The sequence below is a fragment of the Quercus robur genome, chromosome 5 (genome assembly GCF_932294415.1).
Source record: "Quercus robur chromosome 5, dhQueRobu3.1, whole genome shotgun sequence".
Classification (NCBI taxonomy): Eukaryota; Viridiplantae; Streptophyta; class Magnoliopsida; order Fagales; family Fagaceae; genus Quercus; species Quercus robur.
The window spans coordinates 30982409-31042722 of record NC_065538.1 but is presented as its reverse complement, the minus strand read 5'-3'; the positions used below and the strand labels follow the sequence as shown (position 1 = coordinate 31042722).

Here is a 60314-nt window from a genome sequence, read left to right as displayed (position 1 = left end):
ATTCATGTGATGTTGCATAAAGGGTATGAAAATCACTGTTATGTATTGAGAATATTCTAAGTACATCACAGTAATTTGTGAATACAAGGGTATTAGAAATAACTATACATTAATTTTGTCTATTTAAAAAAAAAAAAAAAACTATATGTGTATAAGCGAATCTGGTAGTGTCGGTGATTGTGGATGCGATAGTTGCTTCGTTTGATCGTTTCCTATACTGATTAGATCTGTGGTAAAAATTTTGTGTTTTTTTTTTTTAAATTTTGAATTGAAATCTAAGGTATTCGCAGATTTGTTTTCAATTCGCATCAATAGATTTTTGGTGTTAAATTTTGGGTATAGGAGCTTTGGGATTTGTAAGGGTTTATATTGTGTTGTAACGTGTTTAATTTTGTGCAATATAGGCCGAAAGTTTCATCGGCACTTTTCTTCAATTACAAGTTTGATAAATATATTTCTATGTTAATATTACGTTAGTTTCAAGACATTTGTAGTGTTGTTAATTAGTTACATTTGTGGTGTTGTGTTAGTAGAGCTAAAACTATTATAGGTTTTTTTGTAATAGGTCTGCAAACCATTTATTTATTAGCAAATAGTGGTTTTAAAACCCACTAGGAAAATGTTTCTAAAAAAAAAAAATACCTATAGCGGCGGTCAAAAAGCGCTGCTAAATGTGCACATTTTACGTTTTAAATGAATCCCTATAGCGGCACTTATTGTCCGCTGCTAAAGGTTGAAACATATAGCAGCGTTTCTACCCGCCGCTACAAGTGCAATTAGTCATTTTTGATTGATTACCTATAGCGGCGCTGTCTGCCCGCCGCTAAAGGTAGACACAATAGCGGCGGACATGACCCGCCGCTAAAAGTTAATGCCACTAATTCTAAACACGTATGGCGGCGGTTTTATGCCCGCCGCAATAAACCTTCTCCCACCGCTAAAAGGTACATCTATAGCGGCGCTTTTCGTGACCGCCGCAATTAACCTATAGCGGCACTGCAACACTGATGGGATGGCCCGCCGCAATAGCACCCACCGCTATAGGTCGTATGTAGCTTTAGCGGCGGTTTTGGCCCGCCGCAATAGCCCGTTTTCTTGTAGTGATAGTATACTGTATACCCACTTCTCCAACTCAAGCACCTCCCAACAAATGGCCCATCACCCAAGTTGACAGCACCCAATTGAAGAGCATGTGTAGGTCCATAGAAGACATATGCAAGGGGGCTACGTGTTTTTATTGTATTCCATTTTGTATTAGTGTGTTGGCAAGTTTTTAGGGAAAGGATGCTAACCTTGCTGTACTGATTCATTTCTATAATCAAAAGTTTTATAGGTTCCTTAGCATATGCACCAAAGGCTACTTGTTAATTTGTTTATATAAAAGTTTTAATTAGAGACACATACTATTTTTACAACATTTATCTACAATTAAAATCAAAACATTAGGATGGGACATAGTTGTTGAATTTATTGAAGAAGAGGTAGCAGAAGAAGAAGACATATTTGACAAGAGCCAACTTATTTGACGAGAGTCTATGGCTTTGATAAAATAAAAGAATAAATAAGATTTTGGACTATCCAAGGTAGAGCAGAGAAAAATTGGACTTACACAAATGGTACACCGTCCCCCTACTATTCATTATGACATGGAACCTCAAACTCATCACACAATACCATGTACTTTTTCTCCTGCTTAACTCTAATAAGAACCATCTCTCCTTCACTCTTTTTGTGTTCCCATAACAACTTCACATAACTTCACTTAAAAATATATAATAAGATGCATAATATAATTCATATATATATATATATATATATATGTGGGGCCCAAGAAGTTGTGGCCCTGGCCCGTTTTTACATTGGGCCCAAGGCCCGAGCCGAGGAGGGGTATAGCCGAGGACGGGTATAGCCGAGGACATGTAATAAAAGTCCAGGTAGTCCTGAGACATAACCGAGGACAATTCTATCCTCGGCATATCCGAGGTCTCCCTGAAAGAAAGGGCAAGAGCGGTATAGGAACAGTTTTGGAAAAAATCTAAAATATCTATGTCAATAGAGAAGGGGACGCTGGATAGTATAATGATCAAGGACAAAGGGAAAGCTACTATTACTGCCATTGAATACTCTGCACCTGACAGAGGCATGCTCTTCAGCTTTTACAACTACCCCCAACCACTTTGGGTATGGGCTGATGGGACAAGTATCAGTCCTGGAAAGTCGAACCTACACGTGGACGAAGGATAAAGGATACAGGTTAATATAAAAGGGGAAGCAAGCAATCTGGAAAGAGAGGCTGGGAAAAATAGCCAAGAACCAGAGCCTCCCAGTCCGCCTCCAAGAGAAAGACTCCTCGAGTGAACACGATTTAATTCTGTATGAACACCACGGCAAACCACCGTCCGGTGACCAAGGCCTAGCCTTTCAAACCCACGCTTTATAAGTGATATTGTTTAGGCCTTTTTACGTGCGAACCCAACATCATTTTGGGTCGTTACAAATTGAGTCCTTACAATTGGCGCCGTCTGTGGGGAGGCTTGTGTGTTGGCACAGGTGGTGGGCGTAAAGTTCCATTAGGGGCTACGTTTCTTCACTAGGGGCTGCGCTTCATAGTGTCAGCAGCACGAATGGTTCTAGGGGGTTGGCCGAGGAGCTCATCCCCCTAAACCAAGGTCCCGCGCCATAGCCGAAGGGTTAATTCCCCCAACTACTTAAAAAAGCTAAGTTTTGGACAGAACTAAGGTATTGCATGGTCCTCGGACTCAAACCTATGGAGAAACCAACTACTTAAAAACTGAGTTTTGGATAGAACCAAGGAATTGCATGGTCCTCGGACTCAAACCTATGGGGAAACCAACTACTTAAAAAAGCTAAGTTTTGGACAGAACCAAGGTATTGCATGGTCCTTGGACTCAAACCTATGGGGAAACCAACTATTTAAAAACTGAGTTTTGGACAGAACCAAGGTATTGCATGGTCCTCGGACTCAAACCTATGGGGAAACCAACTACTTAAAAAAGCTAAGTTTTGGACAGAACCAAGGTATTGCATGGTCCTCGGACTCAAACCTATGGGGAAACCAACTACTTAAAGAAATCAAGTTTTGTACAGAACCAAGGTATTGTATGGTCCTCGGACTCAGACCTATGGAAAAATCAGCTACTCAAAGAGAATTCTAAGTCGCTCAGTCCTCGGACCAAATGCCAGAAAAGGTTAAGGCTATGAAGGTCATTAGGAAAATGGCGAAACGCCTTATTACTCAGCGACCCGCAGGGGCTATTCATTTTGGGTTACATATCCTCGGACGGTTACCTCCTACACCGCACCGAGCATTCAGCTGTCATCTCGGCTGTTTTGGGGTATGTACCGCTTTCTCAGGTCGGCATTGTTGTGCCGAACAACTCTAATAAGTTCGTAATAACATCTTTTTCTTAACATCTTTTCCTTAGCAGGGGTTTCAACCCTAAGTATTGCTTTTTTTAGGACGGCCTTATCAAGCCGAATAGCCTGATAAGTACAGAATTACATCTTTCTCTCAAACAAAGGTTTCTTCCCTAAATATCATTTGTTCAAGTCGGCATTATTGTGCCAGATAGTTTCAATAAGCACAGAGTAAGGTCTTTTTATTAACTGGGATTTCGGCCCTAAACATCGTTCAGAATATAAAAATAAAAAAGAAGTCATATGGTAGAATATACAAAATAACCATTTCAGAAAGAAGAGGTAGAATATACAAAATAAAGCAATGTTGACTTTTATTAATATAAAGAGGTATTACAGCGTACTATGAAGGGCTTAAACGAGCCTATACAGAAAACGAATTGTAAAAACAATAATAATAAAAAAAAAAAACACACAAACAAACAACCAGAAGTCTTTTTAAGCTCTGCTCCGAAATCTTTCCAAATTCTGCTCCAGTAGCACCCATATTGAAAGGAGGACCTCCCTTGGTGGAAGAGGAGAAGAAGAGGAAGAAGGAAAAGCACCAGGATGGATCTGGTGATGGGAAAGAAGAAGAAAGGGGGGCAAAAGGAGGCACCAGTGAAGGAAGAGAGGAAGAAGCAGGGATACTTAGTCCCTGCATCAGCCCTGACTCCTAACATGCTGGTGCCATATTAGCTATGCTTATAGGAGAGCGGATGGTACTGATGATGAGCAACCCCAGCTCAATTGCACCAAAAGCTTGATGCGATTAGCTCCTGCTTCAGATTTTGGCTGAAGGAGGATGAGAAATATCTTGAGTCTCTGCCAACCCTGTCCTGACCGAGCCATCTTAAGCTTTGAAGGGACGCGGTGCTTTTGGAAAGGATGTGGTCTCTTCACCCCCGTTTTTACCTCAGACATATCACACTATAAGATTTGAATGTGCTAATAAGGAAAACTTTGAGCGCAACTTGAGGTTGAAGGCTTTAGAAACGTTAAAGGGTCTTTATATAAAGGAAGTACCCTCTTATCTGGCTTCTTATATGGAAGGTAAGTTCAGTGGCATTTAATCCGTACAGATTTCTAAGAAGAACTGCAAATGATATAGTGTCTGTTCAACTTCCCAATGTCATCTATAACCGTCAGATTTGATCGGCCTTGTAGTGTAAATCTATTAAAGATGCGCCTCGTACACTGAAACGGCAGGAGCGCCCCGTGTGAAAATCTAGACGAATGTCTCGTAACTCGGCGCATTTCCTAAATAGATGAAGGGATACCAACATTAATGAAGGTCAGAGTTAAATGAGCTGTAATAAAGGCTTGGCATCACTAAAACCCTCCTCTCCGACTAAGAGGTCGGACAGCAGGATTTTGAGGGGCTATTGTGTGGCCCAAGAAGTTGTGGCCCTGGCCCGTTTTTACATTGGGCCCAAGGCCCGAGCCGAGGAGGGGTATAGCCGAGGACGTGTAATAAAAGTCCAGGTAGTCTTGAGACATAACCGAGGACAATTCTGTCATCGGCATATCCGAGGTCCCCCTAAAAGAAAGGGCAAGAGCGGTATAGGAACAGTTTTGGAAAAAATCTAAAATATCTATGTCAATAGAGAAGGGGACACTGGATAGTATAACGACCAAAGACAAAGGGAAAGCTGCCATTACTGCCATTGAATACTCTGCACCTGACAGAGCCATGCTCTTCAGCTTTTACAACCACCCCCAACCACTTTGGGTATGGGTTGATGGGACAAGTATTAGTCCTGGAAAGTCGAACCTACACGTGGACGAAGGATAAGAGATATAGGCTAATATAAAAGGGGAAGCAAGCAATCTGGAAAGAGAGGTTGGGAAAAATGGCCAAGAACCAGAGCCTCCCAGTCCGCCTCCAGGAGAAAGACTCCTCGAGCGAACACAATTTAATTCTGTATGAACACCACGGCAAACTACCGTCCGGTGACCAAGGCCTAGCCTTTCAAACCCACGCTCTATAAGTGATATTGTTTGGGCCTTTTTACGTGTGAACCCTACATCATTTTGGGTCGTTACAAATTGAGTCCTTACAATATATATATATATATATATATATAATTTAAATACTATTGATAGTCATTTTTATATTTTGTTAACTCTTTAAAAATTATTGTGAAGTACTTTATTATTTTTTTTTTTTATGATTCATTTATTATAAACTCTTTGATTTTTGTACGTAATAACTTACTTGGATAAATATTTATGATGTGGTTCCACATTTAATTCTAAAATTAAGAAATAAAATTCTTTAAGAATAAATAATTTAGGACACATGAGACAAAATTGGAACTCTAATTTGGAATTCTAATTTAAGTTTCTCTCATCTTCACCATATATATAGACTATTAAATTATTAATAATCCAAAAAAAAAAAAAAAAACCAGTCTTGTGAGCTAGGGAAGAGGGAGATACACCATGAGCTACTATATTATTAGCTTAAACCATAATATATGAAAAAGTATCTTATAAAACGTTTTCATTAGACCTCTCTCTCATAATATGTGTACCCCACACAGGTTTAGTCTCACATACTAAGAGATGAAAGTCTCATGAGATACCCTCTGAGGTGTAGAGGGTTGCAACTAAGGACGAAGATAGGGATTGGGGGGGCATTTCTCTCTCATGCACCCCAACCAAAAAATTTAATTCTATTGTTATATTAAATTCATATAATAATATAATATTATTTTGATTTTTTATTTATTTCCTAGTGATATAACTAATAAATTTGCAATTTTGGTTATGGCGTGTTAGTGTAATAATTAATAAATAAATAATAAAACTAATAAACTATTCTCTTTTATATGTCAAACTTCAATAAAAACAATTAAAAAAATATTCTTATTTTTTCAATGTCTTTGAATATTCTATACCTATAAAAGGGAAACAATGGTAGGATAAAAAGCAAAGAAGTAAAGGTTGTGCCAAAATAATTTAAGCTCTAAAAATTAGGTACATATATGTTTATAGAGTGCTTTGGGACAAGTTTATTCCCATTGAGCTATTTTGTTTAAAAATAAATTTATTCTACCAAAGTACAATCAATTTAGAAAAAAGTGAGACTTTAAAAAATTATAAATTTGTTAAAGATAAAAGTAAGTTGACATGTAATTAAGCTAAAACAAACAGACTTATAGCTATACCAAAATCACAAAAATTTAAGTAAATTGTACATGATGTCTATCTAAAACTAAAAACCTTTCAATTAGTAAGTAGAATTATGAATAAAACTGGAAAAAAACAGATTATTCATGTATGAAGAAATCTTAATAAATAAACATAATATAATGAATAAAAATTTTTATCAGAGATGTTCTCGCATTCAAATATGGCTTAGCATCCATGTAAATAACCTGTTCTTTTAAAATTGGTCTCAAATACTATGTCTATGTCCGTCTGCTATGCATAAATGTTTGTGTCAAATGTAAATTTTGCCCCACTCAAGTAAAATCCCAGCTCGACTAGTGGCAATCAACGAAGTACAACTGCAGTAGCCTTGGTTCGACGTTATTGGTTGCAACTCGTAAACCCTGCTTAGAAGGTTACAAATGGTATTATGGATTTATTGGTATTGTGAATTTGTGTAGATTTTGTGGGATTATACTATTGGTTGGTGAATTTTTTGTTCTTGAACATTTTTATTTTCCATACAAGTCAAATGTCTGCAAATTTTTTTAGAGTATTTTCAGAAACACAATTAATTAGACACCAGAAAGCAATGGTTGTTTTATTAAAAATATTTTGCAGTCGTAAAATATTTTATGTTGAAACAAATATGTGCAAAAAAAGAAGATCAAATGCATACTAAAAAAATTTTAAATTGTACCATATTTTATTTTTTTATTTTTTAAAAAACACACACCATGCTCGAAATGGAATTAGTGATGCTATCACAAAGAACAACCATCTTGGAGTCTATCGGTTAAATTATCTTGAATTGAATTGTTCTTGAAAAAGAAAAAATTATATTTTTTTATTGATTAATGCAACCAAGTCTATAAATTCAATTGAGAAATCTAATGCACTGTATCTAAGTTGTGCCTAAAATCTAACAAAATCATTTTTGAAAAAAAAAGTATTATTAAAAAAAAAAAAAAACCCCACTTACTCACTAAGCACAAAAATAATATTAAATCCACAAACCTTATCAATAATAAATCCATAAAGTATTAGTAGTAATGTGGTCATATTTTGCATGAAAAACATTTAACATGTCAATAAATGCTTAGTATTTAATGATTTTGGAATAATCATCCTGGTATTAGTACAAAGATATCAATTTGATTGAACTAAAGTTGTTTAAAATAGACAAATATCAAATTAATGTCATTACAAAAAGGTGTTTATCAAGCAACACTATTAGGATATTGGAAGAAACTACTAATTCTTCATTTCTCATTGTGCCCTTATGCTCCAAAATGCGTTGAGACTTGAGATAGCTCTGTCCATTCATGCTTGGGGCGGCTCTACATTGAGTTCAAGGTGGTACAAGACCACCTTGACCTGGAAAAAAATAATTATTATATATAAAATTTAAAATTTTATGATTTTTTTTTTATCCTTAAAAAAAATTGTGACTGCCCTAAATTTTTTTGAGACCCAACATAATCAAATTTTGGACAAAATATGGCAACAAACTTAGTTGTAGACTAAAACAAAAACTTAACTTAATATTTTTTTATTAGATGTGAATTTTGACAAATCCACCACTTAATTACATTTTTTTTCTTATATCCTCCATACTTGCAGAATTTCAAGAAGATTAAAGATTAATAGTTTTGTTATCAATCAAATGTTTAAATTTTGAGTTTTTGCGGTCTAAAATTATATATATAATATAAGTTTATAGATCGAATAGTAAATAATATTCAATAAGCATGAAATTTGATATGTGTTTTAAGAATATAAAGAACATGCAATTCAACGGTTAGATTTTTAAAATGCGTCACAATGTTAATTTTTTTTTGTGAAAGTTGAAGCCTTAGGTTACAACTAAAATTGTAATCAAATTTTGTCCTTAAACTTTGGTCCATTTAACCATAAGAAAAAGCCCAAGAATAATTTTATTTAACTAAAATTTTAAAAGTGATATAGCTTGCAACATTGATAATGAGACTATCATTCAATGATTTTAAAATAAGAAATTTCGTAAAAAAAAATTGTAAGACCTTATGTATTTGCGTGTGTGTGTTTTTGTTAATATATGAAGTTCTTTTTTTTTTTTTTTTTTTTTTTAAGATTTTGTATGATTTAAGTTTCTTAATGACCATTCTAAAAAAAAAAAAAAAAAAAAAATCTTGGAACAACCACTGATTCGTGCATAACTTTCTTTGTAAAGCACAAGAAATGATTCAAGAAATTATGAAAATAGTGATAGAAAATTGTGGGGGCCAGTTAATCAGTAGGTACTATTAAGGCTGTACCAATTGGGCCTATGGCCCAATCTGAGGACATTAGCTAATCTGAAGATAGCTAGATAAGGTTATAAGGGGAACGGTATAAAGAGAAAGGTAAAGATAATATGAGATAAGTCCAATGAATGTCCGAGGATAAAAGCCATCTAGGAAATAAAGGTTCGAGGTCAGTAAGAGTGCCATATCATCATAGACTTTTTTCAAAGTTACATCACAACTAAGAGTTGGACGTTGGACAAGGGGTAAGAAAGGGGGAGGGCAATAAATATCTTCAAAAAGTTGCTACCTCCACATTAAATACCCACCAACTAACTCTCTGACCGCATTAATGTGGAGGTGATACCTAAACAGTGGTCAAGTAGCCTTACAGCTACTAGTTGATGGTTCTGGGAGGTGTTGGATGGGACAAGAAGGAGTTCCCAGAATCTAACCTATACGTGTGTGGTAGGGATGATACTAAGATTGTAGTATATAGCATGAGAAGATGGCCTAAAGAAGAGGATGAAGAAATTTTTGTAATAATACTGCGAACTCTTGTAACTTTGCTAAAAAAGAAGACATTATAACATAAGCTCCTCAAGCTACTCCGAGGATAAGTTTTCTTGTTTTACTTGTTTTTAATAGCCTTAAATTAGCAAATTGTATCGTTTTTCTGCTAGAATAGATCTAGTTCTTTCATCCACGCTCTACAAATTTATTTTTTGAGCTTTTTGGGCTAAAACCCAACACTATATTGGGTCCAATCCAAATTCAGTCCTTACAAAAATGAAGATCAAGAAGATATGAGAAAATATATTAGGAAAATGTACGTGGGTGAACGTGGGTGGTATGATTTAGGTTTACGGTGGGAACAATGGATGACCATTCATTCAAGAAGAAGTTTTTACTTTCTCAAAAATCTTATGGAAGACATTAAATTGTTCTCTTAGATTAGGGATATGGCTAACTTGAATAATCTTTATAGGAATAAATAATTATTATAATTATCTATATTGGATATTTATTTGACTGAGGTAGGGCTATGATTATTGGATTATATTAATTTTTTTGATACAAGATAGAATTTCTATTCTAATTTAATCTAAGTGTATATGTGTAAAACTCTCTCCTAGAGACTTGAACCCTGGCTCTTACCCCCCTCCCCCCCCTCACACTCCACAAGTACTTATATTTGTAGAGTGACCGCCACACCAATGGTATGTAATGGTATTGAACTATATTAATTAGACCACTATCACCATTTTTGAGCGTATCTCTCTCATTTGTCGATAAAAGTTGTGATAGTGTCCTCATCTATAACAACCATTATATTGGAACATTAAGATTATTGAACTATATTAATTAGATCACTATCACCATTTTTGAGCATATCTCTCTCATTTGTGGATAAAAGTTGTGATAGTGTCCTCATTCTATAACAACCACTATATTGGAACATTAAGATTATTAGAAAAATAAAAAAATAATAACATCATCTAGAATTTAGACAATTATAAAAATAAGATCATTTAGAGTTCTTGAGCAGTAATTAAGTTAATAGATTAGAACAAATAAGGTTTTTTTATTTTATTTTATAATTTTTTTGAAGTATTTTAAAGCAGTATAGGTGGCAAAGTGAACGTAAGATAGAATTAAAAAAAAAAAGTGAGAAACAAAGTTGATATTAATTATTAACTTTTTTTATATCTTAAAAGTGTTGCAAAAAAGTGATAGAGAATTGATAAGAATGAATAATTTATTGTTTTTATCTAAAATAAATACTATAATTTGGTATAGTAATTTGGTGTAGTCACTTGGTTCAACCATGACTTCTAGGCCAAACTTTTATTATATAGCATAGTATATGATCATATGGTATGATTTCAACTCCACTCTAGCACTTGAACAACAAACAAACCTCAAGATTTTAAAAACTGAATTGGACTAGTTTTAACATTTATTTTTAGATACATGAATTTATATAATAAATAAATGCTCAATAGACTACACATTCATTGTATTACATAGAAACATAATAAATTTGAATTTAAAAAAAAAAAAAAAAGTTTCCAAGCTTAGATACATGAACTAACATGTGAATATAATTAACACACAATTAAAGTATAATTGGAATGATATTTGGCATGAAATTGGTGTGCATTTAAAATCTATAAAGATGCTTGACATCAAATAATAGTAAAATCATAAGGATATTGACAAAATTGGATAGTCATTAGAATTTGATTTGAATTTACCCACCAAAGTTTGGGAAATTGACTTCCCATTGTATTGTGGTTCATCTGTTTGATTTTTAAATGGTATTTTTGTTTGTGTTTGTGATTAATATGAGTCTAGATACTACAATGGGTCGTGGGCCGTAGCCATAACCTATCCAAGCATCAATAGCAGCAACAATGACAATGACACAAAGGTATTCCAAAGTCTTTGTCCCAAACTTGGCTATGTTTTTAAAATACTTTTGCAATTACTTTGGTCCTGAACATCTGCTTCTCTCTTTGGTAATCAAATTTGGTTCAATTTGTGGAGCTAAATTTCAATTTTATTTGTTATTTGTATATATTTGTATATATTACATCTTGATGTTGTTAAGTCACTTAATAGATTGCCTACAATGTGTTTGATTATAGTTGTCTACGAGTTTGCTATGAGTCCTAATAGAACAAAAGTTGTTAATCTTAAGGTTTTTGTCTTGGTTTGTTTAAGATTATAATATTGGCAACAATTGTGGTAATGAATTATTCTTTTGAAGGTAACATCTCTTTTTTCTTACATTTCTCTATTTTTACATTAGTGGTGGTTACTTTTGAAAAAATGTTTGAAATTTAGACGGTTTTTTTTGGGGGGGGGGGGGGGGGGGGGGGGGGCGTGTGGGGGTGGGGGTGGGTTGAGGGGTGTTTCTTTTGGATCTTTCCAAGAATTAGGATTGTTATTGTCGGAGATAGCCATCTGTTGAAATTTTCAAATTAGTTACTTTATCTTTACTTAAAAAAAAGGAGTTAGTTACTTTATTTTTCATTGCTAACATCTTTTTTCTAATTCTGCTAATAGAACAATTTAATTTTTTTTATACACAATTTGTTTGAAAAAAATACTGATCTTTTGTTTTATTCTAGAATTCTTAATACATGGAGGTGGAACTAAAATAAAGAGCATGGTCTTGCAGAAGTAAATAAATGGTCCGTGCCTCCTCTGTGCAATGTTGATAGTCTTGAGACCTTCCTTACAATTCAGGTACTACCATATTATTAAGTATGGAGCATTGATTGATTATTGAAGAAATTTGTTTCTTTTAGAATCATACAAAATCTTTAGGTAATTTTTTTTAAAGCAAAAAAAAATGATTTTCTCTATTGTTATTATTTTGTGCAAATGCTTAAGATCTTTCATAAATGGATTGGTTTTCAAATTTTGAAATACAAGTTCCCTCAAGCAAAACTTTGACCAATCTCACCGTGTATTGATTGATATTAAGAAAATTGAAATGCAACCAAACTTTCACCAATCTCAGCTGAATGCATAAGAATGCTTCAAATCTTCCATCAGATGGGATTGTATATTTATGGTTAGGATAGTCCTTATTCATAAGACACTATAATCCTCTTGCTAATATATTCCAAATCAGGTTCCAAACTATGACTAGTGTAAATTTACAGAAATTGTTATAATGTACAAATGTTTTCCTTTTATTCATATTAATTTATTCACATTCATGCCTCAAATTTGGGAGTTGATAGTACTTTTCAAAAAAAGGAAAAAAAGAAGAAGAAGTTGGATGCTAATATTGATTTGGTGCTTCATACAGGTTTTGAAAACAGTGTTGATGACTTTGTAGTTGACATCAAATGATCTAATTTAGCTAATGTTACTGCTGAAAAATACTTTGATGGTTCACAAGATAATGAATCTTCTGAGTGCTTCAAATGCCCTTTAGAGAAGGTAATTCTTTCATTAGGTAATTCTTTCATTCCTTTGGCATAGTGTGTCTATAAAGACCTTTAAGACTTTAGCAAACATAGATCAAATGTTATTGCTTTATACTTAATATCCTTTAAGACCTTAGCAAACATAGATCAAATGTTATTGCTTTATAATTAATATTTTGGTCTCTTTTGTAGCAAAACCAAAATGTTTTCCAAGAATCAATTTCATTAAATTATTAGTAGGTTATTCTACTAGAGTTCAAAACCAAAATGTCTTTACTTTTTAAATGACAACAAATTCTATAATGTATTAAACAAATCTGCCTTCTCTTATGTTATTTTTAGTCTATTCTATTTAGTTACTTACCAAGAATTTTATTTCATATAATTTAATCTTTTATACCGAATTTGTAAACCTAATTTATCATCTTTGCCTTTTGTTTTGATGACATTGGGAGTGTCACCCTTGATTTTAATAGTCAAATCTGAAAGCTTAATTCTAATTTGTTGAGTTCTTTGCCAATTACAACACCTAGGTAATCTCCAAGAAGAGTTGCTAGAACAAGTTGATAGGTTAGGATAATCTAATTTTCCTTCAATTTATCTCATACTTCGTATTAGATTTTGTCCATTTAGTGTATTTGTGTTTGAATTGGCTCTGATTTGCATGTTTTAGCCTGCTTTTTTCATTACAAACTGATTTTAATAGCCGAATTTGAAGTTTAGAGTGAAGATTTTGTTAAACACTGTGTTACTGCATATTAAGGGATTATTTACTTAGTATGGTTTTTTGATTTACACAGTAATCCATAGATCTAAATTTTGTTGAATTGTTCTCAACCAAAAAAAAAAAAAAATGTTGAATTGCTGGATCTAATCTTCAAGAAGAGTTGCTAAAACAAACTGATAAGTTTGGATAGCTTGATTTCCCTTCTATTTATCTCATAATTTGTATTAGTCTTTGTCCATTTGGTGTATTTGTGTTTGAATTGGCTCTAATTTGCATATTTTAGCCAGATTTTTTTCTTTACAAAAAAAAAAAAAAAATCTAATTCAAGCAAGAACTAGTGCAACAATAATTTAAAATGATAAAAATAAACAACTAGCCAAATTACCTATCAGAGGCATTAGATTGATTAGTTTTTTTCCCCCTTTTGAAAATTGAGACTGCTAAGTTTTTGAAATAAAAGCACTGATTACCTTAGCAATGCCTAAGATAGTAATCAATATATAGTCTATGTTGTCGATGGTGCTACTCATTTGAGTGATTTTAGGCATTCTTTGTTAGAAAGTTTGTTTTAGATGGGGGCAAATCAAGCTAAGCTTGAATTAATTCAAACTAGAAGTCTTTTCCGTATTTGTTATTGGCTTCTCACAAGTTGTTTGATATAATTCATAAATATGTGTTACTATGGCATGATTTGTTTTCCCACATAAATTAGTTCCTAAATCCATACTAGAGCTCTATATATACAGTCCACCAAACTTTTAAATTTTAAGTTTGGAAAGAATCTCCCCCTTGCTAAAATTTCCAAGTCATTTATAGTGTACAATACCAGTTTTACTATAAAGCGCGAAAAGATGTGCCTTTTGTGTATTTAGAGTTCAGACTTTAAAAAAACAAATGTTGCACTTCTTTGCTCAAACGCAATGCTTAAACCACAATATATTAATGTCCCTTTATATATTTTAAATAATAAAATGCAATATTCTCTTCTTCTTTTTTTTTTTCATTGTAGCATCACTTAAATAATAAAATGCAATATTCTCTTTTTTTATTCATTGTTTTATCTAATGCTATTCTTCATATGATAAGCCAAAAAAAAGAAAAAGAAAAAGAAAAAGAAAAAGAAAAAAAACCAATAGCATCACTTAAATAATAAAATGCAATAATTTTTTTTTCATTGTTTTATCTAATTCTATCATCGGTGTGATAAACCCAAAAAACAAAAAACAAAAAGAATTGACCAATAACATCACCACAATTAACCATTCTCATGCGGTAGCACGAGAATGTGTAAGCTAATGTTATGTATAATTTGAACATCTTCTTAAAAAAATACTATATTATTTGAATCGTGTAATTATAATTATTTTTAATTGTATTTGCATATATGCACGTGGTTACACATTAGTCTATATATATATATAAAACCGAAACCTTTAAAGCTCCCACAATTTTCCATATCATCATTATTTTCTTTTTTTATATATTTATTTAAGTTTAATTTTTGTAAGAGAATCACAATTTTCCACATCATCATTATTTTCTTTTTTTATTTATTAAAGTTTAATTTTTTTTAAGAGAACAACCCGACTATTCTTTTTCTCTCCCGACTCCCCTCCTAATGCAGGAGAACTCCTCTCTCTTTAAATCTCTAACCTTCCCCAAAATCCTCAACCTCACGCACGCAGTCTCTTTCATTTAAAAAAAAAAAAAAAAAAAATCCTAATGCTAATGCAGAAAGAGACCTAATGCAGAAGCATTCCCTCTCTCACTCTAAATCTCTAACGTCTATGGGCTATGGCGTTCCTGCTACAACGTTTTCAAAGATATTGATTGGACTGGCTCAATATATTCAGATAATGGTCAGGATCGATAGCCCTCATGGACTGGCTCGAATCCCCTAATGCCCACATCTTCAAGATCAATGTCCCAGGTAACACCTGACTCTCTAATTTCATTTGGGTATTAAGCAAAATTGAATAATTTTTGTTTTTTGATTTATAGATAGTTTGACTAAATTACACCCTTACGTTCTGTAATTTTTAATAGAGAATAGTTGATTGGCTTGCTGAAAACTTTAAGATAGATGAAGGAGCGAATTGATAATGCAATTATGTAAGCCTCTATTGAAAAAATTAGCGGTAAATTTTTTTTTCCCTTTCATTTATATGCTTATTTTTGTATGTTCTCAAACTTATATAATTTCATTTGGGTATTAAGCAAAATTGAATAATTTTTGCTTTCTGATTTATAGATAGTTTGACTAAATTACACCCTTACGTTTTGTAATTTTTAATAGAGAATAGTTGATTGGCTTGCTGAAAACTTTAAGATAGATGAAGGAGCGAGTCGATAATGCAATTATGTAAGCCTCTATTGAAAAAATTAGTGGTAAATTTTTTTTTCCCTTTCATTTATATGCTTATTTTTGTATGTTCTCAAACTTATATTTGATAGTTTGGCATGGATAAAGATCACAACAAGGCGTTAGCAGAAGAGTTGCTCCTTTTCAAGAATGGCTTCATTATGGGCACAGCTGATTCCTTCGATATTTGACATTTTTTTAGTGAAGTTATTGAAAATTTTCAAACCTAAACAGGTAATTATTTTAATTCACTATATTTATTTCTTTATTAAAATAGGTTGGCCATGATTCTCAGATTGTGGCTTTAGTCTCTGTAACCATATGAATCTTAAAATGAGTAATAAAAATCATGTTGTTCTAACTTTGGTTAAATAAAGAATAAAATTCAACTGCATTAGCTTCCCATCCTACTTAATAGAGTATATTTATGTATAGAATGTGAACTATGATACTAGCAAGTAACATGATTTAAAGGTATTAATTTTAATGGTAAGAATAATACATTGCTAAAGATCAACAAGTAACATGATTTAAAGGCATTAAAACCAAAGATTATAGCGACATGACCAAGCATCCTTTTTCCTGTCTATTCTTTTTAGTAGAATCTTGGGAAACATCATAGAAGATCAAATTCTACATGGGCTTTAAAGAATAGTTAGTGATTTTTTACTTTAATTTTAGGATTTTCCCCTTACTAGATATCTTTATTTGTTAGTGGGAGTGAAATTGTGGTTTTTAGGTCAAATTTGGCACTTTGGTTTACTAATATTTTTAAATTGTATTCTTTTAATTCAAAACTTTCGAATAAGGTTCTAGATACATAATAAATTTTTGGGTGTCAATGTCAGTTAGTTACTGTTTTGTTATATTAGATGTTACCCATAAGATAATTATACACAAGCTATGAGTTTTCTATCTTTGAAAGACTGAATCTCCATCAAAACATATAGAGGCTTAAAAAGTAAAATTTTATTTTAAATTTGGGGGTTTAATAGGATATAGTTTTTGGTATTTTGATCATTTGGATTTGATTTAGGTGATTGGGTTAGATTTTGTTTTAATTAAGGTTTTGATTTAGAACTATTCCTCACCTGCTATGATTTTAAAAGGTTGTTTATTCATTTGAATGAAATTGTTGCCTCTTTTTGGTTGTTTAATTGTTTTGATAATGATTGAGTTTGTTTCTTTGTTTGGTGTTTTCAAGTTCACAAAGCTGTTTTTTTAGGCTATTATTAGATCGACCTCAACCTTGGACTAATGATTTGAGCTTTTTCACAAAGATAATGCTCGGTGAAGGTGTTACACGCTAAGTCGAGACATAATGATTTGATGGCCCCTGGTGAGTGCAAAAGTTTGAGTTTTTTTATCACAAAGTCATTATCTTTTTCAATAATTTATTATTATTTTAATGATTTAATTTAAAAGATATTTCATTAAACAACTTCATTTTAATAAATTGGGTATTTTTGGTGTTTTAGAAGGTTCAGAAGTGGTGGAGAAAGTAGAGCAGCCTTAAGTTGCACATTGTTATGGTGGATATTAGACTATTGTCCTTATTAGTTTATGTAGTTCGATATTTGGTTCCTTATGATTTGAAGAGTGAAGGAGGTTGTGTATGTCCTTAATAATGGTTGGGTATGTGCAAAGTGATTTCTTAGCTTAAGGTTTCTGTCGATGACTTGATATGAGAATAATTTGTGCTTGACATATTGTTCTTTGTAACTTTTGTTGCTTTTACTGTAAGTGAATGGACAGGTACCTAGGGTCGTATTTTAAAGTTTTATTTGAAGTCTTCTGTATATGTGTTGTTGTAGTTTAAACTTGGTATTTGAATTGTTAAATTGTTAATTCACAGTTTCATTGTTCATCTCTTAATCATGAATAATAATATTGTTATTTGCAACCATCATAATTTGGTGTCAATGATGTGACCATTTCAAATGCTTTTCTTTAGAGTTTAGATAGAGTCTATTTTATGATTAAAAAAATTTATAATTAAAAAAATTTATAATTAAAAGACTTGAAATTAAATTTTTTTTAAAAACAAATTATTGGATATGTTGGATCTTAAATTACTTCTATTAGACTCCATCCTTTATGGCATCATTAAAAAGAAAACTCATATAGATAGGTATTAGGATATTATTTGGAACTATCATAATGAACTAACGTATTATACATGATACGAAGCTAACTATAACATTCTATGCTATAAAATAAAAATTTGGCCTATGGTTATCTTCACTTTTAGTTAAAATAGAAACTCTATTAACTAAGTTTTAAGAAATTTAAAATTTTATTTCAAAAAATTTCCCGAACATTAGATTTTATTTTAATTATTTTTTTGATAGGTTATTTTAATTATTTTAATCATCTATCATAATAATTTTATATATTGTAAAATAATATTGAGACAAACAAATTTAATTTTGTGTAGCATTTAAAGAAATGATATCATTTTGAGTTCAAGCCTAAGGTAAACTTGGCTGTGTATGAAAATGGAGGAGTGTCTTGATTTGGTTGGATGAAAGTTTTTGATTTAGTTGAGTGAATTTTTTTTGTATTGCTGATTTTTTTTTTTTTTTTTGTTTAAATAGTAATATTGCCACAATAGTTTGATGATTTAGGGACGATCTTATATTGGGGACTTTTTAGCTCTCAATAATTGAAATTAGAGAAATGTTTAAACCTGAACATGTTAACATTTAATTTAAAACAATCCCGTGCATCGCACGGGTTAGCGACTAGTTAGAAAATTTACAAGAACTACTGGGCCTTTGGCAGCATCAGCAACTTGGTTGATAAGATCAGTTTGTTTTCCAGGAAGGAGGATATCCAACCCAATTAAGATACTTCTACCAAACCCATCATGGATAGAAACCTTGTTTAACTATAGGCAAATAATTGTTGCACATAAACTGTTACACAGTATTAAATTCACCTTATTTTTGAACTAAACTGTGATTTAAAATCATAATTTTAAACTATATAACCGTGACTTTAAGTCATATTTTTAGTTCAAAAATGAGTATATGTAAAACTTTTTTACGCATTAATTTATGTGTAATAAATACAACCCTTAATCATATTAAACAACAATTAAGTTAAGTGAAACCATCTTTTATGCATTAATTTGTGTGTAATAAATAGAACCCTTAATCATATTAGACTAACTTTGATGTTGAAGTTGTCAGTTATACACGATAAATTATCAATAATCCAACTTTAACAAGTAATATTATATATGAGTTGCTTTATTGGTGATTGACTGATTGTCATGACTCAACTCTTTCACAATGTGCTTCCCCATTCATACTGGGAAACTGATCATTGTGGGGTTAGAGCAACCACATCAGTTCGGGTAAATTTTTTGTCTATTTTACGAGAAAAATTTTACTTTTTTCTATTTTACACATCCACTTTTACAAAACATTTACATCAGTTTATCTATTCTACATATTTATTCAATAAAATATTCATTCTTTTTACATTTTTTATTATTTCCTTCTCCTCCTCTCTAGAACCCTCTCACAGACCTAACACAAACCCAAAATCACCGACACCTAGCCATCAGCCACCCAGCCACCACCATCAAACCCAGCCACCCACCCACCACCATCAACCCACAATCATCAACCACCATCACCCCACAGAAAATCCAAATAGAAATTCCAAACAGTAAATCCAAACCCCACAGAAAATCGAGACCCCTAAACCCCATCATCAACGACTCTCATCGTCTCGATCCTCGGTGAAGCTGGAGTTCGAGACCTCGGCCCCACACAAAAACCCCATGGCACCGATGGAGGCGTTGGAGCTGTCCAAGTAGTAACGAGCTTCGCCCTCCATGTCCGATCAATTCTCCGTCTCGTTTCCAACAGCATTATGTTCTCCAAATAGTACAAGCATAGATTTAATGAAATATACATCACCATGTTCATATAGTCATATTATTCAATTACATGCTTCAAGGACAAAATACATGAGGTAGACATCAAAATGGGTAAGGACAGAATGTAGATTGGCCATGCAACAATGAAGCCATGCAAGAGTAGGTAGATGTGAGATTTCAAGCATAAATTCAAGCAAGCGTCATCAAGTTATATCCATGTAATCAAACATCAATCATCAATCATGTGATTTAACCAATAATCAAAGGAATTGAAATGGGTGTACTACTTATCAAAAAGGGGTAAAGCATATAAAGCAAAGTAGGATAAAAACATAGCATTATGAACATATTCATTGTGCAGTGGCATTGCTTGATCTCCTCTATAAGGAGATTCAAGCTTTAAATTCCTTTCTTCTTCTTTGTTGGTAACAATTGAATTATGATTTCATATAAAAAAAAATATAAATAATCACAAAATTGAGTTTCCTGCCAAAGATGGTACAGTTGTTGCAACTAAAGTCCCCATATAGCACACGGAGATGTTTCTCAAAAAAAGAGAGCACACGAAGATAAGAAAATCCGTTATACTATTTTTTTGATGAGTACCCCACAACTAATTTTTGCACTCTCATTTCATTTTTTTTTTTTTTCAATTCATTTATTCATCAAAAATTTTTGGATGAATTGCAAACTACATCCCTAAAGTTTGGAAGTGTTTAGATTTTACATACTAAAATTTTAGAATTTGGATTTTACCACATAAATTTTGAACTAACCACATCCCATGTTGGGTTTTTTTTTAAAAAAAAAAAAAAAAAGAAACAAACATTAGATAGAGGGAATGTGATTTATAAGTTCTAATACAAAGATGTTTTCTTTTTTGATAGGTAATAAGATATATTGATATCAAAAAGGAAACATCCTAGTACACAGGGAGTGAACAAGGGGACAAGAAATCAAAAACAAAAATTGCAAGAATCTAGGAAAACAAAAAAAGAAGGGAAAGATTTGTTTTGCAAAGCAAACAACCAATCCAACAAAAGTCATGACAATAGGAACAATTGCAACTATAATAATCATGATAATAAACATTAGATTCAAAAGTTGAACCATTATATATATAACCCTTAATCAACAGAATTCCTAATCATTCTCAAATTACAATCAAATCAAATCCCATGATATGAGATTAAAAGAAAAAGACTTCAATTTCCATATGTATCCAAATATTAGAAATTTAAGGCCTATTATGGAAAATTCTCAATCTAGAAAAAATCCTATTTAATTAAAAGTGACATTTGAAATTGGCATCATCATCAGACACCAGTTTCCAAGCCATATATGATATATCATCAAGTGAGAGTTCCAAGGAATCGCATAATTTGAGAAAACAACACTTGTACTTGTAAGTCTAAAAATCACTTAATTTAGGGTAAATAAGCCGTTAACAATAGATTAACTTGAAATTAATACAAAATTTACTTTCACCTTGCAAATTATTGTTCCAAACCAGTGATTAAGGACCTGAACTCCCTATTAAAAAAAAAGGACTTGAACTCCATATCAGAACCCTCAATTTCACAAAAAAAAACATTGAAACCCCAAAATGGCCTAACTACCAATCCCACTACCGAACTACTAACAACAACTTTTCTTAACTTTACCCCTTTTTTTTTTGTCACTTGACCCTATTATGCCCAACTACCAGTCAACAAAGAACAAACAAACAGTCAAACAAATATTCTCTAATCTGAGTAATCTCTACAAACTCTACTCTCTCTCTCTCTATCTCTCTTATCTATATAATAAAAGAGAGAGAGTCACAAACACAGAGCGACAGAGAGTCACAAAGCCAAAAAGCCAAAAAAAAAAACACCACAGGCAACACAAATTCAATTCACAATCACCAACATCAGTTCATCACTCATTAGTAAAAACACAAACACCACAAGTCCACAAGCACAGATTGTTAGATTCTGAGATTCACAAACATTTTATTAGGTTTTGAAGGAAAGGATAGATTACATACCTGTGAACTGTGAAGGCTGGAACAACGAAGCTGGGCTGGGCAGATCGAGCAATCGGTGGCAGCGGCAAGATGGGTCTTGTGTGGGCGACGGCGACAGCTGAGACTCTCGCGTGATGATGGCGGCGTCGGTGTGGGTATTGGGTAGCAAGATGGGTCTCACAAGCGTGGGCGTGAGCGGCAGTGTCATGGCTTGGGTCTCTCTCTCTGACTCTGAGTACTCTATCTCACTATCTCGCCCCTCACTTTCCTAAGTTTCCTTTCTTTTTTCCTTCATTTTTCACTCTCTCTGTTAGGTTTTGCCGTTTTGGACTGCTGAGTTTTCTTTCTTTCTTTTTTCTTTTCTTTTTTTTGATTTACATGGGTCACGGGCTCTTGCCTCCTGGGCCGGCCGGCTGGGCTAGGAATTCATGATTTTTGGGAGGGGGCCTGAGCTAAAAACTAAGGGGGGCCCGAGCTTTGTTTCTTTTTTTTTTTTTTGGGAAAAATTTAACTTGCTAAAATTTTTCTTTTTGGGCCTGGGCTCCCTTAGGCCCCCACCTGGGTCCGTCTAAGTCTGTACCTCAATCTGTATCATGGAAGGAAAGGCAGAAAGGGTAATGCAGGACGGTGTATTCTCTTTAGGCTTGGCAGGTTATTCAAACTTCCTTTTTCTGCCAATTTGTCTCCCATCTATTATTTCCACTAATAATAGATAAGGGGGGTAGGGGGGGCATGGCCTTTCTACCTTTTGAAAATTGTTACTTAGGGTGCTATTATATTATATATATATATATATATATATAAAAAGTTGAGCTTAAAAGTTATGATTATGCCAAGTGATCTTATCAAAATATAGAATTTTTTTTAATTTTAATAAAAAATAGATATAATTTTTCTTCTCCGATAATTTCTAAGTTGATAAAAATATAAATTTGATTATAATCCAAATTTTATCTTAATTTGGTTACAATCCAAATTCTTCATCTAATCCTTTTATTCCTTTATTAAAAAATCTTAATTAAAAATAATTAAAAAAAAAAAAAAAAACAGCAACAACAACAACATACTTGATACTACATGTGCAGAAATTTTTTCAGATTTTTATAAAAAATAGATATAATTTTTCTTCTCCGATAATTTCTAAGTTGATAAATAGAGATATTTTTTATGTTCTTATATTTTTGTTCTATAATTTTTGTAAGGACTGAAATTGTATTGATCCCAAAACCGGATTGGGCTCAAACGATAACGGCCTAAACAATAAATTTGTAAAGCGTGGATAGAAGAGCTAGATTTATCCCAGAAGAAAAATGATTTAAACTTAACAATTCAAGATGATGTGACACAAACAAGATTAACGAATTTTTCCTCGGAACAAACTAAGTTATTATATTTGATATGGTTGTCTTCAAGAAGTAAATTGTATATGAGCTTTCATCACGCTTTCAATGCATTCTTCCAGGATATATACTGCAATCTTCAAATCATCCTTACCACACACGTGAATGTAGATTAAGGAGACTCCTTCCTGTCCCATCCAACACTTCTTGGGATTATCAACCAGTAGCTGTAAGGCAGCTTGATCACAGTTCAGGCATCATTTCCACATTAATGTAGCCAGAGAGTTGGTTGAAAGGCAATTAATGCGAAGGCCGCAGACTTTGAAGATATTTGTCGGCATTTTTACTCTTATCCCTGGTCCAATGTCCTACCCTTAGCTGTGACGTAACCCCGTACTAAGTCTGTGATGATTCGCCCAAACACGCTTAACTGCGGAGTTCCGATGGGATTCGGTGCATTAGTGTTGGTATGATCGCACCCATCAGTATAAGCGCGTTAAATTCTTATAAAGGATCCGAATACAGCGACGCACTCTAACCTCGGGCTGGTGCAACCCGAGGGGATTTCGAGATTGCCGCCACCAAAATTAGCACCCAAAATGAGATCGGCAGTTCGTATTTTTCGCTTGGGGCAAACTAGGCCTACGAAGCAAGCGTTGGTGGACCGAAGCAAATGATACCCCCAACGGCAAAAAAGAATCCAAAGAAAAATAGAGGGGTGCAACACGAGGACTTCCCAGGAGGTCACCCATCCTAGTACTACTCTCACCCAAACACGCTTAGCTGCGGAGTTTTGATGGGATCCGGTGCATTAGTGTTGGTATGAACGCACCCATCAGCATAAGCGCGTTAAATTCTTATGAAGGATCTGAATGCAGCGACGCACTCAAACCCGAGGGGATTTTGAGATCGCCGCCACCGAAATTAGCACCAAAAACGAGATCGGCGGCTGGTATTTTTCGCCTAAGGCAAACTAAGCCTACAAAGCGAGCATTGGTGGACCGACGCAAACGATAAGCCCAACGGCAAAAATGAATCCAAAGAAAAAGAGAGGGGTGCAACATGAGGATTTCCCACGAGGTCACCCATCCTAGTACTACTCTCGCCCAAACACACTTAACTGCGGAGTTCTGATTCGATCTGGCGCATTAGTGTTGGTATGATCGCACCGATCAGCATAAGCGCATTAAATACTTATAAAGGATCCGAATGCAGTGACGCACTCTAACCTCGGGGTGGTGCAACCAGAGGGGATTTCGAGATCGCCGCCACTGAAATTAGCACCCAAAATGAGATCAGCGGCTCGTATTTTTCGCCTAGGGCAGACTAAGCCTACGAAGCGAGCGTTGGTGGACCGACACAAACGATAAGCCCAACAACAAAAAAGAATCTGAAGAAAAAGAGTGGGGAGCAACACGAGGACTTACCAGGAGGTCACCCATCCTAGTACAACTCTCGCCCAAACATGCTTATCTGCGGAGTTCTGATGGGATTCGGTGCATTAGTGTTGGTATGATCGCACCGATCAGCATAAGCGCATTAAATACTTATAAAGGATCCGAATGCAGTGATGCACTCTAACCTCAGGGTGGTGCAACCTGAGGGGATTTGGAGATCGCCGCCACCGAAATTAGCACCCAAAACGAGATCGACGTCTCGTATTTTTCGCCTGGGGTAGACCAAGCCTACGAAGTGAGCGTTGGTGTACCGACGCAAACGATAAGCCCAACAACAAAAAAGAATCCGAAGAAAAAGAGTGGGGTGCAACACGAGGACTTCCCAGGAGGTCACCCATCCAAGTACTACTCTCGCCCAAACACGCTTAACTGCGGAGTTCTAATGGGATCCGGTGCATTAGTGTTGTTATGATCGCGCCCATCAGCATAAGCGCATTAAATTCTTATAAAAGATCTGAATGCAGCGACGCACTCTAACCCCGGGGTGGTGCAACTTGAGGGGATTTCGAGATCGCCGCCACCGAAATTAGCACCAAAAACGAGATCGGCGGCTCGTATTTTTCGCCTGGGGCAGACTAAGCCTACAAAGCGAGCGTTGGTGGACCGACGCAAACGATAAGCCCAACGGCAAAAAAGAATCCGAAGAAAAAGAGAGGGGTGCAACACGAGGACTTCCTAGGAGGTCACCCATCCTAGTACTACTCTCGCCCAAACACGTTTAACTGCGGAGTTCTAATGGGATCCGGTGCATTAGTGTTGATATGATCGCACCCATCAACATAAGCACGTTAAATTCTTATAAAGGATCTGAATGCGGCGACGCACTCTAACCCCGGGGTGGTGCAACCCGAGGGTATTTCGAAATCGCCGCCATCGAAATTAGCACCCAAAACGAGATCGGTGGGTCGTATTTTTCGCCTGGGGTAGACTAAGCCTATGAAGTAAGCGTTGGTGGACCGACGCAAACGATAAGCTCAACGGCAAAAAAGAATCCGAAGAAAAAAAGAGGGGTGCAACACGAGGACTTCCCAGGAGGTCACCCATCCTAGTACTACTCTCGCCCAAACACGCTTAACTGCGAAGTTCTAATGGGATCCGGTGCATTAGTGTTGGTGCGATCGCACCCATCATCATAAGCACGTTAAATTCTTATAAAGGATCTGAATGCGGCGACGCACTTTAACCCCGGGGTGGTGCAACCTGAGGGGATTTCGAGATTGCCGCCTCTGAAATTAGCACCCAAAACGAGATCGGCGGCTCGTATTTTTCGCTAGGGCCAGACTAAACCTACGAAGCGAGCTTTTGTGGACTAACGCAAACGAAAAGCCCAACGGCAAAAAAGAATCCGAAGAAAAAGAGATAGGTGTAACACGAGGACTTCCCAGGAGGTTACCCATCCTAGTACAACTCTTGCCCAAACACGCTTAACTGCTGAGTTCCGACGGGATCCGGTACATTAGTGTTGGTATGATTGCACCCATTAGCATAAGCGCGTTAAATTCTTATAAAGGATCCGAATGCAGCGACGCACTCTAACCCCCGGGTGGTGCAACCCGAGGGGATTTCTAGATCGCCGCCACCGAAATTAGAAGCCAAAACGAGATCGGCGGCTCGTATTTTTCGCCTGGGGCTGACTAAGCCTACGGAGCGAGCATTGGTGGACCGACGCAAACGATAACCCAACGACATAAAAGAATCCGAAGAAAAAGAGTGGGGTGGAACACGAGGACTTCCCAGGAGGTCACCCATCCTAGTACTACTCCCGCCTAAAGTCGCTTAACTGCGGAGTTCTAGTGGGATCCGATGCGTTAGAGTTGGTATGATCGCATCCATCAGCATAAGCGGGTTAAATTCTTATAAAGGATCTGAATGCATCGACGCACTCTAACCCCTGGGTGGTGCAACCCTAGGGGATTTCGAGATTGCCGCCACCGAAATTAGCACCCCAAACGAGATCGGCAACTCTTATTTATCGCTTGGAGCAGACTAAGCCTACGAAGCGAGCGTTGGTGGTACGACGCAAACGATAAGCCCAATGGCAAAAAAGAATCCGATGAAAAAGAGAGGGGTGCAACACGAGGACTTCCCAGGAGGTCACCCATCCTAGTACTACTCTCGCCCAAAGACGCTTAACTGTGGAGTTCTAATGGGATCCGATGCATTAGAGTTGGTATGATCGCAGCCATCGGCATAAGCGCGTTAAATTCTTATAAAGGATTCGAATACAGCGACGCACTCTAACCCTGGGATGGTGGAACCCGAGGGGATTTCGAGATCGCTGCCACCGATATTATCACCCAAAACGACATCGGCGGCTCGTAATTTTCGCCTGGGGAAGACTAAGCCTACGAAGCGAGCGTTGGTGGACCGACGCAAACGATAAGCCCAACGGCAAAAAAGAATCCGAAGAAAAAGAGTGGGGTGCAACACAAGGACTTCCCAGGAGGTCACCCATCCTAGTACTAATCTCGCCCTGACACGCTTAACTGTAGAGTTCTGATTGGATCCGGTGCATTAGTGTTGGAATGATCGCACCTATCAGCATAAGCGCGTTAAGTACATATAAAGGATGCGAATGCAGCGACGCACTCCAACCCCGGGGTGTAGAAACCCGAGGGGATTTCGAGATCGCCACCAATGAAATTAGCACCCAAAACGAGATCGGCGGCCCGTATTTTTTGCCTGGGGCTGACTAAGCCTACGGAGCGAGCATTGGTGGACCGACGCAAACGATAAGCCCAACGACATAAAAGAATCCGAAGAAAAAGAGTGGGTGGAACACGAGGACTTCCCATGAGGTCACCCATCCTAGTACTACTCCCGCCCAAAGACGCTTAGCTGCGGAGTTCTAGTGGGATCCGATGCGTTAGTGTTGGAATGATCGCACCCATCAGCATAAGCGGGTTATATTCTTATAAAGGATCCAAATGCATCAACTCACTCTAACCCCGGGGTGGTGCAACCCGAGGGGATTTCGAGATCGCCGCTATCGATATTATCACCCAAAACGAGATCAGCGGCTCGTATTTTTCGCCAGGGGCAGACTAAGCCTACGAAGTGAGTGTTGGGGGACCGACGCAAACGATAAGCCCAACGGCAAAAAAGAATCCGAAGAAAAAGAGAGGGGTGCAACACGAGGACTTCCCAGGGGGTCACCCATCCTACTACTAATCTCGCCCAAACACGCTTAACTGCGGAGTTCTGATGGGATCTGGTGCATTAGTGTTGGCATGATCGCACCAATCAGCATAAGCACGTTAAATTCTTATAAAGGATTTGAATGCAGAGACGCACTCTAACCCCGGGGTGGTGCAACCCGAGCGGATTTCAAGATCGCAACCATCAAAATTAGCACCCAAAATGAGATCGGCAGCTCATATTTTTCGCCAGGGGCAGACTAAACCAACGAAGCGAGCGTTGGTGGACCGACGCAAATGATAAGCCCAACGGCAAAAAAGAATCCGATGAAAAAGAGAGCGGTGCAACACGAGGACTTCCCAGGAGGTCACCCATCCTAGTACTACTCTCGCCCAAACACGCTTGACTGCGGAGTTCTGATGGGATCTGGTACATTAGTGTTGGTATGATCGCACCCATAAGCATAAGCGCGTTAAATTCATGTAAGGGATCTGAATGCAGTGACGCACTCTAACCTCGGGGTGGTGCAACCATTAGTGTTGGAAAATTATTTCTCCACACATGACGCTCATCACACCCCTAGGTTTTTTTTTTATTGGAAAATGTAGTAATCCCAAATTATAATAAATGCTCTAAATTAACCCTTACCCAAAAAATAGAAAAGTCACGCGCGTGCTCAGAGGCTAGTTTTTTGCTAATAAATTTTGTAAGGTTATATGTAATGAATAAATAAGAAAAGAGGAAAATTATCTTATGAGAGATTCTCATGAAACCTCTCTCCTACATTATGTGTGGGTTTCCTATACTGTCGTTACATGTCTCCCACAAACCCACCTAAAATGTTTTTCCTTTTGATATGTTTGGAGTCATTTTGTTTGGAATTTTTTTTTTTTAAAGCTTCATAAAATTTATTTGTTACTAAAATTTTGATCCGCCTTATATTTTTCTTTTTCACAATCTCCCTACTAAAATGTTTGGATAATCAAATTTAATGGTTACTAAAATATATTCAGAATTATCTATATCACTCTTAGCTAACTTGCACTATCAAATGACAAAAAATAAAAAAATAAAAAAATAAAAAGGGAATAATATAAAAAATAAAAAATGAAGAATATAATGCAACATAAAAAATGAAAAGAATTCTAAAATGAAAGAAAGAAAATAATCAAACAAAATGGTATATGCCATTCAGTTAGTAAAATGTAAACAAAATGATTTCAAAAATTTGTTTGTGCCCTCTACTAAGTCCACAATCAAAAGGTAGTTTCTCAATAAAACGAATAAATGGTAAAAAAAATAGTCAGCTACTTACAATACATAATATTTACTTTAAAAAAAATACATCTCTCTTAGATCAAAAGCCAGGGCAGTCAATTGTTCTCCCATCTTGCTAATATCCCCATGTTCTTTGCACATGTACATAACATCTGCAAGAAAAAAAAAATGGTAAGACCTGGGCTCCACACAAAGCACAAAATGGTGTTGTAGAATAGAGGCCAAAGATGCAAATGTTCAATCCGAAATAAAACCAAATAAATTGTGCAAGCAAAGGAATGATCAAGTGGCACAACCATCCATTGAGTTCCATTGATTTTCTTATGAAATCAAAGAATTAATGGGATTTTGAGGAATGCTCTGCATATTGGGTTCCACAGTTTGCTAACAGCACCACACGTGGTCTTGCCTAGCTTGCAATTGAGATTAAATCCATTTAAATTTTTGTTCAAAAAAATTCTAAAATAAATTTATTACAACATAAATAAAAAAGAAACCCTACTCACCATATATTCTGTATGACAATGGTTGCAACCCAAGGCATCAAAAATTGGATAACAATGAATGGAACTCAAGAGAAGACACTTTGAGGGCAAAAACAAATACAATATTTTAAAGCATCAATTGAATGTAAGAAATAGAAAACTAAAAAACATGATAAATAAAAGAAGAATATTTTCTTATATACTTATCCGGATAATCTTGGAATTCAAGTAATGAAGACTTTTGTTATTCCAGTGCAATAATATTCTATTCGGGTTTTTTTGTTTTTTTTTTTTTTTTTGGATATATCCAGAAGAAGAAGAAGATGAAAAGGAAGGAGGATATAACATGAAACTTAAATAAAATAAAATAAAAACTGGATAAGCAAAAGAAGTTAAAGAGAAGTTAAATTTTTTAAATTTGATAGTAAAGCAGTTTCTTAGGAGTAAAATGTGGGAGTGGAATTCAAACGTGTTAAGGTTTTTTTTTTTTTTTTTTTTTTTTGAATTTGAATTTGAAAAAAAAAAGGGTCGGCCAGAGTTTTTTTTTTTTTTTTTTTTTTTTTTTTTTTTTTTACAAAACGTAGGATTTTTTTTTTTTTTTTTTCAAAATAGAAACGTGGTAGATAATTTTTTTGATACAACGTGGCTTTTTTCATTACGTTTTTTGTTTTCAATTTTTATCAATTTAAGATTTTAAACCATTTCTTATGATTTAGAGATAAAGATAAGTTTATTAAATTAAGGGTATTTCATTAGGTTTTTTTTTTTTTTTTTTTTTTTTTTTTTTACTGAACGTGAGGTTTTTTCTAAGAATAAAATATTAGAAATTTTACTATTTAGTTGTGTTTTTTTTTTTTTTTTACTCAACGTGAGGTTTTTTAAGAATATAAAATTAGAAACATGTGTTAGAATAAGTGGGTTAGTAGAAGTGTTCCTATTTTGTAGGTAATGTTTTGTCAAATTCATCTAAAATTTAGGACTTTTTAAATTGATAATTTTACATGTCTAACCCTACTATTTTACATGTCCATTCCAATGACTCCTTAATGCAATCCAAAAAGTTTGTGCATATGTGAACCTAAGAGAGATAAAAGAATTAGTGTTAAACCAAGTATTTTTTTTAAAAAAAAAAACTTTAATTAACAAACCAACGTTAGCGTGCATGTTATTAAAGATAATAGCTTAAGTTTGTTAGAGTTTGTGTTTGATTTAAATTTTGATGAGATCATTTTTCCTGAAAATCCTATTAAAATTGTTCAGAATAAAGATACATATCTAACTCCCTACAAAATAGGACAACTTTCTGTTAGTTTTCAAAGCAAACTCACCTCACGTTCTCTCTCTCTCTCTCTCTCTCTCTCTCTCTCTCTCTCTCTCTTTTCTTTTTTTAAAAAAAATTTAATTTTGAAATGTTGGTGGTGACTGAATAATTTTAAACGTGAGTAAGGAAAGTGAAGTTTAAAAAAAATAAAAAAAATAAATCTAGATAAAAGAAAAAAGGAAAAAAGAAAAAAGAAAAGAGAGAGAGAGAGAGAGAGATAGAGAGAGAGAGAGAGAGAGAGTTAACGTGATACATACATATATATATATATATATATATAATTAAAAAAAAAAGAGTAGAACTCAAGGTTGCTACATACCTAAATAAAAAAAAAATTTAACACCAAAAACATATACATTCAATCACCACCAACATTTCAAAATTATATTTAAAAAAAAAAGAAAAAAAAGAGGATAGTTAAGCATAATATTTTATATATATTTTATATATTGCTAAGCATGCTTTTTTATATAATAATAATAATAATAATAATAATAATAATAATAATAGAAAACTCATATAATAATAATAATAATAATAATAATGTACAAAATAAAGCCTCTCTGACCAAAGGCCAGTGGCCCAATGTAAAAAAAAAAAAAAGGAGATGTGGCTCACGTGAGAGGCACAAAAAACAAAATAAAGCCTCTCTGACCAAACGCATTTAACAATCCCTTTCAAAAAAAAAAAAACAAAACAAAACAAAACTTATTAAAAAAAAAAAAAAAAAAAAAACAGAATAGGCGGCAACGCTGGGCTCACAAAAAAAAAAGGGAGAAGAAGACAAATAAGCAAAGAAGAAGAAGAAAGGGGTTAAGGCCGGTGAAGACGGCGACAGCGATGTATCAAATCCACCGGTATTTTCGGTTTTAAGTTTTTTTTTTCCTTACCGGCCGATTTCCTTTTTCCGACCGAAACACACCTATATTTGGCCGATACGATCCGATTCGGCCCGAATCGGCGCGAATCAGCCTGAATCGGCGCGAATCAGCCCAGTTCGACGCGAATCAGTGCGCATTGGAGCCGAATCGGTGCGAGTTGGCGCGAATCCGAAAAAAAAAAAAAAAAAAAAAAAAAAAAAAAACAAAAAAAAACAAAAAAAAACAAAAAAAAACAAAAAAAAAAAAAAACAAAACTAGACGCGGTTCGACGCATAGGTAGCGGCGGCCCTCGCGCGTCGCCGCATCCATGCATCCTAGATTATCATCACCACCCTGCACATCAACCACAGTAAACACACAAAAGATAAAATGGGTCCTGTTTGAGAATGACATACCCTGACACTAGCATTGATAAAATAAAGCCTAAATAGTTCTCAATTTAGGGTCGAAATGGGAGACCCATTTGACAAAAATTGATCCATTCTTTGTGTTGTAGAATCACCCATAATTGCAATAAGGTTGCGATCCTACGCTTTGGCACACGATCCCATCTTGACTTTACATCTTGATTGATCCTATAGCAATCCAAATCAATTAAGGAGTGTAGGATCCAAGATTGCAATTTTGAAAATCATGTACACAACTAGGGACTATATAATCAATTGTGAAAATTTCATAAATCTATCATAAAGGATGACTATGCAAAACTAACATCCAATCAAGCAAAGTTCTAAGGAAAAATAACTGAGATTAGACACGATTTTCTCTATATCTTCGAAACTTCGGTTGGTCTTCTCCCTCCACAGACACCACATCAAACAGTGTGTGGTAGCCATCCACAAATGACCATTCTGGTGACGCCAAAAAAAACCTAGCCAACAAGCTAACAACTCCACCACAATCCTCCAAATTAGCCCAACACCTTAGACACACCATAGACCACAATTTTGTAGCAATAGGACAGTGAAATAATAAATGGTCTAATGATTCACCATTGTGTTTACATATATAAAACCAATCCAAAAGCCACACACTCTTTCTCTATAAATTGTCAATCATCAGAAATTTCTCCAATGCTGCGGTCCTAACAAAGAAAGCAACTTTGGAAGTTATCTTTGGTATCCATATGCTTTTCCAAGGAAAATATTGGTTGCTATTACAAATTAAAACCCAAAATTAACCAGTTACAATAAATCTCTTTTTCTTATCTAGTCTCCAGCACAATTTATCCTCCCCACTTCCTTTTACAAATGAAATGCCCCATAGATCATATCCATGCAATTCAACAAAGATTCCCAACTCCCAATCCTACACAACCTACATGAAATTCATATCCTAATGTAGGACTCCATTAGTGAGTTTCATAAAATCTACCACACTCGCCCACTTGTCACAGCAAATCCTAAATAACTCAAGAAAGCACATAGCAAAAGGGTTTTCCCCACAACATAGATCTTGCCAAAACTTTTCTCTAGAATTATCCCATTTTATACTAGAGATAGCTTGATAGAGTAGGCCAACCCTTTCTAACATACTTCCATAAATCACCCCACGGGAACCGAACACTGAGTTGGAACACCAACCCCTCACTCACAACTATACTTCATTTCTATCACTCTTTGCCATAATGCATCCTTCTCAAGCCCAAACTTCCATAGCTACTTCCCCAATAATAATTTATTAAAGCACCTCAAACCCCTAATAACCTAACCATCAAAGGGAAGAGGGGCATAAATTGGAGCCCAATTAACTAGATGAAATTTGGTCTCATTCCCCAAAGGGATAATTTTTTATTTTATATATTTATTTTTCTACAACAAAAGCATTACTTTCAAGTCTATAACGAAGGGAGAGAAAGCACAAGATAATAACAGATTCATTTACACAAATACAAAAACAACAAAAATGACTTGTCAATATGAATTTAAAAAAGATGAAGGCCAACTAGAACTTACCGGTTTTCCATGTTTACCCATCAAGTAAAACTAAGCTCTCCACAAAATTAGCAGTAAAAATCACATCTGTGCTTCATAGAACTGTAAGAGTTTCCGCTTTTGAACTCTAAGGGTCAAGAGAGACAATCTGATCCCTCAAAGGGCTTGAATGCTTAATAAGAAGTTCACCATTAACGGTGCATCCAAGCAAATTTTCACGTCCATCCATTGGCATTGGTACACATATTCAAGTCCAAGACTCAAACACACCAAACTCCTTCATCACCCATATGAAGCAAGTACCACTCTGGCTATCAGCAAGACTGAAACCAATGAAAGCCAGCGATCCCTTTAACACTGCAAGACATTTGGAATGTCTTTTGTGTAAATTGTTTTCAGGCGGCTTTATCTCATGAAATTTCTCATCATCAACGTTAAAGGACAAAATGAATCTGCAGCTATCCTCCACGTTCCCCACAGCCTTGAATTTGCGGCTGTCCTCCTCCATGTCCCCCAAAGCCTCCACCTTAGCGCCCACGTCCCCCTCAGAACATAATACCTTAGAACATACTAAAGAGTGCAAAGCTCCATTGAAAAATAAACAGGGTGATGGATATATAGAAGTAACAGATGTCCCATATGAATCCATAGGTATTTCAATCTTTCTCCATGAACCCGTACTCAACGAGTAAACCTAGGCCTCAGTCGAGCATCCTTCAAAGCTATCAAATCTAAGAATCTTCAAGTCATTGTTTTTTGGAGTCAGAGGCAAGTCCAAGAGTGACATGAGTGAAATTAGCAACCAAAGAGCAGTCAAGCAAGGTACGAGCAGGAAACAAGTTTAACTTTCTAATGCTTGGGTTCCACAAATATATTTTGCAATTAGGAGAAGTCATATGATCAACGAGACAAAGGGAGCCATTACAGAAGCCAACCGTGTTGTTAAAACCACCAAAAGAAGGGATTTAAAGTCTAGAAACATCGATCAAAGTGTGGTTGCTATTGTAGACATCCGTACACATTTCTTTTTTGGATTTAACCCCAAATGAATGATGTTGCGTATATATGGGACCGTAAACTAGCCGAGTTTTGTCGAGTAGTGCATGTTCAAACTTGGCTCATCAGGAAAAGTCAAAAGCTCAAACTTGGATTAAACTCGTGACAAGCCTAAAAGTAGTGTTTGAGGTTAAACTTAAGCTTGTGGAAAAGCTAAAAAGTTTGAGCTTAGTTTGGTTTGGCTTGGCTTAATTAATTAGTCAAGCTAAGCTCAAGCTTAATATCAAGTTCAAATTCAAGCTTAGGTCAAGTTTTTGAGCTTGAAATCTAAAAAGATTACATTATCTAATGCTTAAATCTCTAAAATTAAGAAGAAGAAAAAATTGTATACTCATTTTATCATGCGTCTAGTCCTACTTATGATTAGTCATTATTCAAATTAAAATTTTACATAATTAAATTAATTCATTCATCATTTCTTGTCTACTACAGTTTCAGTAAATATTCAAAATACAATTTTTACATTCACGTTAGACGATAAAGAACTAGGAAAATATTTGTTTGTAACTATTATGAATGAGAAAATACTAACATATTTTATAACTTTACTTTAGATGATTGCTGGAAAAGGATCATATGTTGCCTGCTCAATTAATTAATTTATTTTTAAATGTAACTATAGTCTAAAGTGGTTCTTGGTCAGTTTAGAGGGAAGGAAAAAATTAAGGTAATGGGTAGTGATCCCATGTTGGCCGTATTATTATTAAGATATGTGTAATGAGTATATTTAGCTAACACATATAAACTTATAAATGAGTATGTACTTGAATTATTTTGTATCAAGCCTAATAGCTCACAAGCTTGTTTGCTTGGGCTCGGGTTGTTTATTAAACGAGCCTAAAACTAAGACTCAAGCTTGCCTTATTTATAAACAAACAAATATGAACGAGCTTTTTATCGAGCCAAGCCCTAGTTCTTCATGATCGGTTTGGTTCATTTACAGCCCTACGTATATAGAAAATAACCAATGTTGTTTTTGTTGTTATTGGATAGTGATATAGCTTGGTTGAGATTTGTGGTAATGAAATTGGGGTTGGTGATGATGGAGTTAAAAGATTTAGAAACACACCTGAATCGGATTAAGGATTTCAATGGCAACCCAATCAAAATGTCGTAGAGGATGTCGTTCGGGACACGCTCCTGGGACAACAATATTTTTCTTTACCATTTTCACAGATTTAGACATTATTGATAACAGAGTTGGGTTTCTGAATTCTCATCTAGGTTTCGACTTGTGTGAAAGACCGAAGACAATACAAGAAATTGAGAAAGCCAACTATATGCTAATGCCTATATATAGTACAATTTTTTTTTTTTTTTTTTTTTTTTTTTAAATCGGAACCAAATGACTTTCATTAAATCAAAAGACTAGAATCCAAATACAGAGCATCCACAGCAGGGGGAGGATCCTCCTCCATCCATACAATATCATTATCAGATAACGTAGCAAATTTTGCCAAAGCATGAGCAACACCATTGGCACTACGCCTAACACAGCTAGCTGAGATGGATCTAAAACCTGCAGCCAAGCACCAAATATCTTCATAGATCAATCCAAGTTGAGAGAAGTTTGGTTGAGCTTGTGAAACTATCTTCATAACTAGGGCATTATCACCTTCTAGTATCACCTCCATAAAACCAGCGTCTATAGCAAATTCCAAAGCTTTGCGACAAGCCATCACCTCCAATTCTTCACCACCCTTGGAACAATTTATGTTTTTGAACAACTACAATTAAGTTTAAAAATAAATAAAACTCAATTTAAGTTTCAAAATGAGATTCAAATATGGAATTTGAAGTATAATGGATGGAAAAGTCTATACACTTTATTTCCTTCCAAAACATAGTTTAAATTCAAATTTGGAATCAAGATCTAATGGAGGAAGGCTAGTTATAGAAACTTCAATTTTGACTAGCAATTGATTCCTCTGTATTTCTTATTTTGAGATCACAAACACAACTTTATGTTTTAATTACTTATTGCTCCTTTTTTCTTTTCTTTTTTTTACTTTGGTGTATTTATGATTTTTTGTTTCAACGCATTTATCTTCTTCTTTTTTTTTTTTTTGGTGACTTTAGTACATTTTATGATATATATTCATTGAATCGGGTTATTTAATGTTTGAATTTTAAATTTGAATCCAATCAATTTGGAAAATGCAAAGGTTTTAATAAAATGATTAAAGATAAGATATTTCCATTGGAATTAAGCTCTTAAACTCAAATTTAAGTTGACATTTCTATTGGGAAAATTTTAAAAAAGTGATTGAATATTTTCTCAAAATAAGTTAGGTAATTAATGCCAAGGGATTACCTTTTAGGGTTTAATTCAAATTTAAATGGAAAATAAAACAAGGAAAGTATAAAATTTGGGTCTTTTATGAGGAAATTTGGTCAAAGTCTTAAATTAGAAAAGGAACTAAAAGGGAAATCTATAATAGAATTTTTTTTAATATTAATAATCAGAATAAATTCAGAAAGTTAGTTATGAATTCAGAAAACGTCAAAGTACCTCTAATCTAATTAGATAATCCTTATTCTTAAAAATAAAAAATAGAATTAAAATTGTAATTCAACAAAATTCAAAAACAAAAAACTACTAGAGAAATAAAAATTAGCACACAGTCTCTATTTAAATATATCTACACACATTTGATACTTTTTTTTTCATAAAAACTAACGCACACTAAATCCAGTAGTTTACTCATTTTCAAAATCCTAAAATTTAGTTTCTTAAAAATCCCTTCATGTGTAACCTCATTAACAAATTCAAATTGAAAAATTACATTAAATTCAAAATAAAAATTTTTAAAAAAGCCCCATCGCATGTGCGGAGTGCGTGTGATGAGACTAGTATATTACACACACACACACACACATATATATATATATATAAAGATGATATTTTTTGGGCTTGAGAACACTATATTAATATAGCATAAAAACCACCCAAGGTGTATAAAAAAATAAAAATGATCAAGCAGGTCAAGTTAAACTCGAAACCCTAATCCAAGACCTGAAAGTCCTCTCGACCTGCCCAAAACCCTTCGGTTTGAGTTAAGAAGGTTCCATGCTTAACCCCAATTTGAATGTTCTCTTTATGATTGGAGACACATTAGTTGATAAGCTCAATGTAGTAAAATTTGTAGTACCTATAGTACTACTCATACGATAGTATTTCAAATCTATTGGGCCAACACCATGATGATTGTTTGATTTTCTACTTAATTGCTTGTTTATTTTCTTATTAATTTTGACTAATATTTTTAAAATCAAATTTTTTTGTTAATAAGGACACTTTTTTTTTTTTGAGAAATAATAATAATAACTAGCCTCTGAGCACGCACTCACACCATGCTTAAAGGCTCTTCTATTTTTTTGAATAAATGTTAATAACTTTCATCCATTATAATTTGAGATTACCACATTTTCCAATCACCAAAAAAAAAAAAAAAAAACCTAGGGGTGTAATGAAAAAATTATTTCACTTACAAATGCATAATACTCATCACACCCTTAGGTTTTTTTTTTGGTGATTGGAAAATGTAATGTTAACATGTATAGTGTTGTGGGCTTTAGGCCTAACTAGATTACTTGTATAGCACACATTCTAATTTTACAAAAATGGTTGAAACTCAATTTTCCAAACACATCAAAATTTTTCGATCTGATAATGCTCTTGAGTACACTCAATATGCTTTCCAAGCTGTTTTACATTCCTATGGCACTGTTCATCAACTAACTTGTCTAGGTACCTCTCAGCAAAATGGTAGAGCCGAACGAAAACTTCGTCATATTCTTGACACTGTTCGTGCTCTCCTTCTCTCTGCCAAAGTTCCTGCTCCTTTTTAGGGCGAAGCTGTTCTTCATGCTGTTCATACTATTAATCGCATTCCAAGTCCTATTATCCAAATTAAACTCCATATGAGCGCCTTTTTGGGTCACCTCCAGACTATCACCAGCTCCTTTGGTTCTGCTTGTTTCGTTCTTCTTCAGCCACATGAGCATAATAAACTTGAGCCTCGATCAAGGCTTTGTTGTTTTCTTGGCTATGACGAAACTCAAAATGGATATCGGTGTTATGATCCTGTCTCTCATCGTCTTCATATCTCCCGCAATGTTGTCTTTTGGGAATATCGCCTCTTTGTCGAGCTCTTTCACTTTCGTGCCTCCCTATCTTCCTCCTCTGTCTTAGATCTTTTTCCAGATGAGGCACATATTCCTTCTGTAGCTGCTCCTGATCCTCCTGTAGTTGCTCCTGATTCTCCTGTAGACTTCTCTGTCCAACCACTAGATATCATTGATCCCTTTCCTAGTTCACCCTTTAATGAACAGGTGAAAGATGAACAAGTCGAAGACGAGCTACCTAACCCCAACCCTGAACTTGGGTCCCCTGCTCTTGCTCCTACTCCGCCTGAAGATCTTGCACAAGATATTCCACCTCGTCACTCAACTCGGGTAAGATCCATTCCTGCACATTTACTTGACTATCATTGTTACACTGCCCTTGCTACCCTACACGAGCCTCACACCTATCGTGAGGCTTCCATTGACCATTTATGGCAGATTCAATGAAAGAGGAACTTGATGCATTATCTAAAAACCATACTTGGGATTTGGTGACACTCCCTCCTGGGAAATCTGTGGTTGGTTGTAAGTGGATCTCCAAGATTAAAACTCACTCTGATGGGTCCATTGAGCGGTACAAAACTCGTCTCGTTGCAAAAGGTTTACACAGGAGTATGGGATTGATTATAAAGAGACCTTTGCTCCGGTTGCTCGTATCTCATCTATTCGTGCCCTCTTAGCTGTTGCTGCTTTTTTCAGATGGATGTCAAAAATGCATTCCTTAATGGGGATTTAAGTGAAAAAGTTTATATACAACCTCCTCCTAGTCTCTGTGTTGACTCCAATAAGGTTTGTCACCTTCGACGTGCACTTTATGGCCTTAAACAAGCTCCACGAGCTTGATTTGCCAAACTCAGCTCTACCATCTCTCACTTGGGTTACATGACCAGTCATTATGATTCTGCCTTATTTCTTCGTCGCACTGACAAAGGCACTATTTTACTTCTCTTGTATGTGGATGATATGATCATAACTGGTGATGACCTCAGTGGCATTCAAGAACTCAAGGATTTTCTTAGTTAGCAATTTGAGATGAAAGATCTTGGACATCTCAGCTACTTCTTAGGTTTTGAAATCACTCATTCTACAGATGGACTTTATATTACTCAAACCAAGTATGCCTCTAAACTCTTGTCTCGAGCTGGACTCACTAATAGTAAGACTGTTGACATTCCAATTGAACTTAATGTGCATTTGACTCCCTTAGGGGGAAAACCATTGTCTAACCCCTCTCTTTACAGGCGTTTGGTTGGCAGCCTAGTTTATCTCACTGTCACTCGTTCAGACATTTCTTATATTGTTCACCATGTGAGCCAGTATCTATCTGTTCCACGTTCGACTCACTATGCTGTTGTTCTGCACATTCTTCGATACCTAAAGGGCACTCTCTTCCATGGTCTTTTCTACTCTGCTCAGTCTCCTCTTATTCTCCTTGCATTTTCTGATGTTGATTGAGCAGGAGATCCCACTAATCGCAGGTCCATCACTAGTTATTGTTTTCTTCTTGGTTCTTCTTTGATTTCTTGGCGAAGTAAGAAACAAACTCATGTGTCCCGCTCTAGTACTGAAGCAGAATATCGTGCCCTTGCTAATACCACATCTAAGTTCCTTTGGCTACGATGGCTTCTCAAAGACTTAGGTGTGTCTACATCCTCTGCTACTCCTCTTTATTGTGACAACCAGAGTGCCATTCATATTACTCACAATGATGTCTTCCATGAACGGACTAAACACATCGAGATCGATTGTCATTTTATCCGTTATCATCTTGTCCATGATGCTCTCAAGCTAATCTCAGTCTCCTCTAAAGATCAACTTGCAAATATTTTCACTAAGTCACATCCTAAAGGACGCCTTCGTACTTTGGTTGACAACCTCAAGTTGGTCTCACATCCACCTTGAGTTTGAGGAGGGCTGTTAACATGTATAGTGTTGTGGGCTTTAGGCCCAACTAGATTACTTGTATAGCACACATTCTTGTACTAAACTTTTACTTGTACTGCACTCATATGCCTCCTATATAAAAGCACTCATGTATATTCTTTCATTCTTGAGGAATACAATATACAATCATTCAATATTTCTAACATGTAGTGATCTCAAATTATAATTGATGAAAATTATTAACATTTATCCCAAAAAAAAAAAAGTCTTTGAGCACGCGCATGAGTGTGTGCTTAGAGGCTACTGTTCCTCTATGATTTACTTGTTCCATTCTATTCCTTTATGGACTCCCACACGAAGTGTAAAAGTTAATAATTTTCATCCATCATAATTCGGAGTTACAATATTTTCCAATCACAAAAATACCTAAGGGTGTAATGAGATGTTTGAGTTTGTGGGCAAAATAACTTTTTCATATATATCTCATCACACCTCTAGGTATTTTTGTGATTGAAAAATGCAACAACCTTGAATTAAGATAAATAGAAAGTGTTAACCTCTAAAAGAAATTAGAAGAGCCTCTAAGCACACGAAAGAATATTATAAACTTTAAGATGTATTTTATTTTTATTTTTCTAACCTCCTATAAAATTAAGTTTTATATTTGAAATTTCAAATGAAAAAGAAAGGTCCAAGAATTAATTTGAGTAACATACTACAAACTATCACTAACTCACTATCTCAACACCATGCACTATATCAACATCCATTATAAACATCATCAACACTATGCACTATCCCTCCATAATATTTAGAATTGACGATGTTAGCATCAAGAAGTTGAATGCCCACCACCATAGAGTGTGGTTTGGTGGTAGGAGTTATCGTATCGTTTGACATAATACTTGGCAAGAGTTGTGCAATTAGAGTAGTACTTCAACGAATGTGTTGTGCCCATAATGATAGTCCCATCAAGTTCAAATGGTACACGTGGTATGACTCATTGTCGTCACATGGCATGAGGTTGATGAGTCCACACCAAAGACCCTCTTTTTATTCTAGAAAAAAGAAAAGAAAAAAATCAAATGCCCAACTATTTCCCTAAATGACATTTGAATGTTTGTACATGGCCATGTCTTAGTAGTAACAAAGTTTGCTTATAGTTGCAGGATTAATTGATCTGGCCTAAAAGAAATTGATTTTAGTATAGGATTACTTGACCAATTAGATAAATCAATCCAAATAGCTCTCAAATCTCCATCATCTAAGACTAAGAGAAATGAAAAGGCAAATATGTCTGCATTCAATCAAAATAACTTAAATATAAAAAATATATATATATAAAAAAAAAAAAAAAAAATTCTTGTCAAACCAAGTGTCAATGCATCATTGTTTTTTACTAAAATGTTTTTCTATTTCCATATCCTTCTAATTAAAGAAAACAGGATAAACAATTACACAATTTTATACAAAAAATATTAATATTAATACAAAACGGCCATCTAGATTACGACCTGCATATTCCAAAACCACTCACAATACTTCCATTCTACTAAAATTTACATTAATTAATTAATCAATAAATTAGCCTAACAACCCCACTCCAAAAAATAAAAAAGAAATTACATTTTTGAAAAACCAAACCACATCTTGCCTTTACAAACAATATGATTTCCATGCCTAACTTCAATGGTTTGTTGTTTTTCCTAGTCTTTCAATCCTTTTCTTAGTAGTTTGGGTATGCAGCTTTGCATGCATTGATGAATTGCTAAAGTAAAGATAATCGAGATACACCGCCTTTGTTCTTGAGAATGCCCGCACTGAATAGTCCTTGCTTCATAAACAAAATATTAGATACATTTATCTATTAGTTTACAAAGTAGAAGAAAATATTAAAGAAAAAGAAAAAAAAAACATAATAGATTTACTTTTTCAAGTGTGGTATAGATAAAAGAAAAAAAAATCAAAACATATCAAACTTCACATCTTCATCTATCCTTTTTTTTTATATGATTTATTAAACTCATAAAAGAAAGTTAGACCTGATAGCAGCTTTGGACCTCTGGTTATGATCGGACAATGCAAGAAATTTCAGCTGTGCAGACATCTATTGGAAATTCCCTTTGAATTATGAAAGCCAAGTTTTTTCCTACGTATCCCAATTGGCTAAAGAATTTATGAACCCCAAAATTGTTATTAAAAAATTAAAGAAAATCTACTGTAAAAATTTTAAAAAAAAAAGCCCAATCAAATGAGTATAAAATAAATGTTGATGCAATTCAATAATTAGAAGGAAGAAATGGATTCAAGGCAACATACCGTTGGACAAAGAAACAAAAGGAATCCAAAGACGATTCCTAAACATAGCACTTCCAAAACCAACATTGTACCATGGTCCATCCATTGTGTTTAAAACGTGGGTTGAGTATTTTAGTAATCGAAGAAATATGAAAGAGTTGTAGTAGTTTAAATCTCTAATAGATATCAAGTTAAGTTTGAAAGCCACTAGGAGAGTTGTCCTATTTTGTAGGCCATGTTTTAGGTGGGAGTTAAATGTGTATTATTACTGTGTTATCCTCAAGTTTTGTTTTTGCTAAATTTTAGGGTAGAGGGGTCTTTTTGGAACAAAAAAAATCCGATCCAAACGGGGGAAGCCCCTTAAAAAGTAGTATAGATAAATAGCCTCGTGGACTCGTGCAATAAGGCTTTTTTTTTAGTTTAATGCAATTTTTCAATTGAATTTATTTATTGTTAATGAGGTTATACATGAATGAATTTTTAAGAAACTAAATTTTAGGATTTGAAAATTACTAAACTGCTAGATTTAGTGTGTTATTCTTTAAGAAAAAAAAATGTATCAAATGTGATTGAGATTTATTCAAATAGAGAAAGTGTGCTAATTTTTAGGAAAAAATTTTATTAGGTAGTTTTTTTTTTTTTTTGTTTTTGAATTTCGTTAGAGTTACAATTTTAACCCTATTTTTTATTTTTTAAGAATAAGGATTACCATGACTTTTGAGTAGAGTTGTGGTGTGCTTTTGTGTTAGAACCCATTTCCCTCTCCTTTGTGTATATTTGTTGAGTTACAATTTTAACCCTATTTTTCATTTTTTAAGAAAAAGGATTACCATGACTTTTGAGTGGAATTGTAGTGTGCTTTTGTGTTATAACCCATTTCCCTCTCCCTTGTGTATATTTGTTGAGTTACAATTTTAACTCTATTTTTTATTTTTTAAGAATAAGGATTACCATGGCTTTTGGGTAGAGTTGTAGTGTGCTTTTGTGTTAGAACCCATTTCCCTCTCCCTTGTGTGTGTGTATATTTGTTTCTCCAAAAAAAAAAAATATATATATATATATCTAATTAGATTAAGGGTATTTTTGACTTTTTTTAAACTATACATTTTTTTTTTAGAATCCGCCACAGAAAGAGAAGGGCCTTACGTATTATTGATCATTTCTGCAAGATAATCAGCATAAGAGATTACAGGAACTTCCTCCATCCAAGTACAAAAAGGAGAAAAATTACAGGTTGCTCGTGCTAGACTATGAGCTACTTTGTTTCCTTGTCTGCGTGTATGTTGGAAAACCAGGCACCTGAAGTGGGCAGATAGGACCTTTATGTCGAAAACGATGTGTCCAAAGGGTGTGGCAGAATAATCTTCACTCTTCATAGGTCGAATTGCAATTTCAGAATCACCTTCCAGGATGACATGATTAAAACCAAGCTCTTTGGCAAATATAAGAGCCCTCCGCGCTTGTTAACACTTCCACCATCTCCACTGAAGTGGGTAGAGGAATAACTTGTGTCAACGCAACCATAACTAGACCACGATCGTTATGAATGATGGTTCCTAATCCTGCTTCATCACTCCCCTAGAAAATAATTCTGTCAAAATTGGCTTTGACCCATTCCGCAGGGGGAGGCATCCATTTGGTGGGACTTCGGGCTGGAGGAGGTTTTGGAGGTGGTAGTGTTGGCTTGCTAAAATTCTTGTAGGGCATCTCTAGCCATTGAGTTGATCAGTTTCAGGTCAGCCACTTCCTCTCTCATTCTCAATTTATTCCTCCTGAACCAAATCTGATATGCTAACATTGCAAATAGGTCAGTGGGATGAGACTTCTCCATACACATGCGAAACACTTCCAGGAATGTCGAGCATTCACTAGCTTCACTCATCAGCGAACCAAAATGCACAGCCCATACCTCTTTTAGCTTTGGACAAGACCGGAGTGTATGTAAAGTAGACTTCTATTCTGCTCCGCAAACCTGGCAAGTGGGATCAATGAGAACTTTCCTCTTTACAAGGTTAACCTGAGTTGGAAGAGCATCCAAATTTGCACGCCACATCAGAGTTTTAGTTCTGTTGGGAGTCCTCATTTTCCAAAGACCCTTCCATAACTAACTTACAAGACACACCCAAGTCTTTCATTATACATGCCCAAAATATCGGAATATAATAACAATAAAACACTGGAAGCGGATTCAATTCAACAAAAACACAAAATCTTGAATTTGTCTAACACCCCTTTTAGCAAGAGCATTAGTACACTTGTTTGCCTAGCCTATGAAGATCCCTACAATCATCAACAAGAGAAGCAAATTCACCAAGTGATTCAGACGCTTTATAAGGCAGACCGCAACCTTTTCAGCTTGTTCAATTTCTATGGCATCTAGTTGAAGTTGGGAACAAAGAATCAACCTATCTCCTAGATCCCTTAGCTCTGTAATTATACTGGTAGCAATACATATGGCTTTAGAATAGCGTTTAATCCAACTTTCATAGTTGTACTCGTCACCAATAATGCCTCCACAGCCAGCCATTCTCAGGTTACCACGGGAGGAGCCATCCGAGTTTAGTTTAGCATAAAGTGAATTCCATCACAAGCTTTGAAAGTGAATTTAATCCTTTCAATCTTGTCTTAACATTGCTTTCCAGTCCTGTCATCATTATAAATATATTTTTAATTTGATTTTTTTTGCAAATTAAAACTAGTTAAAACTCATTATTATATTAAAATAATGTAACCCTTACTCAACTCTATTTCAATGATTGTGAACCACATAAACCAAATTGACAAACGCATAAATCCCAAAAATGGGATGAATGAAAAAATTTGATATTAAACCCCCAATAATTTTTTTTTTTTTTTTTGAATGTTAAAAGTACTATAAGTTTAACTACATAAAGCTTACAAGCTAATGTGGCAATAAATGTGACTGGTAAGTTTCAACCACCTTATAAATGAATATTTGAATTCTCAAGTGATCTTGTTCTATTCAATCTTGGTGTCCGTTGCTTTAGGGTAATACTTCACTTGCTTATGTACTATGATTTAGAGAATGGGGATGACTAGAATCCAATTCCAGTTACTTACACCATGTTTGGAAGGGGAGAAGGGAAGAGAGAAGAAGGGAAAAGCAAGGAAAGTAAATCATTTCCGCTTTGGTTGCCTAAGGGAAAAGAAAAGTTAATGAGTTGGAGTGATTCTTCTTCCATGGGCCCCACTATTTTTGAATCAGCCCAATTTGGGCGGAAATGGCAAGAAGGGAGAGAAATAAATTCTTGGGGTCCACCACTTTATATTGTAAATAACTAATATGCCCTTAACACTTTTAAGAAATTACAAGCGTTCTAGTATATGAATTTTCCAATCATTAACGAGGACACAAAGGTAAAGACAAGCATTTTTCCTTTCTCTTCCCTATGCAAACCAAACAAATGAGAGATAGAATTTTCATATTTTCTTCTATCCTTTCTTTCCTATATCCAAACACATCAAAAGGATATATTTTCTTCTCTCTTTCCCTTCCCTTCCTCTTTTCCTTTCTCTTCCCTTTCCCTTTCTACAACCAAACATAGTGTTAAATTTACTAAGCTAATAGTGGTTTGGTCCAACTAGATGCATGATCTACAAAATATTAACTTGATTTATGAAATACATATGCACTATGATTTAGAGAATAGGGATGACTAGAATCCAATTCCAGTCACTTCAATTTGCTAAGCTAATAGTGGTCTGGTCCAATTAGATGCATGATCTACAAAATATTAACTTGATTTATGAAATACATATGGTACTCATCCACAAGCCATGACCATATTCACCACCTAGGAAGGTGGCCTAGTGATAGGAAGCCTTCACGACTTGTCATTCCTACGAGTCCAGAAGTTATGGAAACGAGTAATGGCAGGTAAGCTCCATTAGTGCCTAGGTAATTCTATGTCATAATGTAGAGACAGTGACCACATTTTCGAGCATTCTTTTATCGTTAAAGAAAATTAATATATATATATATATATATATATATATAAGCCATGACTATATTCTTCTGGCCAAAGATTTTCCAGAAACACCGAGTCTGAGTCAAAAAAAAAAAAAAATGGAAAACCCCGATATTAGTTGCTTAGATTCATAGTGATAAGTGGGTGCTAGAACGTAATTGTTGTGTTGCAGTTGTGGACTACTATTGAAATCTCAAGCACTTAGTTAAGTTGACAAAGTTTATTCTTTAGTAGGATTTCAAGTATTGATTTTCAAAAGATAGCTTTTGTGAGGAGCTGTCTAAGATTTAGTTAGATGAATTATTTTCTCTCTTTTATTTTGGGATTGAATTTATATGCTTGGAGGTTTTGAATTGGAAATTATGGGCATCACAGAATTCCATCACCATTTTTTGAACATCAGGGGCTCCAAAGAGATTCTGAGATGAGAGAGAGGGTGAGTTTGGTGTTTCCACCTCTTATAGAGAGAGGGGGAGAAAGAGAGAAAAAATACTTATTTATGCAGTTACAATAACCATGTACATTTACATAGTACTATAACTTTTCTATATTTACACATTTTACATTGGATGTTCAAAATTCAGTCCTTAGTCTATTATTCACAGACTGTTGTAAGTGCTCTAAGGCCCTAACTTTTCATGTTTCAATTTATCCCAGTGAAATGAAGCAGAACCGATAGAATAACACCAGGAAAACATTTAGGTCGTCTTTGGTATTTTTTATTTTTCTTCAAAAACTTGTTTTTAGGGAAAAAAAAAAAAAAAAAAAAAAAAAAAAAAAAAAAAAAAAAAAAAAAAACAGTTTTCTTATTTTCTTGCTTTCCAATTTCTTGCATGTTTCTTGCATTGCAGGTACGATCTCAACCGTCCAACAGAATTTGGTGAATCAAAGATTGCTTTCAATCAAGAGAAAGCCAAAGCCAAATTGAGAAAATTTCTAAGTCTGACAAATAGGTCCAAGAGCTATGAAATTGAACAGTATCTTTTACATCAACAATATCATTTCTTTTCCCCTTACAATAAGTGAGGATGGGGAATTCAAACCCAAATTCTTCCTGTGGAGAAAACTCGGCAATCCTATCAATGAACAATCACATATCTCATAGAAATATCATGGTAAATTTAGCACCCAAAAAAAAAAAAAAAAAAAAAAAATCAATGACAAAATATTGATCAACCATTTGAAATCTTATTGTAATAAACTAAAATACACTGGTTGCTTATTGTTATTATTTTCTTTTTTGAAAAAAAAAAAGAAAAAAAAAAAAGAAAAAGAAAAAAAAAAGGTTATCTTAATACAGGCAGGCGTGAGGTTCCAACTTGTCATGAACATTCTACAGGGATGCAGATGAGTATCCACTCCAGATTTTCATCTTGAATTGTAGCAAAGAAATCACAGGGGAGAACATAAATTAGTCAACTGGAACTTCAACCTCCATTTTTAGTCCCGACCTGCCAAGAACCTGCAACAGATATGAAGCAATGATGGTACACATGGCCAGAAATATTTCACGCAGACTCAATTATCAAGCATAACCATGCAAATCCATATCAAATGTTCATGGTATATTCATCTTGCAACGGCTCTTTTGCCAAATAGATTTTAACACAACAAAAAGCTTTTTATCAGCAAGCCAGTGTCCCCATTGAGCTTCAAATCATATGCAGATGAGCCAACTTATGAATGAGAAGTAGAAGATGAGAGAAAGGGTTTTTGCATCTAAAACTAGCCTAATTGTGATCCCACCTCTGCATCTATCTAATTCACTGATTTCTTAAAAAGACAATAGAGTGAGCAGTTGAGAAAATCATGTGACAGCACATACTGAATCTAAACCAAAGATAAATGAATAAATGAACTCATTCCATCTATCAGAAATTACAGAATGTCCCATCCCTTTACATCATCTAATCTCGATCTTATCTCTTTTTCATTTGATAATGAAACTCATTCACAAAAGAGCCTAAAGATACAGGAAACAAAGCAGAGGAACTCACAATAGAAAAAACTATTGCACTAACAACTGTGGCCTCTACCATACAATCCTCCATGATTAAAGAAAAAGAACCCATCAAACAAACTGAGACATTAAAAAATTGCCATGCTTTAAAAAGCGTTTATTGATTAGCAAGCAAGATGTGGTGGCTAGATTGGGTGCCAAACAAAGAGTTCAAGACCTATTCCCCATCAAATGTAAAATGACTAGTACAAGAAAGAAAGGAGCTAAAAAAGTAGATGGTGAGTATGAATGAGGAAATCTTAATTAGGTCCACTATTCAGCGCTGGCCCCATATATGTGAGGTCCTCTTGAGGGGTGGCCAAGAAAATCATAATTGTTTAGTTTACTTTCCAGATTGCCTATGGCCCTCTAGAGCTTGACAATATGGCTGTGGACTGCAGCAGAGGAAGATTTATTAAGCATAACTAATTTTTATTTTATTTATTTTCCTTCAGGCTTCCATTGTTCATTGTAAATGAGGAGTGTAGCTGCAACTTCTAAAGGTTTTTTTCCCCTTTTCTAAAAACTATTCACTAGTTGTGGCAGGGAATTACGTAATAGGATGCTTTAGGTCACTAAATAGATTTAAGGTAAAAGTAATATAATAGCAGGGGACAATCTAGTATCAATTCAACAATTTTTTAGTCTATTTTGGAGATAAGGCCTTGTGTTAGTAAATTTTGTGAAATGGTCCAGAAAAGAAAAAATATGAAATTCCTTCTTCACCTCTTACAATGTTTAGAAGGATGAAAAAAAAAAAAATTCTCCGCATGTTTGTGTTGGTAACTGTGAACTGTTGATTCTCCTTCTGAAGATAGATGGGCAACAACAACAATTTCCGAAGACTGATCAACATCTTTTGGGGTTGATACTACAGTAACGACACATTACATATCCAATGAAATTAGGGCCCGTCATAAATTCTGAACAGCATTTTAAGAGAAAAAGAAGGTTATTGTTATTATTGCTCAGACTTGTCCATAACATTTGTTGGAAATGGAGCAAAGGTATCACATGGAATTTCAAGGATGCTTACTGTAAGTGTAAGATGCATTGAATATTTGAGACATTGTAAAATATCTGTTAGCAGAAGAATATGAATACAATCCTAATGCCAATGGTCATTTAATGGTTATCTAGGATAAACACGTTGAAAATCACTTTGGGTTATAAAGAGAATGCCATCAATGTACATCTGATGCAACTAGACAATGCAGATACATTTCACTATCCTTCCAAGTTCTAAAGCTATAACAATGATTATCGACTCAGATGAACATTAAGAAGATTCTCAATGGAATATTTCTCTGGCAAAAATAGCCCTTTATGTACTTGACGATGTCTCAATAGGCTTAAGAATTGCTGTCCTCTTTAAGTATATTGCAGGATGATCAAATTCCATGTATATACACATCCATTCCTCCAACAATCTTTTTCTTTTTTCCCTCCAACTTCACCCAAAAAAAGTTATATAATTTAAACCCTCGCCTGTAGCCTCAGAAAGTGCTAAGGCAGATGTAATCAAATCACTCAAGTGTATTTGTTTTCCTCAATTTTCTTCTTTCCTATGTTACAAAGAATTTAACTGTTACTAGAATTATGTTAGAAAACGTAAATTACCTTAATGAAGTCATCCAACATCAAATAAGACTCCTTTGAGTAACCTGCTTCTTGCAAAACCTGTCTCAAGACTTTCTGCAAACCAAAGAACAAAGGGTGCAAGCCATTGATATGCTTTAGTAAAAATTTGAACCAAATAGTAATCTTTTAGATTTGAAAACAGATAATCAAGCCATGCTATTGCAAACTATACAAGTGATAACTAAAAAAGAAAGGGGAAAAATAAAAGAAGAGAACTAAACGTTGGGATTTTCAGTGTCTATTTTTTTTTTTTTTTGGGGGGGGGGGGGGGGGGGGGGGTAGGTAATCGAAGAAAATGAAGAATATCTCATTCAATTTTAGGACATGTATCTTATTATTAAAAAATCTTCAAGCAGAAACTTAAAATCATAGGCTGAAATGATAAGGAACCACCCAATTTTACCAATCAAATAATTAATTTAGAATGTGAATTTTAACCTCAAGGGAGAAATAGTTATGGCCATTTCAAAGCAGGAAGAAGTGGAACAGTTTCACAAGTCATAGATTTGGTATCAAAATTCGCAAGTGCCCAGAAGATGTAAGCCATATTTAGAAATTCCAAGTAATTGACATCACATTAAGCCATATAGAGGTTCCCCATTCATTAACATTCTCAATTGGAATTATCATTGTACATCTTGACCTTTGTAGCTACTCCAAATGACAATCACATTAATCCATGGCATGAACCTCTCTTTTTCTCTGTCTTTTCCAATATAACATACTTTACTTTTATCCATGCCATTCCCCTGTTTCACTTATGTCCAGGCCATTCCTCTGTTTAATGAAAATATAAAAAGGGTAACACTTCGGCATAGTTCCTTAGGTGTAGTACTTTAGGTTCCCCAATTAAATTCAAATACATAGGTGCATTGAATTTAATTGTCCTTGAAAAAGATAATGTTGTTTGTGATTTATTGGTCAATACAACCATGTGTTAGAATTTACCTGGAAAACCTAGCATACAGAACCTAAGGAACTATACATAAGTTTTTCCCATATAAAAATTGCTACTATTATAGGTTATCTGACTAATAACCATGCATGGAAAAATAGGGTCACATTTTGGCTTTTATTTGAAAGCAACAAAAGAGTATTTAGGACATAAAATATGTCAGCTACCTGTGTTGCAAATGTCCAACACAAGCTTCCTCAATAACCCAGTGCAGAATGCATACTCAATAAAAGTGTTCAACATATTCAGATGAAAACATTCCTAGTTTCTAGAAGCTATTCATCTGTTCCTCCATAACGTCATATATTTTAAATGAGTAAATCCAAATGAGGAAAAAAAAAAGGCTAAATGAAACCACCATCCCTACATTTGGAGGGTAGAAAAGTAGACTACAATACTTAATCCATCAGTCTCATAAATATCATAGGATCAGATGGATCCCACATCTAGGCATGTGCCTGCACCCAAACACACACATACATAACATAGCACACAACATACAGTTTGAATACAAAACTCAACACAAGTTAGCAGATGATTTAAATATTACTGATTATAGATAATTACTGTAGGGTAAGAACATGCGAAATAGCCAAGAAATTTTATAAGACAACCTCAACATTTTGGCAGTTCAAATATCACTAGTCAATCTCCCTTATCCAGAAATTTTTTCGAGAATATTTTCCTCCACTAAAAGGACACCAAACTGGTTCACTTCATCCCTTGATAAAAAGTTTTTAACACCTTCCTAGCAGTCATTTTTTACTCGATTATGATGTCTTTGCATTAATGACTTCACTAAATGATTCACAGTTATGCACTATGAATAACTTCATTTCTTTCATGTTCCTCTTCAAAATCATTAACCTTTAGCTTTGATGGCATGACTAAATGATTGAACAAAAAGGTAGAATGCCAGATCCACGTTAATACCTCTCTTTGCTCATCAGACATGAATGAACCAGACAAATCCCGAAGCACTTCTAATATGTCATTGAAAGACACCTTCCCATTATTGTCTGAATCATATACTTTGAAAATAACTGGACAAAGAGACAAACAACAATATCAATATATAACCCAAAATATTCACCTCCTTAGTAAGCTATATTAAAAAGTATAATAGTTATGCAGCATTGAAGTTAAGACAGTACCAAAATGATTTACGATAAGAAAGATAAGCAAAATTATAAGAGTAATAACATTCAACAGAAACAGCCACACAAAAAAAAAAAAAAAAAGTTGTTTGTTAAATAACATGTCCTATGTATGAAATTTATTCAATCTATTTAGCTTCTTCTTTTTTTTTTTAAATCCCGTTTGTAACTTTATTATTAAAGATGCACACATTACCAGAACTATTGCATATAAGTAGAAAGTGTCATCCAATTGTTTACAACATTATTTTTTTTATTCAATGACTAACAAAATTCTTTACAACATCAAAGGTCTAAACAATCTTACACTAAAAGCTTATGCCTCTCTGTTAATTTTTGGATTTGTTCCAAGTCTATCACTATTCTTAACTAAGATAAAATGCTTTCCACTCATAGCCTTCTTTACATGTTGAGTGATAGATAACAGGTTTCCAAATTGTCCCCAATGCCAAATTCTCTAACTTCATTTTTCAGGAAAAGGTTGCAAACCAAAAGGAATAACAAATGTAATGCATTTAAGTAAATGTACACATTATCCCTAAATAAGTGATTATCATGGAATTGCTACAATCCTTATGGTTCATCCAACTTTTATTATGAAATTGAATCAGAAGCATAAATAATCCTGTTAAATTGCTAAGCAACCATACTTACACTCAATTTTTTGGTGTGTAGTAGCTTTACCACTAAATGCAGACAAGAAAGCCACAAAGTCCTTAAAATTTAAACCATCCACCATCTTAAGTAGCCTCTGCAATGGAAATTACCACAAAGCAAAGCTGTGAAATTATCATGCATCACAAAAAAAACACTACAAACATCACAAGTACCAAATACAAATTCTCCATCAATTACTTTTAAAGATCCAAATGGACTACCTGAGAAAGCGGATTCATTGCAAACTCAGGGACTGATAAGAACTCATCAGCAGAGATAAAACCCTTCGCATTCCGATCAAGTTGGCAAAATCTTTGATATAATGATACTATTTCTTGCTGGGAAACTAAAATTTTTACACACCAAACGCATCAAATTGAGAACTAAAAACAACAATATAAAAGAACTACAGAACTTATGAACAAGCGTAAAGATAACCCACATAGATTACTGCAGTGTTCTTGCACTTCCTCGATATCATATTGAGTCAACACAGATGATGCACTCCCCATTGGCTCTCACTCTATAACAACAAATTCCAAAAAACAAAAGTTACCCATCAATCAATTACCCAAGCAAGCCAGAACCCATAATTCAAAAACCAAAATTACAGGCAATATACTAAAAAACCCAGGCCTGTTTGGTTGCAGAGAAACCTTAACAAAGAAAAAAAAAGAAACCAAAAATTCCATTCAAATCTCTAAACTCACATTAATAATTAAGACCCAAAAAGTGCTTCACTCAACTAAAGCCAATAAAACCATGTGGCTTAGTTTAGCTTGATTTATTCAATTCTTGTGAAACAATACAGCCAAAAACAAAGGAATCAATATGGGCATATTTGTTTTATCCTGGATTTTCTAAGTGAGGAAAACAGAAAAGTAGAAGAAAGAAAGAAAAGGTACCTGAGAACCCAAGGTGTGACCTGGATTGTTGGAGATGAAATTTACGTTGTCATCATCGAAGTGCAAAACGTCGTTGGGTTATAGGGGGCTTATAAGAACTAGGAATAGGAGAGGAGGCGGTGGCCGCTGAACCCTTTTTATTGATTTATTTATTAAGTGTAATTATGTTTATGACTTCAAAACCCCAGCCCAGAAACAATTTCGAGGATCACATTCACATGCTTTGCTGCACTATTCGACTTTATAATGCTTTTCTCTGCCGTCAAAGCCGATGTATTTTTATTGGTGGGCCAAAACCAAGAGTTTTGGATATTTGCAAGTTGACGTGTTGGACCCGGAATGGGCAGACTTTGGCCCAATCAATTTGCAGTGGGCTGCTTTTTTTCTTTTTTTTTGGTAAAGGGGATAAAAACAGAGAAAACTACACAAGCAAGGACTCAGTAGGGCAGCGCCTACTGACATACAGTCCAGCCAAGTCATGATTTAGAGAAGGAAGAAACTCCACAGGGGGATAGTCAAAAAAAACAAAAATCTTCATTCTATGCTGCACCCTTTCTTGCAAGAAGGTCAGCGCTTCTATTAGCCTCTCAATAGCAATGACTGAAATGAATCCGCTGGACTTGAGAAGCCAGCTGTCTGCAATCATCTAGGAGGGGAGAGATAAAAGGATTTGTCTGATTGGTTTTTTGCAGAATATCTATAATGGCTTTTGCATCCATATCAACTTCAATGGCTTGAAAGTTTCTGTCCACAAAGATGGTAAGGTCATCCCTTAAAGCTCATAACTCCACTTCAAAACTTGAAGTTACACCGATCCTTCTTGAAAATCCTACCACCCAATTGCCGGTGTCATCTCTGATCACACCTCCTCCACCAGCTAATCCCAGGTTACTTGAGGAGGACCCATCCGTGTTTAGCTTCTTCCAATCGCTCCAAGGTCTCTCCCATCTAATACCCTTCATTGTAAAACTGTTGTTTTTCTTCCAATCCGCAGCACACCAATAATAATCACCAGCTTGACTAATTATATGGGCTGCCAAATTTGGGTTGGGGTTGCTCTTTTGGAAAATCACCTTGTTCCTTTGTTTCCATATCATCCAAATGACAAAGAGAAAAACTAAATTCCATGGAGGTTGGCTATGACAAATTGCTTGATCATTCATTGCATTAGTGGACAGCCAGGTGTGAATATCACTGGTGAAGAAGTTCCTATCCGCCTCAGAGATGCCTAGCTGCTTCCAAAGATCTTTGCTACTCCAACAATCCCTCAGCCAGTGGATAATGGTTTCCAAGTCTTCTCTACACTGAGGGCAAGTAGGATCAAAGCTTACCCCTCTTATTACTAAGCAATCCTTAACACCAATGCTATTATGTAGACATTTCCAAACAAAAAACTGAATTTTTGGAAGAAATTTTATTTTCCATATCCATTGCCCCCTAAACTCATAATTGTCATTTTCTACTGTTGCCAACTAATAAGCACTCTTAAGATCAAAATTCCCATGGAAATTAGCTGCCCAAGACAATCTATCCTCACACCTGGCAACTAAGACATACGGAGTGGCCTGAATTTCCAACTTAATACTCAAAGGGAGCTCAAAAGAAATTTTCGACCAATTCCAACCATTAGCTGATATCACTTCCTTTACTTTCATGCCACCTTCCTCCTTGGTCAAAGGACCCTAAATTAAGTTTCTGATTGGTCCTTGAAAGGACCAATTATCTGACCAGAACCTTAGGTTGCTATCTTTTCCAATGACCCATTTCGTCCCAGCATTAAAAACCTCTTGGCCTTTCCTCATACCTTTCCATACTTGAGAACAAGGAAGTTTGTCGCTATTAACCAAGTTTATTCTCTGATGAGTGTAGTATTTGTTCCTAAGAACTCTAGCCCACAAAGTTTTCTTTTCTGAATGGAACCTCCAATTAAGCTTTGCCATACCCATGTGCTTATATGCTATTATTTATAATAAAAAATAAAACACATGCACACAAGGAGAGGTAATGAAATTCTAACACAATTACACAGGTGCTGGCACACAATAAACTTCACTCAAAATCCATGGTGGCTAACTTGCTATTGTAAATTTTTGTTTGTGCTTAAAGATTTTATGGATAAAAAGTTGGGTATAAAGTTAAATATTTTTAAGTGATTTTTTGGCGGACTTAGTTTAGGTCCAGTGCATCTAGTGCACTGGACCCGATCAGATGATAACACGTGTTCAAAAGTAGACACATGTCATCATCTCAATAGATCCAATACTACTAGACACTAGACCTAACCCTAACTTTTTTTTGCTTTGTGCTTTTTATATTTTATATTATTTCAAATTGTCTTTTAATCATGTTTAGGGACTTTTAACTTGCCACATGGCATGTTCTCATTGGGTGATATGTGTCCTAATAACAAAAAGATAGGGAGGGAGATTATAAATGGGCTTAGCAAAACAATTCTGACACTGTAGAGGCTAAGCTATGCCTAACATTGTCCCTACATCACTTAAGAATTTGGACCTACAATCATCCCTATGCAAAATAAGCTAAAATATCTGTTATACTGTAAAAGACCAAAAAGCCCTAAATAGTCTCTTAGCCAAACAAATTGGGCTCAAAGCCCATTATTTGGCTCCTCGGAAGATTACATGACATGGGCTAAAAAAACTAATGATTTTGTGGGTGTACCATCCTATATATGGTTTGCTTGAGGAGTACGCTACCAACCGAGTGGGTTGCGGTGGAAAAAATGGGAGTCATCACCGGGTTTAGGTTTAGGTACCAAACCAATTACTATGCAACATTTGAGTTTGGAGTTAGGATATGAGTTTAGGAATGTGTTAGGCACCCAAACTTGTCCAGCCAAATGAGTTGGCCTCCACTCATATATTCCATAGCCTAGGTCTATCAAGGACCCCCCTAATGGAAAATTCCATCATGCATTTAAAATATAACCTACATGCACAAGCTTACTAGTTTACACATGCAGAACTAAGGTTCCAAAGGGTTTTTGACATTTTTGAAAACATTTTGAGTTCTCTTTTATGCACTTGAGCAAGGCCTCTAAGTAATGTTATTTATAAGTATTGTCATAGGAGAACGAGGGCTTAATTCGTAAGATGTACAAAATGGAGTGTTCCCAATTGCCCCTCTATAGAGTTCGCTTGATTCACTAGATAAGTCAAAAGCTTAAACAAATAAACAATTTTTTTCCCATATGACTTAAGCTCACCCACACATGATAATAGCTTAACTTTGCATATATATATTAGAAAACATTATCATACTTATTTTGAATTAATTCATACATTTTATATTAGGTTTTGGAATAAAGTTGAATAATTAATTTTGTGCTTAAATAAATTTTAATGCATGCATTTTTTTTAGGAGAATTGAATTAAATGAGCGGATTTGTGCAAAGAAGAAGGCTAATGGACTTTATTTGTACAAGGGCCATAATGAAGTAAAAGAAAGTAAACCCAATTAAATTTGAGTCCAATTGGAGTAAGGAATCAAAGGAAATTTGCACCAAATTCAAGTCCAATTTGGATTAGTGCATACACATTAGTATTTTAGGAATAAATTTTGACTCCAATATCCAATTGAGACGATTCAAGTTGGGTTGGAAAGATAGATTAAATGGCTACAACTTTGTAGTTTACCAAAAGTCCAAATTATGTCTTTAAATTGGCCAAAAACTTTGGTTAAGTGAAGCCTGAAAATCTGGAATTTTCTCAAAACAGGAATCCAACTTATAATAGGATTTCTTAGCCTATTTTAAGGCTCTTTAAGGAAAATTCAAAAGGATTTCTCCAAACTTAGGTTTTCTTAAAATTTCTTTACAATATTTAGAGCTTTATTTGGTATAATGGCTTGCTAGAAGCCATGCCAAGGCAAGAGATGAAACCCAACCATTTATTGGTATGTTCTTAACAATTATTTTATGATTTTAATGTTTATATTCTTGTATTATGATTGATTTACTTATCTAGAAAAATGTTTAGTTCAGTATAATTCTTTGATTTAGCATAGACCCCAATAACTTTAAATTCTTTGTATTCTTTGTGAATTAATTCACTAGTTTTGTTTTGCCTAAAATCAATACATGAAACTCCCTTAAACAATTAATTCTTGAGTTCTTATTATTAAATCATCTAACTAGAAAAGTGTTTAATTCAGTATAATTCTTTCTTTCTTGCTTTTAACTATTGCACGTGTTTGGTGTCGTGATAGTGATAATCGAATGGTTAAGATTGAGTCTAATAATTTTTTTGGCAATTTATTTGATTCTCCCACACATTCAAACACACTTGATATCATGGTGGAATTACAAAGTAATCATAGTGATGAAAATAATCTAAATATTCAAGACTTACATGATCACCAAACTCTTAAGGAATATTTGAAATCTACTAGGAGTAGTGCACCATCATGCATCATTTTTCCAACTTATGCAAATAATTTTAATTTTAAGCCCGGTTCCATTGTTTTCTAAATTTTGTGGCTTAGACTATGAAAATCCTTACCCTACACTTTAAGGAATTTGAGGAGGTATGTGCTACCTTCCATGACCAATCATGTAATGAAGAGACCATTAGGTTGATAATGTTTCCTTTTTCTCTTAAAGACAAGGCAAAAATTTGGCTTAATTCTTTGAGACCTAGGTCAATTGGTACTTGGCAGGAGATGTAAACTAAGTTTTTAAAGAAAAATTTTCCAATTCATAGGACTTCAAGCACATGCCATGAACATGGTGAAAATATCATATCCTTCCACCTATTCAGAGACTTGCAATCCGGGGTGGAGGAATCACCCAAATTTTAGTTAGAGGAATGATAATATGGTTGTACCTCATATACATCGTTCTTCTAATTTTGTTCCCCCTCCAAAGAAGAGTCTTGAAGACACTTTTGCAACAATTCATGCAAACTAAATCCACCATTAATAATTATAACTCAGAAGCCGTAAATGACATTAGGAGCACTCTCACTAAATTAACCACATCCTTGAACACAATAAAAAATTGTAAGCATCCATCTCAACCACAACAAAACTCCCAATGTCAGTTTTGTCTTCATGATTGTAGTTCCTCTGAGAATAGAGTGAGTCATGTTAAGCCTATAACTACTCTCCATATTAGCAAAATCATTGAAAAGAATATTTCTAAAAGTAATGAACAAGATGAATCTTCTAAAGTAAAAAGTAGTGATGAGGTCCTTGAGCTTGAATCTAATGAAATTGAGAGGTGTCCTATCCTTGCTCATTTTCCCCGAAGGTTAATTCCCACTCATAAATTGAATCAAAATTTTGAAATTCTTGAAGTGCATAAGCAAGTTAAAGTAAATATTACTCTTTTGGATGTCATAAAGCAAATTCCATCATATGCTAAAATTTTGAAATATTTGTGTACCGTTAAGTATAAGCGTAATGTACATAAGACATTTTTTACTAAACAAGTTAGTGTAATCATTCAAAACAATAGACCTTCTAAGTTTAAAGATCCAGGTTATCCCACTATTTCATGTGTGATTGGTAATTCGAAAATAGAGAAAGTTTTGCTTGATCTTGGGGCAACTGTGAATCTTTTGTCGTATTCAGTGTATGAACAATTAGGTCTAGGCGAGTTAAAACCCACTTCCTTAATTTTGCAACTTACTGATCAATCTGTGATTGTTCCTAAAGATATTTCATACGCCATCAACATCCTTAAGGTCTAACACATAATTTGTATTTGTAATAGAAAATACAAATGATTGTAGGATTTCACACATCAACACCTTTATGTTCATATACTTCATAATTTGTATTTGTATTCCTATGGGTGGCATCTACACAACCATCTTTGCTACACACACACACACACACACACAAAGCCCTACTTACACACCAAAAACCAAAATATACAGATATGAAATGCAAAAAGGGGACAAGGAAAAAGTGAGTAGAGTTAGAAACCAAACTTGTGGATTTTGAAATTTAGGATTAATGATTTGAATTGAAAATTTTTAGGGTTTAGAGAGGTGATGGTGATGGTGGTGGTAGGA

General features: G+C 34.7%; 1 protein-coding gene, 2 long non-coding RNA genes, 12 other non-coding genes and 1 pseudogene across 15 annotated transcripts; 1 reads left to right on the top strand and 15 right to left on the bottom strand.

Annotated features, from left to right (window-relative positions):
* The first annotated feature begins 15081 nt into the window (after positions 1–15081).
* Positions 15082–16098, top strand: LOC126729060 (uncharacterized). Its single transcript, XR_007656477.1, has 4 exons — positions 15082–15441; positions 15558–15649; positions 15808–15873; positions 15966–16098. It is a non-coding gene; the product is annotated as an uncharacterized LOC126729060 (long non-coding RNA).
* A 3195-nt stretch (positions 16099–19293) lies between these two features.
* On the bottom strand, positions 19294–22436 carry LOC126725787 (uncharacterized). Its single transcript, XR_007655598.1, has 2 exons — positions 21795–22436; positions 19294–19763 (listed from the first exon to the last, which is right to left on the bottom strand). It is a non-coding gene; the product is annotated as an uncharacterized LOC126725787 (long non-coding RNA).
* A 1392-nt stretch (positions 22437–23828) lies between these two features.
* Positions 23829–23947, bottom strand: LOC126731816 (5S ribosomal RNA). The gene has a single exon (XR_007659054.1). It is a non-coding gene; the product is annotated as a 5S ribosomal RNA (ribosomal RNA).
* A 218-nt stretch (positions 23948–24165) lies between these two features.
* LOC126731924 (5S ribosomal RNA) lies at positions 24166–24284 on the bottom strand. Its single transcript, XR_007659157.1, has one exon. It is a non-coding gene; the product is annotated as a 5S ribosomal RNA (ribosomal RNA).
* Positions 24285–24518: 234 nt separating this feature from the next.
* Positions 24519–24637, bottom strand: LOC126731934 (5S ribosomal RNA). The gene has a single exon (XR_007659168.1). It is a non-coding gene; the product is annotated as a 5S ribosomal RNA (ribosomal RNA).
* Positions 24638–24871: 234 nt separating this feature from the next.
* On the bottom strand, positions 24872–24990 carry LOC126731809 (5S ribosomal RNA). Its single transcript, XR_007659048.1, has one exon. It is a non-coding gene; the product is annotated as a 5S ribosomal RNA (ribosomal RNA).
* Positions 24991–25224: 234 nt separating this feature from the next.
* Positions 25225–25343, bottom strand: LOC126731709 (5S ribosomal RNA). The gene has a single exon (XR_007658951.1). It is a non-coding gene; the product is annotated as a 5S ribosomal RNA (ribosomal RNA).
* A 234-nt stretch (positions 25344–25577) lies between these two features.
* On the bottom strand, positions 25578–25696 carry LOC126731801 (5S ribosomal RNA). The gene has a single exon (XR_007659040.1). It is a non-coding gene; the product is annotated as a 5S ribosomal RNA (ribosomal RNA).
* A 234-nt stretch (positions 25697–25930) lies between these two features.
* LOC126731926 (5S ribosomal RNA) lies at positions 25931–26049 on the bottom strand. Its single transcript, XR_007659160.1, has one exon. It is a non-coding gene; the product is annotated as a 5S ribosomal RNA (ribosomal RNA).
* Positions 26050–26282: 233 nt separating this feature from the next.
* Positions 26283–26401, bottom strand: LOC126731938 (5S ribosomal RNA; annotated as a pseudogene).
* Positions 26402–26635: 234 nt separating this feature from the next.
* On the bottom strand, positions 26636–26754 carry LOC126731882 (5S ribosomal RNA). The gene has a single exon (XR_007659116.1). It is a non-coding gene; the product is annotated as a 5S ribosomal RNA (ribosomal RNA).
* Positions 26755–26988: 234 nt separating this feature from the next.
* LOC126731889 (5S ribosomal RNA) lies at positions 26989–27107 on the bottom strand. The gene has a single exon (XR_007659123.1). It is a non-coding gene; the product is annotated as a 5S ribosomal RNA (ribosomal RNA).
* A 233-nt stretch (positions 27108–27340) lies between these two features.
* Positions 27341–27459, bottom strand: LOC126731920 (5S ribosomal RNA). Its single transcript, XR_007659153.1, has one exon. It is a non-coding gene; the product is annotated as a 5S ribosomal RNA (ribosomal RNA).
* Positions 27460–27693: 234 nt separating this feature from the next.
* LOC126731832 (5S ribosomal RNA) lies at positions 27694–27812 on the bottom strand. Its single transcript, XR_007659069.1, has one exon. It is a non-coding gene; the product is annotated as a 5S ribosomal RNA (ribosomal RNA).
* A 234-nt stretch (positions 27813–28046) lies between these two features.
* Positions 28047–28165, bottom strand: LOC126731814 (5S ribosomal RNA). The gene has a single exon (XR_007659052.1). It is a non-coding gene; the product is annotated as a 5S ribosomal RNA (ribosomal RNA).
* A 19955-nt stretch (positions 28166–48120) lies between these two features.
* LOC126725785 (uncharacterized) lies at positions 48121–54499 on the bottom strand. Its single transcript, XM_050430711.1, has 7 exons — positions 54277–54499; positions 53814–53894; positions 53593–53717; positions 53369–53465; positions 52491–52600; positions 50582–50656; positions 48121–48424 (listed from the first exon to the last, which is right to left on the bottom strand). Exons 2-7 carry the CDS (start codon positions 53881–53883, stop codon positions 48374–48376), a joined length of 528 nt encoding a protein of 175 aa, XP_050286668.1. The 5' UTR covers positions 53884–53894; positions 54277–54499; the 3' UTR covers positions 48121–48373.
* Between the last annotated feature and the right edge of the window lie 5815 nt (positions 54500–60314).

What these genes read in the sequence shown, in the direction of transcription:
- LOC126725785 (XM_050430711.1), bottom strand. Translation starts at nt 53,883, where the DNA reads ATGGGGAGTGCATCATCTGTGTTGACTCAATATGATATCGAGGAAGTG. An exon ending in AGAACACTGCAGTAATCTAT is followed by an intron (nt 53,718 to 53,813) that starts GTGGGTTATCTT and finishes TAAAAATTTTAG; the next exon opens with TTTCCCAGCAAGAAATAGTA. An exon ending in CAATGAATCCGCTTTCTCAG is followed by an intron (nt 53,466 to 53,592) that starts GTAGTCCATTTG and finishes TTTCCATTGCAG; the next exon opens with AGGCTACTTAAGATGGTGGA.